This window comes from Cricetulus griseus, assembly GCF_003668045.3.
Source record: "Cricetulus griseus strain 17A/GY chromosome 1 unlocalized genomic scaffold, alternate assembly CriGri-PICRH-1.0 chr1_1, whole genome shotgun sequence".
In the NCBI taxonomy this organism is placed as follows: Eukaryota; Metazoa; Chordata; class Mammalia; order Rodentia; family Cricetidae; genus Cricetulus; species Cricetulus griseus.
Window position 1 is genome coordinate 89,212,711 of NW_023276807.1, and position 72,089 is coordinate 89,284,799.

Here is a 72,089-nt window from a genome sequence, read left to right on the forward strand (position 1 = left end):
AGCACCTAGCACTAATAAAGCTCACTCTCAAAGAGAAAGCTTCAAGCTCAGTTCCAGTTAGATTTTTCTTTGGCCTGCAGACAATTATGTGGCATCTTCAGCAACAACATCTTAGTATTCAGTTCAGCAGTAATCTATTTGGGATTCTTCAGGGCTTTCCTTGGTAGCAATGCACAGGGATGCATCCTATACCTGGCACTACAATTTTCATTTGCAAACCCATGGCTTCTGGGAGCCACATTACCAATCCATGCAGGGTGCCTCCTCTAATATATTTTAAAGGTTATATTTTTAATTAGCTTATAAAGTAGGCTTTCATATGGCATTTTCATATCCCCTAAGTGTTAAACTGTCCACAATTTCTCTTCTTAGCATCTCCTGCCCTAATACCTAATGAACTCTTTCTAAGTGAGTCTTCCCTGATCCTTTCATCACCTGTGTTCTTCCATTACCTATTTTAACACATTTTTCTTGTTGCTTCATGACCTCTTACTAGCTCCTTGGCCTCTACAGACACTCCAAGTCAAGCTTACAAATTTAAAACTTTGAAGCTAGGATCCTCATATGAGAATGCATCCAGCACTTGTCTTTCTGAGTCCAGGTTATCGAAGTATGATATTTTCAGTTCTGTCCATTTTATTGTAAGTTTTGTGGCTTCATTTTTATTTACAGCTAAATAGAGTTTCATTGTGTATATGTTTGCACCATATTTTCATTATCTGATCTTCAGTTGGCGGACATCTAAGGTGATTCAATTTACTAGCTATTATGGATGGGGCAACAGTGAACATGGATTTGCAAGTACCGCTGTATTAGAATGTAGAATACATTGGATATATCACTAGGAGTGGAATATCTAGGTCATATTGTATTTCTATTTTTTGCTTTTTTGAGAAGCCTCTACACAGAGCTCCATAACAACCAAACTTTTTTACACTTCCACCAACACTAAGTAAGGATTCCCCTTCCCCAATATCCTGCCAGCATTTGTTGTAATTTCTTGTTGATGATAGCCATTCTAGCGTGAGACTGAAACTCAGTGTACTTTTAGTTTTTATTTCCCTGATGACTAATGATGTTGAACACTTTAAAAATATTTATTAATCATTTGTATTTCTTCTTTTCAGTACTTCATTTGGTTCCACTGGCTACTTTTTGATTGGGTTCTTTGTTTTCTTAATGTTTAATTTTATGAACTGTTTGGTTTTTTAAAAGATATTAAACTTCTGGATAGCTAAAAATATTTTCTTCCATTATATAGATTGCCTCTTAACCTGAGTAACTAACTGTCTTCATGGAGTACTGAAGATTTTTAATGTCATGATGCATCATTTTCAATTGTTGGCCTTACTGAATAATGTAGTCATATGTAGACTGTCCTTACCTATTCCCATGTCTTGAAGTGTACTCGCTACTTGTTCCTTATCAGTTTTAGAAATTGTGACCTCATATTGAGGATTTTGATCCATTTGGAATTGAGTGTTACGCAGTGTGAGAGATAAGAATCTACTCTCATTCTTCTACATAAAGATGACCAGTTTCCCCAGAACCACTTGTGGAAGACATACTTTTTTTTTCTGTGTGCATTTTCATGTATTTGCCTCCAATTAGGTAGGTGTACTTAAATGGACTTACATCTAGACCTTCTGTTGTATTCAATTTATCTGTTTTTATGCCAGTATCATACATGCTATTCTTTTTACTAAGGTTCTGTAGTGTAAGGTATCAGGTGAGGTATCTCTAGTACTATTTCTTTTTAAACTGCATTGGCTACAAATAGTATTTTGTACTTTGTATGAAATTTAACATTGCCTTTTTTTCAAGACATTGTTTCTCTGTAGCTTTGGACCCTGTCCTGGAACTTGCTTTGTAGACCAGGCTGGCCTCAAACTTACAGGTATCTGCTTGCCTCTGCCTCTGCCTCCTGAGTGCTGGAATTGAAGGTATACACCACCACTGCCTGGTGCCTGTTTGTTTTCTAATGATAGACAGAAATGGAGTGGATCCAGATGTGAAGGGTGGTGAGGAAGAACTGCAAGGAGTGGAAGGTGGGGATAGTGTAATCAGAGCATGTTACATAAGAAGAGTCTATTTTCAGTAATGAAAAAAATGAAAAGGAAAATCACACACATATAGTCAAATTGACAATTGAGATTAACTATCACAGAAGGGACATCATTAAGATTAATCCTGTGTGGGCCTGGGAATAGTGACACACATCTTTAATCTCAGCACTTGGGACGCAGTTGCAAGTGTATCTCTGTTAGTTTGAGGCTGTCATGGTCTACATAGATAGTCCAGGCAGAGCTATATAGTGAGACCAACAATACCAACAACAAAAATGGTGAACTCTGTGATGGTCTCTGCTTACTGTTGGCACAGAGCAGGAAAAAGTGAAACTAGATCTATCCAACCACTGAACTGATGAAACAGATATCAGAGATTAAAGCAGATTGTTCAGAATTTGCAAGGCATGGGGTGGGCCATCCAAGTGCCTCAGTAAATAAAGACACTTGCTATCAAGGTTGAAGACTTGAGTTTGATCTTCAGAACCCAAATGGCCAAAAGAGAAACACATTTTATAAGTTGTCCTCTCACTTTACATGAGCACCATGGCATATATGTGTACACACACACACACACACACACACACACACACACACACACACACACACATTAAAAAACCAGAATTTGCCTGACAAGCTATAATGACATTCTTCCTGGAAAAATATGCCCATTGGAACAAGACTGACATGAATATCATTATTGGTCTAACCAATTACTTTTTGATTGGATTTAAGGCCCAATCTACAAGATGGAAGCTATCCCTGGCACAGTTATCAAGGCCAAGAATATATGAGCCCTAGGGTATAACCTACTATTATTACTCTGGTAATGAGACATAGTATTTAACCAACTCCTAATGACTTTTTGTTATACTCATAGATTAATGCATCCTTCAGCTCTCACCAGAGAAGTTTCTGTTTGCAGAAGAGACCCACAACTGGTCAAGATGTATTGAATAAGTGACTGCAGAATTCTCAGTCCTAAATGGGACATCTATATCATGCATATCCCTCCTCCCAAGGCTGTGGGGTCATTTTGGAAGAGGAGGAAGAAAGACAGACTAGAAGAGCCAGAGGTAGTGGATGACTACACGGAAATTGCTTTCCAGACACAATAGGCAGTTACACTTATGGACACATAGCAGTTGTGACAACATGCACAGCTCTGTGAAAACCCAAGCTAGACAAAATCCAAGCATGGACGGGGGAGGTATGCATGAAGTGAAACTCTAGTTGAGAAGACACTGGTGACTGATAGTTGCTGAGGGAAGGAGAGTTAGCTTTAAGAGTGTGGCCCCTAATAGGTCTAAGACACTCCAGTGGATAGCCACACCCTCAAGATGGTGTAGGCAGCACTAATGAGACTTTGTGGTTTTTCTAATGAGGACACAAAATTGGGTGAGAATGGAATGGTGGTGGGTCCAGAAGGAGCTGGGGGAGGAGAAAGAATATGGTCAACATACAATGTATGAAACTTTCAAATAATGAAAATATTTAAATTGGGACATTATGACAGGGAGGGTGAAGGACACCTGTCTGGAGTTACTTGTCCTGGGTATGTAGAAGAAACCACAGGTCACCCTCTTGTTGTCAGGCACCATTATGCTGAGCAAATATAAGATGGGGTATTTAGAGAGATAGAGAGGCAGAGTGGTTCATGTCCTGTGAAGAGAGGCAGATCTGAAGAGGCAGTGAGAAAAAGACAGATGGTGATGTCCAGACGTAGGCTGCTGCCAAGGGTCATGTGTGGGTCTGTGGTCCCTGCAGCAGCTGAAGTCTGTGGCTCCTGTTACCACCAAAGGGCATGAGGATAGTACTGCACAGAGTTGGTCCTGCCCCTCACTGGTTGTAGCACTCAGGAGAGCGGGTCCTGCACCTCAGCTGGGAAGCACAATAGAGCTGACCCTGTTGGTGGGGGCACCGGTGAGTAGCCCTGATGGTGCGAGAGTGGGAGAGCAGCCCCATTCTCTTTACTAGTGAGGCATAAGGAGACTGTGCTTTGTGATACGTTTATTTTATCAACTGAAATAGGTTGATGGCAAAAAAGCATGTGAACATCTATAATTTCATTAGTGGTCCTGCTGCTACTTGCTGGGATGCAAATATTGTTTGCATTAGCCAGGTTGAGATACATAGGACTCATCTTGAAACAGAAAAGGGACTCCCCTACACCCTGCCTGGCTTTTTATTTAATTTTTTTTAATTTACAGGAATATATTGAGAGCAGCCCAATATTGAGTGCCAATTTCAACTTCTAGCAAAAAAGACAGAAAGCTAACTCTTATACAATATTTAACATTTGTGCAAGGAAGTGTTTTAAAGGTTAACCATTGAAATGCCACCATTCACTGGACAATAATTTGACTATACTTCAGAGGACACACACACACACACACACACACACACACACACACACACACACACACACACACCCCTTCCTAATTTATGTTCCAGAACACATTCACTTCCAGACTTTGTCAAAGACTCTAACCTTAGAAGTTTTGCTCAAGCTGTTTCAGTCTCTGGGGTGAATGTACACTTACATGGAGGAATGTTTACAGGATTATTTCCTGAGATTGTTTGTGTTAGAGTATTATATATGTCTCCCATTGTCTTACCAATCACTGCAATGAGGGTAAAGATATTTCCTTTCCCCAGACTTGTTGAGAGATTAAAAACTGTGCTATATAATCTAAGATTACATCATAGAAATATCCTGTTGAGTGCCTTCCACATAAAATGCAACTACTCAATACCTTAAAACAATTGAAGTCCAAGAGAGATTTATTTACTCCATAGAAAGGTGGTTTGGGGAGAGCCAATGCAAATTTCATGAATAATTTCTCTTGGGTGTCAATGCAGGTAGCCTAAAGGTGACATTATGCCAGGCATTTCGTAGAGCTTGCAATCTCTGGAGTGAAGCAGATAGATCTCAGCCAAGTGCCAACTTTTATCCTTACAAATTGTGTTGCTATTGACAAATTGCTTAACTTCTCTGATCTTGCTGCCTCAACTATAAGACAATAATAATGATGATGATAACAGTTGCCTCATTAAATTGAGAGGACTAGATGAGGTTAAAATAAGGGAGCACCATTTCACTGAACTTGCACAATCTTAAGTATGGGAAAGAAACTTACAGGTCATTCAGTGAAGTCTTTGCAAACTTATTTGATAACTACCTAAATAAATCCAAGAATTATCTTTCTCTTCTGTGTGTGATAAAAGTATTCTTCAAAGAAACAGGAAGTAGCTGGGTGATGGTGGCACACGCCTTTAATTAATTCCAGCACTAGGCAGAGGCAGAGAGGCAGAGAGGCAGAGAGGCAGAGACAGAGAGGCAGAGAGGCAGAGAGGCAGAGAGGCAGAGAGGCAGAGAGGCAGAGGCAGAGGCAGAGGCAGAGGCAGAGGCAGAGGCAGAGGCAGAGGCAGAGGCAGCTCTGTGAGTTTGAGGCCAACTTGGTCTACAGAGTGAGTTTCAGGATGGCCAGGACTGTTTCACAGAGAAACCCCGTCTTGAAAAATCAAAACCAAAACCAATAAAAAAAAGAAAGAAAAGAAAGAGAGAAAGAAAGAAAAAAGAAAAATAAACAGCAAGTGATTTGATTCAGAATGAATTATCTGGTGTTTCACTTCAATGGGACTCATTTGGGAAGAAACTTTTATCAATTTCTGTGAGCGTTCCACTGCTAGATGTTAGGAGGCTGTCCAGTGCTTGGTGACCACACCCAGCTCTCCATGGCCCTTTGTAGCCAAACAATAATAAACTAGAACTATGACTGTTGCTGCAAGGAGGAGGAGGTGCTGACTCAGAAATACCAGCCCTGACTTGATGATGTCAGTGGCTTTTGAAATAGCTTACTCAATCTTGCTATCCAGTGCCCAAACCTTCCTGTTCCGTTATTCCCCTTTAGCCCTTAGTACCAGTGTATTCTATCTCTTCTCCAGTGACGCCCCTCCACATATCCCTGTAATAATTTTCTGACCTCTATGGGTATTCCAAACGAAACACACATATCTGAAGATTCAAAGATAAAATACACAAATGGGAGAAAATGTGACCTTTGTCTTTCTGGACTGGGCTACCACACACAAAAAGATTGTTTCCAGCTCTATGAATTTAGTTGTGAATTTTATAATTTTGTTTTTCTTAATAGCTCAATAATATCCCATTATGTAAACATCACCATATTTTCATTATCCATTCATCAGCTGATGGATACCTAGGGTACGTCCATTTCTCGGCTATGGTAAATAAAGAAGAAATTAATGTGGATGAGCAGGTATCTCTAGAGCAGGATATGAAGTAACATGGGTATACGCCCAAGAGTGGGATAGCTGGATCCTATGGTAGATCTATTATAAGCTTTTTGAGGAACCTCCACACTGATCTCTGTAACAGTTGTACCTCTTTGTACTCCAAACAGCAGTGAATAATTGCTGGGAGGAGTTTGAGTATGATCAAAATCTTGTATGAAATCCTCAGAGAGCTAATAAAAATATTTTTAAGATAATAAATAATCTTTTTAATGGAAGAAAATAAATTTTAAAGAGGAAAAAAAACACAAATAACAACAACCCTGAGAATGATTTCCTATGCAGTCTTCTTGCTACTACCTTCCCTAGGAGAACTAAATATTTCAAAATTCAAGGAAAACAGGAATAGGGTTTATTTACTGGCACAGAGACAAGTTACTAGTGGCTATGGCACCAAAGAAAATTATTTTCACTGATCCAGCAAAAAATAACTGCTTTTAGCTCTTCAGGGAGGGGTAGGGCCTTATGAGTGTATCATTTAAGTGTGATAGAATGCTGAGAGGACTCATCTCGTACCTGTCTTGAGCAGGTAACAATTTCTGTGCATTCAGGTGTGCTTCCAAGAAACACTTCCCAGAAGATTACACTTCAGTGATGCTGGTCTCTTCTTAATTACCACTAATTTCTCAGCTCCAGCTGAACAGCATCAAACATCCCAGCAAAGCAAACTTTCACTTTAGTCATTTTGGTATCTTGCTAATTATAATTGATTCTTCAGCCCCAGCTAATCAGAACCACAGAATATTAATTCAAAATAACAAATGGCCTTCATAGAGTCTTTAAACTTCCCTCTGAAACTTCACAAACCAGGCCACCATCCTGTGCACTGCTGTTAGCATTCTTATCTTCCTTCCAGGTTCCCACAGAACATCTCATAGAGTTCTTAACATTAGATGGCTCTTCTATCCCAAAGTACCAAAGTCTTTGCAGAAACTTGCTCAAAACATGATCAGGTCTGTCACAGCATTGCACCACTATATTGGTACAAACTTTTCTTCCTCTCTGAAGACTCTAGCTTGTGTCAAGTTGACACACAAAAGCAGTCAGTATAGACCCCATCAAATTGGCCTTTGAACATGTCTGTAGGGCATTTACTTGACTACTAACTGATGTAGGTGGCCCCAACCCATTGTGGGTGGTGCCATCTCTGGGAAGGCAAGCCTTGGATGTATAAGAAAGGTATCTGAGTAAACCAGTCTACTTTGTGCCTTGAATTGAAAATTCAAGGATTACTTCTTTCTTCCTTATCAGAGTTCAAATTGGATGTCTGTTTTTGTTGTCGTTACTTCCAAAATGTTAGTGGATATTGTGGAAGGGAGCAACAAATTTAAATACTCATATTTAATTTTTTGGAAAATCTCATAGATTTAATCCTTTGCATTACATGAGACTGTCTCAAAAATGGACCCTCTTAAATTCATATTGTCCATGTTATCAATAATCTCATTCTAATTACTCTTTTCCAGGATGCCACATTGTGATCAATTCCCTTTGGAATGCCACGTTCTCTGTCATTATAATCAGAACTATCAGGCAAGAGCTAAAGAGCCACTCAGCATCCAGTGTCCAGTTTTCTATGACAGTCAGAGGGTTAGGCCTGGTTTAAATTTTTTTTCTGACTTAAAAATTTGAACTTGGCAAAGGACTAGTTATTAAAGTCTCATATATATATATATATATATATATATATATATATATATATATGAGACATATATATATATATACATACACACACACACACACACCACACACACACACACAATATATAATATATATATATATATATATATATATATATATATATATATTCCAGTACTATTTTTTTTTTCAAGACAGGGTATCTCTGTGGCTTTGGAGGCTGTCCTGGAACTAGCTCTTGTAGACCAGGCTGGTCTTGAACTCACAGAGATCCTGTCTGCCTGCCTCCCAAGTGCTCGGATTAAAGGCATGTGCCATCACCACCCAGCATGTCTCAGCACTCTTAATTATTAAGGTAGTGCTGTCCATAGTTCCTACTGCAAAATCAGATTCTCTTAATTGAAAACCTTCCTGAACAGATATATTGTGAAGAGAACGACATACAAATGCTTGAATCAAAACCTCCTATTATACATGATCAAATAGAGTTGAATATGGATTGCAAATGCTTTCTTCTTATGAACATGAACCGTTAATCATAGAGTAGTTTAGATTCATAGACAATTAGATGGTACAGACTTCTCATATACCTGATAACAAGTTTTTCCACTGTTAACATTTACATTAATATGTCACATTTGTCATTGCTAGATAGATACTGTTGATAAGTTTTCTTTACGAGGTACACATTTGCTTTCTCTCTTACACTACACTTTGGGCTCCTCTTGCTCTGGTGGTTTTTTAGAAGTGCCTTGTTCTTTTTTTATGACCTTGACACTTTTGAGGAATTTAGTCAGATATTTTGTAGAATATAACTCAATTGGGAATTTATCTAATTGCTTATTCATGATTAGATATCAAAATATTAGCTATCACCAACTTGAGTCACCACTATTGAAACCTTCTCCACGAGCAATGAAAAATATATCGTGATAGTGGGAGCCATTATGGGGTTAGGGAGAAATCTGGTGCTAGGGAAACTCCCAGGAGTCTACAAGGATGACCCCAGCTAAGACTCCTAGCAGCAGTGGAGAGGGTGTTTGAACTGGCATTCTCCTGTAATCATATTAGTGACTACCCTAATTGTCATAATATCTAGTAAATGATGGAAAAAGATGCAGTGACCCACAGCCAAACATTGGGCTGAGCTCCTGGAGTTCAGCTGAAGAGAGAGAGGAGAGATCATATGAGCAGGGTGGGGGTCAAGATCATGATTGGGAAAACCACAGAGACAGCTGACCTGAGCTCTTGGGAGCTCACTGATTGTGTACTGACAGCTGGGGAAACTGAATGGGACTGAACTAGGCCTTTTGAATGTGGGTGATAGTTATGTGACTTGATCTGTTGGTGGGGGGCAGGCAGTGGGACCAGGACCTATCCCGGTGCATGAACTGGCTTTTTGGAGCCCATTCCCTATGGTGGGATGCCTTGCTCAGCCTTGATGCAGGGGGGAGGAGCTTGGTCTTGCCTCAACTTGGTATGCCAGACTTTGTTGACTTCCCCAAGGGAGGCCTTATCCCTTCTGAGGAGTGGACAGAGGGTGGGATGGGGGAGTTGGGGGGGCAGGAGAAGAGGAGGGAGGGGGAACTGGGGTTTGTATGAAAAACATTTTAAATAAAATAATAAAACCTTTGGCACTGAGCTCTGGCTGAGAAAGTGTTTATCAGATTTCTCCCTAATAAAGTTATTTTCTTCTTCCTCTCTATTTGGTGAAAGGAAGTTGTTATATGCAGTGCTAATATTAAGGGAGGAATTTTACTTCATTTTCATGGGTAGTCTAGCTACATAAATTATTTGAAATTCTTGGAATTGATGTCTTTTTCCTTTATGCACTTCATCTCATTTATCAACTTTGTGCTTTGATTTATAATGTAATACAGTCACCCTTGGGCTCCCACGATTGCATATAACACACACACTTTTTTTGAGACAGAGTTTCTCTGTATAACTGTCCTGGATGTCCTGGAACTCACTTTGTAGACCTGCCTGGTCTCACAGAGATCCTGCTGCCTCTGCCTACAGATTGCTAGGATTAAAGGTGTGTGCCACCACTGCCTGTCATGTGTGTGTGTGTGTGTGTGTGTGTGTGTGTGTGTGTGTGTGTGTGTGTATGTGTGTGTGTGTTCTTACATGTTTAAAATTGTCTTTAGATTGCTTATAAAACTTGACTCAATGTGAATGTTGTGTGCTACACTTGATCTTAGCCAAAAGACTATAAAACAATAAATGTTGTGCAAACTTTTGAAAGGCTATGGTACTTATGTAAATGAAAAATATTCTGTCATACTTCATACAGGTATGATTTTTTGAATATTTTCAATCAATGATTATTTGCATCTGCAGATGTAGAGTTAGTGTTTTGTTCCTCAAACAGCTTCAGCTTTGACCACTGGGTGATCTTTCAGATTATTTTTGTCTTTGACAATAATTGTGGATTCATCTATTAATATTTCAAATTAAATACTTCTTTTTAAAATATTTTAAATTCATTTTTACTTTGTGTATATTAATGTTTTGCCTACAAGCATGTATATGCCCTATGATGCTGCCTGTATCCCCCGGAACTGAAGTTATAGACAATTGTGAAACATGATATAGGGTCTGGGAATTGAACTAGGTCCTTTGGAAGAACATCCAGTGTTCTTAGTCACTGAGCCATCTCTCCAGCCCCAAATTGAGTACTTCTTAAAAGCACTTTACTTTTGATTGCACAAGATGATCCTGGGTCACCTTGTGTACTTCATAATAGAATCCTAAGATCATCCATTTCTCCAAAGATCGCTAGTTCCTTTTTACTGGAGATTAATATTAGAAATCAAGGTCTGAGATCCAAGTGTACTTGTTACGAATCCCAGAGTGTTCACAACAGTTTCTCACAGATGATAAAGCAAGGGAAACTTTCTAAGTAGAAACTTGCTTTTGAGAAAAATGGACATATATATATCACATGCCTCTATACACATATTGAAAAATTCCAGGTGAATTTTCCTGTCTGTTGAACCAGAAGCCTATTTCTTTGGCATCCTTTATTGTGTTTAAATGAGTTAGGAAATTGGATTATTTTTGGCTAGGAGTTTATTCTCATGAATATCTTAGGTAAGATGTTGGCAAACAGAGGCACTCTCTTTTTTGATATTTGTGTAATGACAATGACAAGTGGCAGATTTGTTTATATTCAGAACAATAAAGATTATCTCCCTGTGAGTCAAAATTTGGGCAGATTTGCTTCTGGGTTATTATAAACGATTTAGGCTTCTTGAGCTTAAGGTTCCTTAAGTGCAATCAATGCACAGTATCCGTTGGAGATGATCTCTTTGCTCTTCACAGCACTTGAGGACAAATAGTTCCCATACAAACATTTGTCTCACTCTGCTTTACTAGGATATAAGTAACAACGTCCTTTGTCTCACACAAAGGTCCAGAAGTCATGACTGTTGGCCATGAGACTGACAGGGCAACCGTTAGCTTGCAGCAGGGTAAAATCCCTGACTCGTCAGGGTTTGGGTACTTTCCTTTCAATTTAGGGCTAATACTAACACTTTTGTGATATTTCTCAGGTAAATTTGAGATCCTTTGAGTAACTAACTAATGCTAATGGAAAATTTCAAAGAGGCATGCTATTGCAACTGTCATGTAGAATAAATAAAAACATTTGCAATTCAACATCACAACTTGTTTAAAGGAGAGGTCAAAGACAAAAATATACAGAGTAAAGGGGTGTTGAAATCCACTCATAAATGGACAAAAACCTAACTTTACAATGGGAAGCACAGTAGAAAAGCAGGCTTTGATGTGGTCTCTTGAAATGCAGTTCTGTTCTTGTTAGGATTCGTGTTGTCATCAGTTATCCACAACTTACCGTTATGAAAAAGTCTCTAGACAAGGAGGGGCACACACATTTATAGAAACACAGAATCCAGAAGATTTACTGAAAATGATAGTATTATGCTTGAGGCCCATACTGCAGTGAGATATCTACCCCGCCGGCACCTGCTTCTGGTCGGGTCACAGAGGGCAGCCTGGATGAATCCTTGGAACTGGAACTTGCAGTGTCACCCACTTCTTGTGTAAGTGCATTCTCCCGGAATAAAGTTACATTAACCTATTTTGAGACTAGCCCTGTGAATCTTGATCGATGCATCCACATCCATAGTAATCTTCTTTCTCCCTCATTCCAAAGCTTTAAAATTTCTAATAATAAGTCCTATACACTTCCCAAGGTTATTGGTGAAATGTGGGAGTGTGGGAGAATCAGCAAGGAAGAGATCTGAAGAAAAGCCTGGACACCTACATAAGAGAGTTGCTGCAAAAGGCTCTAGGGATCTATTTGGTCTAGGGGTGAGGTCTAATACAGGTCATTTGCTCAAACTCAAACTCCATTGAGAAAGAGAAATTTTGAATGATGACATTGAAAATTTCCTTTACTGACCAGCAGGTGTTGCTAAGAAGTCATGAGGAGGTTAGATAGGATGATATCTGATCCATCATGAACTGAGATGGGTAAATGTTAAACTTACGAATGGTGACTTCCATTGTCTCTATAGAAAAATGTCTGAACATGGCCTCAACAAATCGTCCTTATCTGTTTCTGTCTTGTGCTAGTGACATCAAATGCTGATTCTTTCACCCACATATATTTTCTAAGAGTTTCTAATTAATGTCAGTGTAATGGGGAACTGTTAGTAAGTCCTTTATAATTTTATATGATGAGTACTTGTATAAAACATTGAAGATAAAGAGGTATTAACTGCTTTCTATAAACAGGGCTGTAAATGGCAGAGAATGATCTGGAAGGATTCCAGCTTCTGAACTGGCTTCTTCTGAGCTCCCCAGGCTCTCGGATGCCTTTTTCTCCTCTCCATTACCTCCCTTTGTTAGTAGCACCAGGGCTCACTTTTGGGAAACAGTCCATTCTCTACACTGTTCAGGGTCTATTGAGTGTGGTCAGTCCACCAATCGCCCCTTCAGGGACCAGTGGGGGGAGTCTGAGGTCACATGGGGCTCATCAGAAGCTCTGTCTTGGAGACTGTGTGGAGCTTGGGAATCACCGGTATACTGTCTTCTTGATATCTTAAAGCGACACTCTGCTAGTTCTTGCTTGCTAGAACCCCACAGCTGCCATTATGCTTTCTTTCCTCAGATGCCAGTATTCATTGTTCCTTCAGGTTTGTGTATCATCTTAGTTCCCTTCAGCAAATCCCCCTTTGCCTCTGTTATCAAAAGAAACAGCTCCCAATTCAACAGAATAAAAGATAGCATTTGTTCTGGAGCAAGTATGAGTGCCCATGATCCAGGAACATACATTTAGATCTTCCTAACTGTGATTTTCCAACAGGAAAGCAGTTTGTGGAGTTTTATAGTAACAGAACAAAGAGCATTACAATGACAAATCAGGGCCTTTAAAAAATACCTTTTTGGGGACATCAGAGAGGCAGGTTAGAGCAAGATGGGGCAATCTTTCTTAAGACCGGGGAGTCTTTCTTATGGTCCTCGGGTACTCCATGATGACTTTTTAACTTCTGCGTTGGTTAAAAATAACTGTCTGCATCTTTCAGTCATTTTAGATTCCTCTATTGAGAACTGTCTATTTAGTTCTGTATCCCACTTTTTGTTGAATGTGCTTTTATATTGTTTTCTTCCCATCCTTTCTTCTGGTGGGTAGCAGGAGTCTCTTCCTCTCTTGGTGGGTATGGGACCAAGGTTCCCTTCTGGTAGATGCAAACAGTTCCAATACTCTGATGTCTATCCTTTTCTCGTGGGATGGTGGATGGAGCTGGGACTGTTACCCAGGCCTTGGCAGTCTCTGGGTGTGCTGGAGCCCGCTGGCTGAATTCGGATCCTGTGAGCAGACCTCTGTACCGCACTTTTTAATTGGATTGTTTGGTGTTTTTGAGACTAGTTTGAGTTCTTTGTATATTTTGGAGATCAGCCCTCTGACAGATGTGGGGTTGGTGAATATCTTTTTGCTGTTTTGTCTTGCTGACTGTGTCCTTTGCCTTACAGAAGCTTCTCAGTTTCAGGAGGTCCCATTTATCAATTGTAGATTTCAGTGTCTCTGCTACTGGTGTAATGTTCAGGAAGCAGTCTCCTGTACTAATTAATTCAAGGGTATTTCTCACTTTGTCTTCTAATAGGTTCAGTGTGGTTGGATTTATGTTGAGGTCTTTGATCCATTTTGACTTAAGTTTTGTGCATAGCGATAGACTTGGCTCTATCTGCAGTCTTCTATATGCCAGCATCCAGTTATGCCAGCACAATTTGTTGAAGATGTCCTCTTTATTCCATTGTATAAATTTAGATTGTTTGTCAAAAATCAGGTGTTCATAGGTGTGTGGGTTAATATCAGGGTTTTCAACTCTATTCCATTGGTCTACCTGTCTATTTTTGTGTCAATACCAAGCTGTTTTCAGGAATATAGCTCTGTAGTAGAGCTTGAAGTCAGGGATGGTGATGCCTCCAGAAGTTCCTTTATTGTACAGGGTTGTTTTGGCTATCCTGGGTCTTTTGTTTCTTCATATAAAGTTGAGAATTGTTCTTTCAAGGTCAGTGAAGAATTGTGTTGGGATTTTGATGGGGATTGCATTGAATCTGTAGATTGCCTTTGGCTGCCGTTTTGTCTTGCTGACTGTGTCCTTTGCCTTACAGAAGATTCTTAGTTTCAGGATGTCCCATTTATCAAGGGGAACACTCCTGAACTGTTGGTGCAAGTGCCAACTCAGTACAGCCACTTTGGAAATCAGTATGGTGATTCCTCAGGAAAATGGGTATCAGTCTACCACAAGATATACAGCAATTCCACTCTTAGGCATATACCCAAAAGAAGCACATTCATACAATAAGGACATCTGTTCAACGATGTTCATATCAACACTATTTGTAATAGCCAGAACCTGGAAGCAACCTATATGCCCCTCAACTGAAGAATGGATGGAGAAAATGTGGCTCATTTACACAATGGAGTACTACTCAGCAGAAAAAAAAATCAATGGAATCTTGAAATTTGCAGGCAAATGGATGGAACTAGAAGAAACCATTTGGAGCAAGGTAACCCAATGACAAAAAGACAGACATGGTATGTACTCACTCATATGTGGATTTTAGACATAGAGTAATGGATTATAGTCTACAATCCACACTATCAGAGAAGCTAGTAAACAAGGGAGACCCTAAGAGAGACATACATGGTCCCCTGGAGAAGGGGAAAGGGTCACGATCTCCCGAGCAAATTGGGAGCACGGGAAGAGGGGGAGGGAGCTAGGAGAATGAGAAGGGGAGAAGAGGAGGGGTGAGGAGGACATGAGGGAGCAGAATGGTTGAGTCAGGGGAAGAACAGAAGATAACAAGAATGGAGATACCATAATAGAGGGAGACATTTCAGGTGTACAGAGAAATCAGACACTAGGAAAATGTCTGGAGATCTACAAAGATGACACCAGCTAACAGTCTAAGCAACAGAGGAGAGACTACCTTAAATGCCCTCCTCTGATACTGAGATTGATGACTGACTTATATGCCACCCGATAATCCTCATCCAGTAGCTGGTGGAAGTAGAAGCAGACACCCACAACTAATCACTGAACTGAACTGGAATTCAGATGCAGAGAAGGACGAGTGAAGAGCAAAGGGGTACAGACCAGGCTGGTGAAATCCACAGAAACAGCTGACCTGAACATCGGGGAGCTCTTGGTCCCCAGACTAATAGCTGGGATACTAGCATGGGACTGATCCAGACCCCAGGAACATGGGTTTCGGTGAGGAAACCTTGGAAATCTACAGGACCTCCTGTAGTAGGTCAGTACTTATCCCTAGCATAGTGTGGAATTTGGGAGCCCATTCCACATAGAGGGATATTCTCTGAGCCAAGACACATGGGGGTGGGCCTAGGCCCTATCCCATAGGATATGATAGACTCTGATGACACCCTATGGAAGGCCTCACCATCCAGGGGAAGCAGAAAGGATATGTTATAGGTAGGGTTTCAGTTGGGGGGGTGGTAAGGGAGGAGGGGAGGGAGAGGGAACTGGGATTGTCAAGTAAAACAATCTTGTTTCTAATTCAAATTAAAAAAAAAACATCTGCAAAAAATATAACTGTCTGCTGAGTTAATAAGTTACGGAAGGTTTTTTCTTTTAGTCACAGGATTTTAGTTCCCCCACAGAGGTGGGCAACAGCAGGACTATTCAGGGGATGAAAGCTAACCCAAGTGAGGTGTCATTAGACTCTCTGTACTTGCAACATCCCTACCCATCCAGACCAATGCATTTTGAATCAGTGCAGCAGTCTCTGCAGACACGTGTTTTCACAGAAATTCTCCTTCACACCTAGAATAGTCTAAGTTGCGGTCTGTTCATTGCAGCTGACAGATCAGGACTACTCTATGGGATAAAGATTTTAATCTCTTAGAAACCATCCCAATGAATTCTACAAAAATCTCTATTAAACTTACCATTGAGAAAGGCTGGTCTCAGGATGATGGTAACTCATCTGAAAGTAATGTGTATCTTTTATTTACATACCTTGAATATGTTCTACACAATGTCCTAAACATTAGCATGCATTATCTTATTTAATATTCAGAATGGCCTTATTGGACAGGTATTATTATCCCTGTATAAGAGATGATAAATCTGAGGGTGAATGACTAAGTAACTTTCCCGTTATCATATAAAAGTTTATTCTGTAGAATATTAGCTTTTCAAAAACTAAATTATATTTTTTAGAGCAGCTATAATCAAATATCTTCAAGTGGGTAGCTTAAAACACAGAGATGTCTTATCTCATGCCTCTACAAGTCTGTAGTGCCATGTTTTCTGAAAGACAGCTTTGCTTACATCTTTTACCTGGTTCCCTTGGCATCCCTTGGATTATAAACTCATTATTACAGCTATGCCTCTGTGATCACAATGGGGTTTCCTTTCTGTGTGTCTCTTTTCTTTATATGAACAGTTATACTGGATTTGGTGCCCCTCTGTTCAAGTGTGACCTTATTTGCCTTAACTATTGGTGTCTATGGTGACCCTATTTCCAAATACATTGTATCCTGAGGTATTGGGTTGTTAGAAATCTTTCTTTAATTTCATCTACAACTAAGTGTTATTAAGGAATGCTCAAAAAGAATCTTGCAGTTGAATAAGCTTGAGACACACCATTAAAGGAACTTTTCCAGTGAAACCTGGGATGGAGTGATGCTAGTCTGTTAGTCTGCTCTCAGCCCAGTGGGAGAACCCTGGTGCAGGTGCCCTTCCTTCTGGATTTTGTCTGCCGTGTCACTTGAGACAAGCACTTCTCTCCTCGAGTCTGAGTTTCCTTATTTCTAAGAAACAATGCTGTACTTTCACCATGGGTTTCTTGAGGGACTAAATTAAATGAGGCTGACCTGAATAACATCCACTACAGGCTCTGGCATAGAAACAGGTACACACTTAAAGAGTAGGCACCTTTGTTATGCTGGCAAGATGGTTCAGAAGTTCTTGGCAGTTCTGAAAATTTTTATTTTTAGAGAATTTCATGTGAACACTGTTTACATAATTTCTACGCCTCTCTTTCTCCCCTCCCATATTCTTCCCAATCCTCTCAACTTAAAGACAGCTTCCTCTGTATCATTATTGTTACTTCCCAGAAAGCATCCCCACAACAACAACAAAAAACAGGGTCCATTTAGTGTTTGGTGTTGCTTTTATGTACACCTGTTTAGGTCTGACCCCTTGGGATAGATAACCTATCAGGGGGCTCATCCCTGGAGAAAACTGATTCTCCATCTTTCAGCAGGAATTTATTGGCTGTAGCTCTTCATCTAGGGTCATGGTCTTGTTAGTATATCAACTGGTGTCGTTATACAGGTCATATTTAATCAACCATATTGTTGAGATCCACGGGTGCAGCTTCCCTGTCCTGTCCAGAAGATACTATCTAGCAGTAGGCATCCTGGTCTTTTGGTTCTTATCATCTTTCTTCATCTTTTCCACAATGACCCCTCATATTTCCATGTCGGGTTTGAGTCAACTGGGGCTAGAAAACCCATGATAAGTTGTTCTTTACATTTGACCAGTTGTATTGCAAAAGGAAACATCTTTGATGAAGGTCAAGAACTACACTTATTGAAAGTGTGAATATTGAGAATACATCTGTAAACTGTACTATTTTGACTTAGAAAAATGGTGGTAATAGGTTCTGCTCCTGGATCTAATATCTCTCCAGTCAGAGGTAGTTGGCTAGGTTTATAGTACCAAGCATGAATTCCCCTTAAAATGAGCCTTAAATCCAATTAGACAGTTTTTGGTTACCCCCAAAATGTGTCACTACTGTACCATTGGGGATATTTTGCTGTGCAGGTCATTGCTGTGGTTCATAGGCTTTATACCTGGATAGGACTGTTGATTAGTTTTTCTCCCTTGGCAGCTTGCCTAGCAGTTTCTGATGCTATGAGAACCAGTCATGGAGGAGGCTTCCAGGTCAGTTACGTCTCAAGTCTTTCGTGTCCCGTGTCTGAAGTGTGCTGTTTTCAGCAACAGGATTCTATCTTTGAGATCTTGGAGCCAATCAAGGGCAATGGCTTTTCCTTCCTCCCACTTGAGACAGGGGGGTCTTACTATATAGCTCTGGCTGTCCTAGAACTCATTATGTAGCTCAAACTTGCCTCAAACTCAGAGGTCCATCAGCCTCCGAGTGGGGGATTAAGGGTGTGTGCCACCATTCTTTTTTTTTTTTTTTTTTTTTTTTTTTTTTTTTTTTGAGAATTTCCTTGACCATTCTGACCAGAAATTTGAAGGGAAGTTCCCATGCCTGCCTGACAATGGGGTTTCTTTTAGATGGTCCATGACTCTTGTGACACAACTCCACTTCAAACACACCCACACACACACACACACACACACACACACACACACACACACACACTCCATATATGTACCTTTAAATAAGCAGATAAAATAATGTTTTCCCCAAGGCTTTTCCAAAGATCCTCAGTATTATTTGTCTTTCCTTCCTTCCTCCCTGTCTGTATTATCCCTCCTTTTCTGTCCCCAGTTAAAGCCCCTCCCCCTTTCCCTGTTCACAACACCTGTATCCTATTAAACCATCTCTGGAGTGCACTGTCCCCTTCCCTCCCACGATCTCTTTCTACTTTCCCAGCTTCTATGGTTACTTTAGGTTGCATATTCACATCTAAAGCTCTAGAGAGCACATGTGGCATCTGTCTTTCTGGGACTGGGGAACTTTAGGGTAATATTTTTTCATTTCCACCCATTTACCTGAAAATTTCATGATTTTATTTTTGTTTACACTTGGGCCTCTTAACAGTGTGGCGACATTGTAGGGGGTTGGGCACTCACCTGGCTGGGCTGGTGCTCATGGAAATGTGGGGATGGAGACAGTTTCTTGGAAGTTTTATTAAGAACTTTTAAAATCTCAAGAACAATACCTAAGCAGGGCAGTTTCAACTCAATCAAGTTTTATTGATCGTCTCATATCATTTTTCCTCTTTAGGAGAATTTTACATATGACAATAAAAATTTACATCTGGTAAATATTTGAGTCAGCTGCACTACTTAATTTCCAGCATTAGGAAAGCATGGGCTGTTCAGCTGTGCAGTTCCTCTTTCTGACTTGTCACCCCAGTGAGGGGAAAAGGATGTCATCATGTAGTCAGCAGCAGAAGAGAAATTTCGAAAGAGACCTCACTGTGAAAAGGCAGCCCACAACCACCTCTGCTCTCAGAGGAGACTGAGCTCCTCAGTGAACATATCTGAAGAGTGGCCCTGTGTGTCTGTCCATCAGGCATGGAACCAAAGCGGATCAGGGAGGGCTACCTGGTGAAGAAGGTAAGTAGGGAAACCACTAATGAGGGTGGACCTGGAGAGGGGCTAGCCGAGGATTAGTGCTTGTTTCATACTCTGCCTGTCTTTGGCAGGGATGTTCCATGCTGGATCTATTAAGCTGAAATGAGAGAGCATTGCATCATATAGACAGTGTGTTGGGGTGGGACCATTACCTATTTCGTCTTAAAAGTGAATTAACCTAGCTCAGGCTTCAGCAAAGTTTGCCCTTACAAGCCTAAGAATTCCAGACTGCAGGGTGTGAAAGGTAAAAATCCAGATTAACTTTTTCATGTCTTAAAACACTTTGACTTTTGGGTAAAACACCTCAGATTATTTGTTACAGAAGTTACCTGGAAGACTGTTCACTTCTTATTTACACTTCAGGGTGTTGGAAGGATTAGGGGTGGGCTGGACAGGGGTGAGTAGCAATAAGTTGACAAAACAGTATAGCTAATTTCTCTGGCTTCTTGGACTTACTGCATGAAAGATGCTATGTTTTTGTTTCACGGTTATGAGGGTGGTTGTGGGTTACAAGTTCTTACAACTTTAGGAAATTTGTGTAACAGATCACCAAAATGGTAGATGTGTTGTCTTAAAGAATACAGTGGAGATGTGCAAATACTAAAGACTGCTTTGTGGCATGGGAAATTGAATTTTACTAATGTTTCTGGCCTTTCTTTTGCTGCAGTGTGTTCTCTGAGTTGGGAAAGTTCCCTGCACAGTGTATTCACACATAGGGGCTGCTGGCATCCTGTGGGCAAAATGCTGTGAATAAACACACTGATGTGAAGCCAAGTGGGTTCACCAGCTTTTGACTAAATTCATGGGTAGCTTTCTAACCAAATAAGCAGCAATGTGACTCTTATTTTCTTTTAAGCTCAATTAAATCCATTAATTAATTGGTTAATTTTTTTTTTTCGAGATAGGGTTTCTCTGTGTAGCTTTGGAGCCTTTCCTGGAATTTGCTCTGTAGACCAGACTGGCCTCTGCCTCCCAAGTGTTGGGATTGAAGGCATGTTGGGCCAACGTCCAGTCTTGGTTAATCAGTTTTTGAGATGGGGGGGTCTCACTCTATAGTTCTTAATGTGCTTGTAAGGTTAACATTGAACTGGTGGCAAGCCTCCTGACTCAGGCTCCCCAAAATTGGGATTACAGGAATGAACAACCCCACCCAGCTGCAACTTTATCTTAGAGTTGCATTTATTTATTTTTAGTTTCAAATAGGCTATGTCTATGGACACTAAACAGTACACATTGTGATCTAGTTCCATTTTACTTTGGGTTAGAAAGAAACTGTGAAGAGACTAAGATGTCAATACATGGGGGTGTGACAGAGTCAGGAGAAATACCCTCTCTAAGTTTGGGCACTGGGTTCTCTATTTAGCTCTGCTGGTTTTTTCTGAAGCAAAGATAGTCTCCATTAGTGTTCACAGTGTATCTGTGGTGGCAAGAGTTATGAGTTGGTGCTGGAGAACTCATGGGCCTTCAGTGGTCTTTTCTTAGGCTAGATGAATTTTGAAACATCCTTTCCAAAAAGAACATGTAGATGAAACAACTGGGTGTAGATTATTGGTAAACTGGCACCCACTCCTTCCCTCTCTGGGAGCTGAAAGGAACCATGGTTGATTGAACTGATCTCCTCCCTGATCACACTGAAGAGAATCTCAGTGTGTGTGTGTGTGTGTGTGTGTGTGTGTGTGTGTGTGTGTGTGTGTGTGTGTGTGTTTCTCTGTGTTTGCGTATTTGTGAGGGGGGTGCACATCTTCCATGGTGTGTGTATAAAGGTCAGAGGGCATCTTGCAGGAATCAGTTCTGTTCTTCCCCCATGTAGGTTCTGGGAATGTAACTCAGGGCATTCTGATTGCTGGCAGGCACCTTTGTCTGCTGGGCCACCTCACAGGCCAGGCTGTGTTTTAATACAAAATGATAAAATTGCTGTTATAAAGTTTGCATGCTTATACTTTTCAGTAACTATACCACAAAAATATAGATGATCCACTCTGCAATAAGTGAGGCCATTTCCCTAGAAAGTGGGGGTGGCAGATTCAGGACTGTGAAGCACCTGGATTTAATTGTTTTTAATCAGTCACAGTAATTCTCTCTGATTATTACCGATAGGTGTCAATCTAAGAAAGACTACAAGAGAGCATAGTGAAACTTCACATTGATTTTTATTTCCACAATGTAGGTCTCCCATAATTCTTGTGGAAATATACATTTACATAATATTCAATCTAATATGTAGCTTTTCATGTTGTTTTGCATTTCCTCAGGGACACTTATACACTTCTTGTAATATACAAAGATTTTTCTAATTTGGCACTTTACTGTTGTTTGAATTTTCTTTCAATGTGGGAATTCAAATCCAGGACCTCACATATGGTTAGGCAAAAGTCCTTTACTACTGAGATATACCCCAACCTTCCAATTTGGTGTTTTACGGGACTATTTGCTTCAGAAATAGTTTGTTGTTGCAGATGTAAACCTGAAACTGGGATTTTCTAATTTGACATCAAAATTTTCAGCTTCCTTATATTTTAAGTTTCTTTCAGTTATATAACATGTGGGTTAAAATATATCTATCTAGCTGGGCAGTGGTAGCACACATCTTTAATACCAGCATGCAGGAAGCAGAGGCAGGTGGATCTCTGTGAGTTCGAGGCCAGCCTGGTCTACAAAGCTACACAGAGAAACCTTGTCTTAAAAAACCAAAAATCTATCTATCTATCTATCTATCTATCTATCTATCTATCTATCTATCTATCTATCTATCCATCTACCTACCTATCTAGGAACCACAGTAGGTACCACATAAGTGAAGATGGACATCAGCAAGTACACATACTCGACAACTTGTGAGGTGTGTGATGATTCCAAATCAATCCTGAGGAAAGAGAATCTCCTTCTGTGGAGACTTTTTAGGAGTCATGGGTGTGGCTGCTCAGATAAAGGCATGCCAAGTAATAATAACAGAAGTCTCTTTTATGCAGTTGAAGATTCCAGGATAGGAATTACACATGCCTTTTTCCTATGTCTTATGAAATAATTATTTTCAGGTTAGGGTATTTTGGTTGGAAAAAATACAACATCAGAAAATGCTGGTGTAGGAATTTTGTCAAGTCTTGGGGTCATTGGCCAATGGTATAAACTGTAACATATCTCTTCTTTGTTTCTCTCTCTCTCTCTCTCTCTCTCTCTCTCTCTCTCTCTCTCTCTCTCACACACACACACACACACACACACACACTCTCTCTCTCTCTCACTGTGTTGTGTGTGTGTGTGTGTGTGTGTGTGTGTGTGTGTGTGTGTATGCGGCATGTACACAGTGTGTGTGCTGTGGTCACTGGACAACTTGCAGAGGTCGGTTTTCTTCTTCCACCATGTGGTTCCTGAGATTAGACTTCAGTCATCTGGCTTGACAGCCAGTGCATTTCCTGCTGAGCCATATCATGAGCCCATGTTTCTCTTTTTGTTCTGTTAGAGATAACTGTCCACATTTCACAATTTGTGTTTCCTTTTTGGCCTCCTGGCTAAGATCCTTAAATAGAGAGTATGGTTAAGAAGGGAAAAGAATGTGACTGTCATTTTTCAACCCTTTCATTCTAAATAGCACTCCTTGCCTCTGAGTTTGTCACTTGTGATTATTTTAAGGAGCATTTGTGTCCCTGTAGATACAGTTACACTAACATGATCTCTTTTCAATCTGAAAACCTCACAGGGAGTAGGTGACTTGCTCATTATCAAACAGCTGTAAGAGGAAAACCTGGGGTTCAAATCCAGGCAAAACCCCCATCTCATGATCCCGTAGTGCTCTAAAAGGCACAGATGTATTGCAAATAGCACTGGGTTTAGTAACTTCAGTTTCTTTCTTTCTGATTAAGGGTTGGTTTTTGAGAATTAGTTTATTATTGATTTCCTGTGGATTGGATGTTCTTATAACCAAAGCTTTAAAACAAGAGAAAATTCCTTCATGTTATGTCTCACATTGCCAGAAACTAGTTTCCATGATAACAACCCAGCAATCACTAGGTACTGAAGAACAGACTCAAACAGCAGCTTAAGACGTGAATATCCTGTGAGGCTGAAAGACAGCACAGGAATCATGTTGGTGAAAGGACAGAGGACTGGAGGTGGGTTTCCAAAGACTTATGGCAGAAGGTGTATGTTGTTGAGCCTGGTATGTATTGTTTAGCTCAGTGCAAGGTCTATCTTGTTGAGCCCAGTGAAAGATACCGATTGTTGAGCCCAGTGTAAAGTATCTATTGTTGAGCTCAGTGTTGAGCTGGTGTTGGGAAGAAGGGATTTGGTGGAGGTAGGAGTGAGATAAGAGAGGCTGATTGGGGAAGGGGTATTGATCAAAGTACATCATATGTAAGACATTGTTAAACAATAAGTAACTAAGTAAATGAACCAGAAGTGGGCAAATTTTATATAAAGACAGAACAGAACAGAATAGGGATTTTGTCTAAGAATTCTTTCCTGCAGCCATGCTGTATTCTGAACAGAATGAAATGATCCCTAGAAGTTTGCATTCCCCTCTGGTAGTAGTTACCGTGTGTGCTCACCACGTTAGGGACAGTTCTAAGCATTTAGTGCATTTATAGGCCATCCTGAGGATAACCATAGGGAATGGATACAATTATCCATTCTTTGCAGATGAAGAAATTGAGGAACTGAGGGGCAGAAGGTCTTGCTTAAGGCCCTCAAGATAACGCTTGGGACAGCCAATGTGGAACCAGGTGGTATAGTATTGGCATAACCCAGTGCTGTGTGTAACCACTGTAATCAGTTTTCATGTGGTCCTCATGGCTTCAAACTGCATTTACCTTCTTTTTCAAAGAATTCTTTTCTCTAATAGATGGGATCCAGGCCAGAATCATTCAGATGGTATTGCTTGCAAAATTGGGCTCTGACCTGTCTGTATTGTGGCTACTTTTGAGGCCCTGCCACAGGCTAACAGTATGCTAATATCTTTTAAGTGTATCATATCCCTTAGTGTTTATAAAGAGAAGTAGGTATTGATGCTTAGAAAAAAATGAATAGTTTGCTGAAGGTCTCTGAACCTGGAAAAGACAAAGGTGAAATGTATGCACAAATCTGAAATTCAGGAAATCAGGTTATTAAGCTCATTGCCCTTCTGTCCTGCTTATTTAATGTTTTTTTTTTGTCAGGGAAAGTCCACTTGGATAGAACTTACTCATGTAAAAATACACCACTGGATAGGCTTGTTTCCTTTCATCCAAAGGGTATATATATATATATCAAGTTTCCAAGAAGTTGTACAAATAGGAATCTAGATGATATGATTTATTACATACAGAAATGAAAGATTGATTTAATATAACCTCATTTAGTATCCTGTAGGTGTAGGAGAGTAGTATAACAATGTACAGTTCTTATGTAGTTTTGAATGATGCACAGTTCATACGTAGTTTTGGTCAAATTCTTTGAATTTGAGCTCTGCATTGACATATAAAAGAGAAGTTTGGAGGAAAGGGGAAGTTAGAAGAGGCCTTCATTTCAGGAAGTGTCTTGAAGGGCCCTAAACACTACAGTCCACTTGCCTCGGCACTGAGCCTCCCGTCCTGGCTTCTGTCAGTGCAGCAGGACACGCTGAACAAAAGGTTACACTCCTTTCTGTTAGATTCTGACTGTTTGAGAATGGAGACTGCATCGTGTTTATTCCTATACTCACAACACAAGGTTCATGTCTAAAACATAAGATATGTTCTGTCATTTGTGAACTTTTCTCATGGAAGTAAGTGCTTCAATAGACTTAAAAGAGATCAGAGAATCAGGGCTCCACACTGAAGTAACATTTATAGTACTCAGAAAAGGGGAAGAGAGCTCAGCTAAGGCACTACTTTTGTGATCACATAACACATATTCCTGGCAGTTACTATTCCTTTTGCATCAAGGGAGAGGATCAGGCATCATCACGGTAACCTGGTAATCGAAGTCTAAAGGGCCAGCAGTGCTACAAAAATGTGTAGAAATCAGATAGAAAGGGATATGAAGCATGTAATCGACTTTCTCACTTGTGCCTAGTTTACTTTTTCGTAAAATATTAATCAATATTCAATACTTTTCTTATCAGAGAGTGGACAAGTTTAATATTTTCCTTTGATAGATGCAAACAAAATTGTTTTCTGAAACTTCTACATGGTGGAACTTCCAAGCAATCTAGAAGCTGAGTGTGGTATCTCATGCCTATAGTCCTAGTACTCAAGAGGCTGAGGCAGGAGTATTGCCACAGGTTCCAGGCTGGCCTGGAGTAATGCAGGAGGAGGTGGAGAAAGGACAATGATAAGTTCAAGGTGACCCTCGCCTACACAGTGAGTTTGAGGCCAGCCTGGGCTGTCTCAAAAAACAAAACTAAAACTAAAACCCAAACCAACTGCTACCACCATCACCACCACCACCACTACCAAACAACAAAAATCCACTCAAAATTAAACTAGACATCCTTGAGCAAAATACTTATCAATTTTGCCTGTCTCTTCTTGGTCTAAAACCATTCAGTTTCTCCAGCAACTCTCCTGGAGAGATAATGCCTCCATGGAATTCTCTTGTGAACCAGCCTCAGTTAATTTGTAGCTGTCCTGGTCCCTGAATGAAACATGGGTCCCCAAGGTACCCAAGAAGCATAGAGTTTGCACGATTAGTCTATATTTAGGAAAGACATAGCAAAGTTATACATTCAATGTGGCATACTGGAAAGAGGAACAGGCCTAGTCTGCCTTCATGCAGTGACTTGAGGTTGTAGTATGAAAAGGAAAGTGTACACTATTCAGCAGCATTGACAACCCAGTCTATCACTGCCTGTCATTAACTGGGCTCCCAGAGGTCCTGGAAGATGGCCTGGCAAGTTGTTAGAACTGTGTGAAATCTCTTCTTGGGTGGCAAGTTTCTCCTTGAACTGGCACGGAAGTACCAGCCTCCCCCACCCATATGATGCTTGAGGAAATCCTCAGTGCTGGAAGTCCACTGTGTGATAGATAAAGGAAGGAGAAATCTGTGTAAGATGTATTGCTTCCTGCCATATTAGTTATGATTCCACTCTGTTTTTAGATTTCAGTTTTGAGTGATGTAAGGGATGATATGCTTGAGTTGGTATGAAAATTCCTGAAATATGTCCGTAGCTGAAACGAATATGATAAATGGAACATAGTAGAACCAAAGTCAGAAGGCATTAGTGTCAGGTGACCACCTATAGTAACTAACCTCTCAGCTTTACTTACTTTCGAAGGGCTAGCACATTTTTCGTTGTTTTGTTGCTGGCTTTGAGACAGGATGTCATTATGAAGTTCAGTCTGCTCTCAAAATTGTTAGCCTCCTGCTCCAGCTGGGATGACAGACAAGTTCTACCATGTCCAATATGACTTCATTTTCATTCTGAGAACTTCATCCCTTCTGAGACACATTTATGGACTGGCTGATAATTGTAGTTGTAGGAAACAGTTCTTGATCAATACTGAAATTAGCCTTTTAAATTTACATATTAAATTTGCCTAGCAAAATGTGATTTAGAAATATTGTCTGCACATTTAGAAAAGAATATTTTAAGAACTTAATCATCTTTCAAATGTAGGAAGGACTTAGGACTTAATAACACAGCATATTTTCATAAAAGAAAGTGATTTTAGTGTTTTGTTTCATGATTTTTCTACTCAATTATTTCTTTAAAAACCAAATAAAATTCATTTTAATGTAGTTTTCAGATCCCACTGTTCTTCCTATGATTAATCCCTGTTAATAGGACATGAACTTTGATGTTATTTCCCTAGTATTAGAGATAAAATTTGCAATGACCCATCATTTTCTGTGTTTTCAAAGCAATGACATATTCATTCACTTTCCAGTGTTCAAAAAGACTTCTGGAAGAACAGCTAGTGCTCTTAACCACTGTTTCATCTCTCCAGCTCTAGAAACCTTTCTTGACTTCCTATTTTCATTCTTTTGGAGATTTAAAGTTTATTCACCCAGTATTACATTAGTAAGACTAATGAACACTACATGCTCAGGTACTTTTAAATGTTTTTTTAAAAGTCCAGCAGACAGAGTAATGACATATGAGTGGCATTCATACATATGAGTCATTACACTTTGCTCTTACTCATTTCCTCCACCATTTTCTTCCCCATGCCTTCTCATACCCTCTAGCTGGTTCCCTTTGTCACCAGCTAGTCACCATTCTGCTTGCCTTGCCATCTTCATTTCTCAACTCTAAAGCAATTTCTCCCCTTTCACAGTCTATTTTCTAGTTTCATGATACACACACACACACACACACACACACACACACACACACACACACACGCACATATACACACCTGCACACATGGACACATACATATACACACATATAGACATACACACATATATACATATATAATTTTAAATCTAGCTACTACATGATACTCTTTGGGTCTAGCTTACTTCATTTAACACAATAATTTTTAGCTTTATCCACTTCTTGTAATGTCATGGTTTCTTTTTTTTATACCCTCGTAAAACTGTGTATGTCTTTATTTGTTCAACTGGTGATGGGCATCTAGGCTGGTTATTTTTGGCTTGGCTTTTGTAAACTGTGAAGCAGAATTGGCAGTATTTTAGGCAGTGGTTTCTAGATGCCAGATATCATGTCCAGCCATGTCCATGGTTAGCTTTATTTAATGCCCAAACAACCACTAAGATGTAGATATTATTATCTCAATTTTCCAGATGTAGAAAATGAGGTTTAAAAATAAATGTGCTTAAGTGGTATTTCTAGCAAGTGTTGGGTGTGAGATAGACCAGCTCAGGGCCTGCAGTTACCCAGTTTAGAAAGTGTTGGTGTGAGATAGAACAGCTCAGGCCTGAAGTCACCCATTCTAGCAAGTGTTGGTGTGAGATAGACCAGCTTAGGGCCTGAAGTGATCCACAGACATAATTTCTTAGAGTCATTATTGTCACATCTTACATTTGCCTTGCAAAATATGGTTTAGAAATAGTCTCTATACATTTACAAAGAAGATACCCCTCTGTACCTCAGGGCCTGAACTGTCCCTACAGTTTATGGCAAGCGTGGTGTTTTTTGACAAATGACATCAAACTTCTGACTAAGAGCTCTCTTGGTTTCATATCACAACTCTTCACCAATATATCTTACAAATCTTAAAAAAAGTCTTACTGGAAAAAATTATCTTACCTAACTTCAGTCTGCATTCCTTGGGTTGCTATCAAGGTAATGCTGTTTATTGGACCCTAGGTAATGCTTTTGAAAATCAATTGTTCAAGAATATGACAGACATTGAAGACCCCCTATGGAAGCCTCACCCTTCCTGGGGAGCAGAAAAGGTATAGGATGGGTAGGGTGTCAGTTGGGGCAGCAGGGAAGGAGGAGAGGGAGAGGGACCTGGAATTGACATGTACAATAATTTTCTTTCTAATAAAAAACAGAACAAAAAACAAAAAAATCAGAATGGTATGACACTAAAGCAAATGACAGTTTGCACTAAAGAGTATTCAGGCAAAGGCAAACACTCATCCATTACCAGTGAGAGTAGAAACTTATACAGCCACTTTAGAAATCAGTGTGTTATTTCCTCAGGAAGCTGGTGATTAATTGACCCCAAGATCCAGTTTTAGTATTCCTGGACATATACCTAAAATATGCCTCATCCTAATACAGAGATGCTTGTTCAGCCATGTTCATTGCTGCACTGTTCATAACAGTAAGAAATTGGAAGCAGCACAGATGCCCATCAATAAATGATTGAATAAAAAGAGAAAATCAGTTATTCATATTTTTCTCTATTTAAAAAACTTGTATGTGTGTATATATAATTCTAATGAGTTTTAATAGCACATATTAAGGACATTAACCTTAACTCAGTGACAGTATATTATAAGTATTATGTACTTTCAATTTGTTTTCAGTTTTTATAAGTATTTCAAAAATATACAGAAATTCATTTTAAATATGATCACGTGTCTCATTCTTTATAGTTTTTTTGCTGTCATGTAATGCACTAAGATACTTTGCACCAAGTGCCATGAGGATGACTGTTACTCACTGGGAACTCTACATATGACTCAAAACCTAAAACCTACCTATTGTGAGAGACTTTGTTTTATGCACAAAATGATTAAAATATTATATTAAGTTACCGTATAGCTCCCTTTATAAGGTGTATATGGCATACAAATGAATTCCATGTTTAGACTTGGGTTCCATTCTCAAAATATATTATATGTATCCCCAAACCTGAAAAAATAAAAAATCTGGAGCAATGGTGCTCCCAGACATCATTTTGGAAGAGTTCTGTTTGTCTGCTAGTCTGTCTGTCTATCCATCCATTCACCTACTTGCATCGCTCCCTCCCTATTTGTCTTTAAGTTGTTTTGAGAAATTTATCCAGATGCTAGAATTACTCAGTTATTCAAGAACCAAAGCAAAGATAGCATCTAAGGGGAAGGGAAAGAGTGTTAACATATTAACAAGGAGTTAAGTGACCAGGACTCCAGTCTCAACTTCATGTTAACTGGGCAAGCATACTAGGACAAGTCACTCCTGCCTCAGGTTTATTCTCTGGGTGAACAGAAGATTGAGGAAAGAAAGGGAAATATATAGGCATCAACAAGGGTAGGTGCTGTATTGGGCTGTCTGAGCGACAAACTGGTGGCTTGAGGCAATGGCATAAAGAACAGAGGAGCTACACTAAATCTCACCACCATAAGTCACCATTCCACTTTCAAGCTTGGAGTGGCAATAGAGCTCTTTTTTTACCTGCCTCCTCTTTATCATAATGCCCCTGCATTAGCTTTCACACGAACTTCCAGACATTCGTCTATGGGCATCGTGCGTGCATTCCAGCTATTCCACATCCTTGTCCAGGGAGGCTCTTCTCACCCTTCATAAATGCACAACAGCGTCTCACTGTGGTCTGAATCTCTGTTCCCTGATGAATAATGATGTTGAGCATTTTTGGGTAGGATTTTGGATGTCTTCTTGAATGATACACCCATTTCATGCTGCTGTCCCTTAAAAAGTTGGACGGTTTTTACTTATTAGTTTGCAGGATCTATGGATGTAAGTGAAAATAATTGAAGCTGTAAACCAGGAACGAATTTAATTAAAATTATTTCATGTACTGTCAAATTCTCTTCATTTTTGGAAAAGAGTAATCATTGTTAGTTTGGCCAGTTTTATGTCTGGGGCAGAAAATGCTAGTGTATTTTAGCAGCAAAAGATTATTTTAGGACTAGAATAAAGGAATCATTCGAACAAGCAAAATGATACTTCTATATGCATTTGTCCTCTTTGCATAAGTAGTTTTCCTTTTGACAATTGGATCCTTATATGGGGGCCTTTGTGTTCTACGTTGCTCAGCAGGATCTGCCGGGAAATGGTTGATAATTCTATTTGTGGTAGTTACAACAGGGTATCCCTGTGAGTCAAAGGATAGCGGCCAAGAACTTATCCCTTCTTTTTTAAACTGTCTGAGCATAGAGACCAGAAAGGACTTCCTTGGTCTAGCACAATGGTTAATTTAAAAACATGCTTTTACTAAACCTTTGATAATTTCATACAATGTGTATTCATTATATGTACCCCTACTCCTTCCTTCAATCCCTCTCAGATCTATCTCCACATCCTTGCCTTGGAAGTTGTCGGGACAACTTCCTGTCTTTTTTCCCCATATACTCTCAGATGTGGAACCATCCACCATAGTGTGCTTCAGTCACCAGGGTCTACACCTTTAATGAAAGCTGACTGTTCCTTCCAGAGAAATTACCGAGTGTCTATAGCTCCTAGTCAGGGGTGGAGGAGGCTTGTGAACTTTTCCCACTGTATGCTAGAATGGTGGCTGAATTCATCTCTTGAAGGTCTTCTGTAGGCAACCACAACCGTTGAGTCCTTGAGTTCAGTGCCCTGTAATGTTCAGAGGACACTGTTTGCCACTGGTCCTCCCTGACCTCAGGTTCTTAGGTTCGTTTCACCTCCTTTTCTACTGTGGTCCCTGAGCCTTGGGGAGAAGGTGTGGCATAGATGTTCCATCTGTGGCTAAGCACCCACTGACATTCGTTCTCTGTTAACCAGCTCCGTCCCACTGTCCACTTCGCAAAAAGTCCTCTGATGAGGCCAGAGAGCTTCACTGATGAACAGGAAGAGAGACATACATTTAGAGTCAGTTTGATACTCAGTCTATTTGGTAAAATAACAGTAGTAGGTTCAACCCTGGAGACTGTGAGCTATGAAACAATGTTTTGGTCATGTTACCGTACCAGACATGCCTTTACTCCTTTGGGGTATAATTTAAGCCCAATCAGGCAGCAGTTGTTTGGTTTCCTCCTTTTACCATGTGCTTGAATTCTGGTTATCAGGCTAGGCAGCAAGAGCCTTCATTGGCGGAGCCATATCACAAACCTTACTGTTTAGTATTTATCTGCCTCCCTTGTGGAGAGGAAAAAGAAAAGAAAACAAAGGCAATCATGGATATTTTGTCGAAAAGATTTTTATTTTTATTTTTTCATGTGGAGGAGTTTTTTTTTTTTTTTAATTAGGGGAAAGGGAATAGGAAAGGGAGGAGGGGAGTGGGAAGACTGGCCTGTGCTGACAGGAACAGCAGAAGAGAAGGGGGGCAGAGAGACAGGTAGAGAAGCAGAGAGAGAGAGAGAAAAAACAGACGTACACAGAGAGAAAGAAAGATGGGAGGTGGGAAAAGGTTTTTATCTTTATTTTTGAGAGAACTAATCCTCACAAGTTGTCCTCTGAATGCACTTACATTCTCGAGACCACATACACACACACACCTACCCCACCCATCCACCCACCCACACACACTCTTAAAAATAAAACAGAAAAGCTTGCTGACAGTTACTACTCATAGTGACAGGGTGAGAATGTGGTTTTTAGGTAAAGAACAGTGGAAGGTAAATCTCTGGGTGACAAGGTATACCACAAGAAGGACTAGTCCTATTTCTCAGTGAAGTATATTAGATACTAGCATTTAGAAAACAGTCTGCTTTGTCATCATTTTAATGACTATGAGCTATGTGCTCAATAACATGAATGAGTGAAGGGACAAGCTAATGCCCATTTCTGGCAAGGAAGGACACCACACTATGGCAATTTAACTGAAGGCTCTGGTTCACTTTTGTCAACTTAACACAAACCTAGGCATATCTGGGGAAAGGGGATCTCAACTGAGGAACTGCCTGCTCCAGACTGGCCTGTGGAGCTCAGTCTGGAAAGGGAAAATGTAAGAAAGGTAGCAGAACACCCCAGGGAAAGTGAGCCAATAGTCAGCACTCCTCTATGGTCTCTGCCTCAAGTGCTGCCTCTAGGCTCCTGTCCTGACTTTTCTCCATGAGGGCTTGGAAACTATAAGCTGAAACAAGCCCTTTCATCACCAGGTCGCTCTGGTGTTTTGTCACAGTAATAGGAAGCTAACCGGGACTGACTCTAAAAGGGAGGATACAAGGAAGTTTTAGGATGCAAAGGACAGTCAGTGAGAAAAGTGGGAGGCGACCTTCAGATTCAGAGAATACAGCCAGCTCAAGCAAACAGCAACTGATAGGAGATATAACGGTGTCCCAAGAAGTCATCACTTGGGGGGATTTATATTGAGTCAACAGAGATTGTCACAAAACACTTTTAAAGTCAACTCCAAGAAAGTATGAGTCTGTTCTGCTAATCGGAAAATACAGACCACAATTGTCCTGTCTGCCTCAAAATAGCTCCTTCCTGTCATTACAGGGAAGTGTGTTTAACACCTGGAAACCTATGTGGGTTGTGCTGTTAGAAGATGGAATTGAGTTTTATAAGAAGAAAAGCGACAACAGCCCCAAGGGAATGATTCCCCTGAAAGGGAGCACTCTCACAAGTCCCTGTCAGGACTTTGGTAAAAGGATGGTAAGTTGATATCACTAGCCACAATGACCCTTGTGTCACCTGCTGACCTTGGATGCCTTTTTCAAATTCTGCTTCCTAGCTCTCTCCTCCCCTCTCCATCCTTAAGGCTCAGTTTATGGACCTAGCTGTGCCACCTGCTGACTTTGGGGTCTATCTGCATTTTAGCAGTGTTTTCTAGGCAAGTGTCCCCTCTTGTCAACATCCACATTTTACACTGGCATTGCACTTTCTCTTTGTTGGAGCAGGTTTGTATCAACTGCTATGTTTCATGAGGGGCCTTGAAAGGGGTCATTTCTAATGGATATATATTATATATATATATATATATATATATATATATATATGTTGATTTTCAGTTTGTGTTGAAGATCACTACAACCAAACAGCAGGACCACTTCTTCCAGGCAGCCTTCCTAGAGGAGAGAGATGCTTGGGTCCGGGACATCAAGAAAGCCATTAAATGTATTGAAGGAGGCCAGAAGTTTGCAAGAAAATCCACAAGGCGGTCCATTCGTCTGCCAGAAACCATTGACTTGGGGTAATTTTATGAGTTTGCCTCTCTCTCCACCCTTTGATTTTCTTTTCCTCATTGATCAGAGCATTTCAGGATATGTAGGTAAAAAGGGAAAAGCCGGGGGGGCCATGAAGACTGAGTTTCAAGTTTGGATTCATGCTTTCCCTCTTAGTCAGGAAGGGTCAGCCAGTGTGAATGCCCATCCTGGATGAAGCCATTGGTGCGCTGACTTGATTAATGGCTTATGTGGTGCACTATTGATGACCAGGAAATTGGCACTTGTAATATACAGGTGGCCAGGGAGCAGCAGGTAATCCCAGGCCTGCTGGGGCTGGGAATCGGGTTCTTTCTAGTGTTCTTTACATCTGCTCATAAGTGCTTCTTTCTTTAGGGCTGTCATTCTTCTTGGTAGATTTGTTTTTTGTGTTAAGCAAGAGACACATTAGAAGGAATGCCCTGTTGGCTGCTTAAAATGTCTGACAAGAATTCAGTTCATATAGGGTGAGGTGAGAGGGCATGGGAGACATACTTTCAGTATAACTAATGTAAAAGTTGGCATGCCACAGGAATGGAATCATGTAGAGCTGCATGAGAACTAGAACTTCTCTCACTTGGGTATGGCCCCAAGAGGAGAAATCTGGTCTAGACATAGCTGCTGGCTTCAGACATCATGTGACCACATTCCTGGCCAGAGATTTCAGAACTAAGTGGGAATGATGCTCAAAATGCAAGGAAACACAGAGACTTAGAATTATTCTGAAGAGGCTATTTTTAGTTTATTATTCCAGGGACAAAATACAAAAAACTCACTGTTTTTTCTGTACCTATTTAACATACATCTAGAAGAATCAACTTAGGAAAAGGGAGATTTATTGTGGCTCAAAGTGCTTAGTTTGACCTATTTCTTTTAGTCCCACAATGGTGGTTGGGGCTGCACATGATGGTATATGTGTACAATAGAGCATATCTGTTCATTTTGTGATTAGGATATGAAAGAAGGAACTTATATTCCCAAATGTCCTTCTCGGGCATGTCCACAATGACTTGAAAATTTTTCTCCCTCCCTCCCTCATTCCCTCATTCCCTCCCTCCCTCCCTCCCTCCCTCCCTCCCTCCCTCCCTCCTCCCTCCCTCCCTCCTCCCTCCCTGTGTGTGTGTGTGTGTGTGTGTGTGTGTGTGTGTGTGTGTGTGTGTGTGTGCACGTTTGCACCTGTATGTGGGTCCATATGCATGTGTATGCAGGCACATATGGAGGCTGGAGGCTGATTTCAGATATCTTTCTCAATTGCTTTCTACCTTACTTTTTGAGACAAAGTTTCTCATTGAACCTGCAGCTCACTGACTGGGTGAGATTAGCTGACTAGCCTGCTGCAGGGATGGATCCTCCTGTCTCCCCCCACTACAGTGCTGGGATTGCAAGCTACTGTGTCCTGCTTTTTCTGTGGGTGCTAGGGATCCGAACTCAGGTCCTCATGTTTCCCTGGCAGGCACTTTTCTAAAAGAGCCACTGCCTTCTTGGCCACATTCCTTGAAGCTTCAGCCACCTCTGAACAACCCCAATCTGGGTCACAAGCCTTTAAGGCACAGATATTTGCAGGACATGCCAGATCCAAACTATTGTAGAGACTTTAAAAATTGTTGTTCCTGCAAAATTGGCCCAGGGAACTTTTTTATTATTATTAATCTTTTATTTGAATTAGAAACAAGATTGATTTACATGACAATCCCAGTTCCCTTCTCCCTCCTGTCCTCCCCTACCACCCCCTCTAACTAAAACCCTACCTATCACATACCCTTTCTTCTATTCTTCATCTGACTCAGCCTTTCTGCTCCCTCATGACCTCTGCATCCTTCCTCTTCTTCCCTTCTCATTCTTGTAGCTCCCTCCCCCCTCTTCCCATGCTCTCAATTTGCTCAGGGGATAGTGACCCTTTCTCTTTCTCCAGGGGACAATGTTTGTCTCTTTTAGGGTCCTCCTTGTTTACTAGTTTCTCAGCCCAGGGAACTCTAAAGCTTTGGCACATAGTGGGGCAACTCTCCATCTTAAGCACCAGGATTAAATCAACAAAGTGATTATTGAATTTAAGAGATATTAAGTGTATCTGCTAAATGCTTTGTAGGCCACGTGATTGTACAAGTTGGATCACTGCCCTTTAATTACTGCTGGTCTGGCAGAGAGATTAGGTTTAGGACTACTCCAAGGAGTGGGAAAGCTTAGCTACCGGAGGGCTCTCTAAGGTGATTCACCATTCCAAACGTTCCTTAGTCACCCCACTTTTGTCTTTGTACAGGGCTTTGTATCTGTCCATGAAAGACCCTGAAAAAGGAATAAAGGAGCTGAATCTGGAGAAGGACAAGAAGGTTTTTAATCACTGCTTCACAGGTAAAATGACGTGAACTCCCAAAGTGGACAGCTGGGGAGGGAAAGTGGTGTCCCACATAGCTATCTGCATGCAGTGCAGTGTGGTGCATAGTGGGTGCACAGGATTGTGGAATGCAGACCAGCAAACAAGAGATTAGAATTCTGTCTGTGTGGAAACAGAAACCGGGGTAGAAAAAGACTGTTTTTGTTCAAGATAAGGCTTCAGAAATCACAACTATACCAATCAAGCATCCCCTTTCTCCAATATTGAAAAAGCATTAGGAATAGGAACATCTTTATATGCTGATGAGTTATGGCAAACAAGAATTAAGATATGTAGCATAGAATTTAAACAATAATGTTGGGAGTGTCAGACACTATTCACAGGAAGGGAATAGGTGTCACCAGTGTAAGCAGTGTGAAAGCACATTCACTGGAACACGTGTTGCCTGGCTTCAAACTCTGGAGCTGCAACTTACCAGTCACAAAACTTTGGGTCAATAACTGTCTCTGTGCTTTACTGTCTATATAATGGGAAATTGCAGTGCACATATTTCTCAGACTTGTTGTTGTGTAGTAGAACAGTTCCTGACACACGCTAAGCACTTTGAGTTCCAAGTTTTCAAGCAGTTATTATGATGAAAGAGGTTATGTCTATGTAGCAGCTCCATGAATTCAGGAAAGAGAAAGAACTAAGTGAGCTACTGAGGTGATTAGGAGGCAGTGCCTCAGTTGGACCTCAAAGTAGAGGGGGTTTGTGGGGAAGATTTTTGATGAGTTATGGGTGGAAATGTGCAGAACATGCATCTGGAAAAATGAAGTGATGACCTGGAAGATGGCTCATTATAGACAGCAAAATGGGAAGTTAGTTTGGGAGTAAGTGTGTCAGGCACTCAGCATAGTAAACATGTTTTCAGGATGCCATAGGGATACAATCTGGAGGAATTATAACAGTGTGAGCATCTGAGAAGATTTTAGGTCCACAGAAAATCCATGAAAATGGCTTAGGTCAGAGTCAGGAAGGGGAAGGAGAAAGAATGTGATTTGCACCGTGAGGCAGTATCTCACAGGAATGTGTTTCAGAGAATGCAGGCATCAAGTCAGGACCAAGCTTCGCCATCAAGATCCCAAGGGAAGCAATAAAAGCAAGGCAGGACACAAAGGATGTGTGGCTAGGGTCACTACGAGACAGCCCCAGGTCAAAGGAATAATAAGTTCCTACAGAGATTCGGCCCCCAGGCCCAGGCTTATTTTCTGTTGAATGCATCCCCAACTCCAAGAGCATTCACCAACACTCAAGTCCTTCCCATGGACTGGCATAATGGATTCTAGAACTCTCCATGAGTGGAGTTGTCATGAGAGTCAGGTGGTGTTGGCTGAGAGGTGGAGACTAGGAAGCAGTCAGTGTTCACATGTAATGGGTTACCTTGACTATCACAGGACAGAGCAACCCGAGTGAGGTCTTTCAGATTTCAGCACAGCTAGGCAAGAAGCACAGACTCAAGCATGAGAGCATACACAATGAAGGTCCAGGACAGATACACCTGAGGCCCAAGGTTATTGAAACTGTATGAGTCTTAAGTTTCTTACTTTTCAAATGGGGTAAGTAGCTGCCAACTCTTTTGTAGTGTTGTGAGGACTGAAAGCAGAAATGTTTTCTTTGCAGAGAAAGTCTTCATGTCTGAAACTTGTGTAGTGCTTATTCTCTGAAAGGGGCTATGGCTCTTTCAGGTATCCCAGACCCACTGCTCCATCTCCAGTGACCCAGGGCTAGCCGGTTCTAAGTTGGTTGTCATTGGCTGAACCATTTTCTTTCTTTCTTTCTTTCTTTCTTTCTTTCTTTCTTTCTTCTTTCTTTCTTTCTTTCTTTCTTCTTTTTTTTTTTGGTTTTAACAGTTTATTATGATTACTATTTTAAAAAGGTGAATCCATTAAATCATGTAGAAATAAGTCTGCACAAACAAAATACACTTTAAACATGTGTAAGTAGATAGATTGTGCGAGATCTGGATTGCTCAGGCACATCATTATTATGCAGTGGCAGCCAAGAAATCCTTCACTTCAGTTGGGGGTAAGTCTCCTAAAGCCACTGGCTGAACTCATAAAGAACACACTGTATGAATACAAACCTTCATTTTTAGCTTGCTAGTAACTCAACTGACAGGGTTTCTTCATTTCATTCCCTGTGTTTTTTTCTCTTGAGTAAAAGTGAAATAAAATGACTATTCAGGGTGCTTGCCAGACTCTTTAAAATGCACAACAATATAAACATAAGTAATGTAATCAAATTTTAATTTAGGACACACATCCCATTATGCTATTTGATAATTAAAAATTTCAAGTGTTTCTTCATTGATAGATCTGTCTCTGTCTCTGTCTCTGTCTCTGTCTCTCTCTGTCTCTCTCTCTCTCTCTCTCTCTCTCTCTCATTTCTCGTAACAGCCCTAGATGTCCTGGAGCTTGCTCTGTAGACCATGCTGGCCTCAAACTCACAGTGATCAGTCTGTCTCTGCCTCCCAAGTGCTGGAATTAAAGGCCACCATGCCTGGCTATTAACAGATTTCTTTTTTTCTTTTATTTGGATAACATTTTTTCATTTAGCCCTTCCCTCTTCTCCTCTCATTCTTCCCACGCTGCCCTGCTTCCCATCTACTCTCCTCTCCATCCACTCCTTCTCAGATTGACAGATTTCTTTTTTTATTTAGATTAGAAACAATCTTATTTTACATGTCAATCCCAGTTCCTTCTCCCTCCCATACTCCCCACCAACCCTCCATTCTATCTTTCTCCTGCTCCCCAGGGGAGCAGATTCCATGGGGGAATCTTCAAAATCTATGACATCATTTGGGAAAGGGACTAGGACCTCCCCTGTGTGTCAAGGCTGAGAGAGCATCCCTCTATGGGGAATGGGCTCCCAAAGTCCATTCGCTCACTAGGGATAAATACTGTTCCACTACCAGAGGCCCTATAGTCTGCCCAGGCCTCCTAACTGACACCCATGTTCAGGGGGCCTGGTTCTGTCCCATGCTGGTTTCCCAGCTATCATTCTGGAGCCCATGAGCTCCCCCTTGTTCAGGTCAGTTGTTTCTGTGGGTTTCCCCAGCCTGGTCTTGACTCCTTCACTCATCACTCCTCCCTTTCTGTAACTGGATTCCAGGAGTTCGGCTCAGTGCTTAGCTGTGGGTCTCTGCTTCTGCTTCCATCAGCTACTGGATGAAGGCTCTAGGATGGCATAAAAGGTAGTCATCAATCTCATTATAGGGGAAGGGCATTTAAGGTAGCCTCTCCTCTGTTGCTTAGATTGTTAGTTGGTGTCATCTTTGTAGATCTCCAGACCTTTCCCTAGTGCCTGGTTTCTCTGTAAACCTAAAATGTCTCCCTCTATTATGGTATCTCCTTTCTTGTTTTCTTCTGTTCTTCCCCCAACTCAATCTTCCTGCTCCCTCATGTCCTCCTCTCCCTCCTCTTCTCCCCTTCTCTTTCTTCTAACTCCCTCCCCCCTTCCCCGCCTACTCACAATTTGCTCAGGAGCTCTTGTCCCTTTCTCTTTCTCTGGGGGACCATGTACCAATTGACAGATTTCTTAATGTGCCACCGCATCTTCCTCCTCCTCCTGACCCCTCTTGACTTCTCACCAGCTCCATCTCTGTTCTCATGGGCTGCAAGTGCTTGTAAGTATGTCCACATTGCTGCACCCTTGCCTATGCTGGATCCTGAGCTCCTATATCAAATGCTTGCAGACACCTTATATTTTATTTCTCAGCCAGTTACTTTCTCTATAAATCCTTTTCTGATGATTTACAGCAGAATTCTGTAACTTTAATGCTTATGCTTTCAGTATAAAACCTGCCCATTGTCTATGTAGGGTCTTGTAAAAGCTCAATAAATGAGCAAGTTAGTAAAAATGATTTGTTTATGTATTTCTTTTAAAAGTAGCATGTGAGTGTGTGTATAAGTGTGTGTGTGTGTGTGTGTGTGTGTGTGTGTGTGTGTGTGTGTGTACTTTGACTTTTGCATGACTCCCTTTGTTTCCAAGGATCTGTCTCACTAATTCTCTTTTTCATTCATGGAGTAGCAGGGCAGCAGAGATGAGATGAACACTTGTAAACATTGGAGCCAGTGTCTGGTTGGCAGTCAGTGGCATGGCTTGTGGTTTGGGAAAGAGTTAACTTTCTCTCTGATATTCTCATCCAGGTAGCAGTGTCATAGACTGGCTGGTTTCTAATAAGTCAGTTCGGAATCGCCAGGAAGGTCTTATGATCTCTGCATCACTGCTCAGCGAAGGGTACCTGCAGCCTGCTGGGGATCTGTCTAAGAATGCAGCAGATGGGATAGCTGAAAACCCTTTTCTGGACAACCCTGATGCTTTCTACTTCTTTGTAAGTATGAAGAACTACCTGCTTGATTTTCATGTCATAAGATCAAGGTAGATTTTCTGTTGACATCAGTTTATAGCCACATATGCAAACAGGATATCTGGTCCTAAGGAGAATTGATGGTAGAGAAGGGCGGAGAAGAAGCCAACCAGAGACAAATAGTTCATCACAAGCTGTTGAGATGGCTCACTGGATACAGGTGCTTGCTGCCAGGCCTGATGACGACCTGAGTTCAATCCTGAGAACTTACATGAGCCAAGTTCTGCAAGTTGTCTTTTGACCTCCATACCCCTTGATAGCATGTACATGCTCATACATATTCAAACACACACACACACACACACACACACACACTTTAAAGACAAATACTACAAGCTCCGAAAGCACAGGCCCATAAAGCTTCTATTACACCAGCACTTTGTGGACTTAGTAGCTGCTCCCTCAAATGCTACCTTCTCCAAGTCATTAAACAGTTTAAGTTTACTTGACTAAGTTTACTTTAGTGTTTTCTCTAAATGCACTATTGAGATCTTACTACCTTTAGTCTTATTCTAAACAATCAATTCTTTTATAAACATGTATTGTGTACCTCTGCATGGACATGTTGTCCTAGACAAAGGGAACACATCAGTGGAAAGGCAACAGTGTCAGTCCTGGTATGATGTCCTTTCCGGGGGCTGCCCATGAAATCACAAATGTGATGAGCTGTCTCTCTGTGTTCAAATATACAATAAAACAATGTGCACCATTCTTCTGTATGCACTTCCTCCCATAACCTTGCATGCTTCTTATGTTATGTCTCCTGAGATTGCTAAACTGTATATTATGTAACTTGAGCCTAACTTGTGGTCACATCATAATTTTAGCAACTGTGGATTTCTTGGGGGATTTTTGACAATTTTGTTTCTATTTTAGAACAGAATGTAGAAGTTAGGAAAGCTACAGAAAGAACCATCTTTCTTACACAAATGAGGTGAACATTCCAGATAGTGTTTCATTTCACTTTTTGGGGAGTTCCACTCTCAGTACTTTTTCTTTTGTCTTTTTGAGATAAAGTCTTGATGTTTAGTCTAGCCAGGCCTTGAGCTCACAGCAATCCCTGTGGTTAAGCTTTATGAGTGCTGGGATTACAGGTATGTAATGATAGACCCTTGGTCTATCATTTTATAGCCATTTAAATTAAGGGTGCTAAATTAACTTCCCACAGCAACTCCTTTGTGTGGCTTGTTGCTCTTTTTTAGGTCAGAAAATCTCCAATCCTCCTGACCTCAGGGCCTGAGATGATGCTAGAGATGGAGCCAAGGGACAAGGGACAAGGGGCAAGGCACGGTGGAGAGTGTTGCATCAGGGTGTTGTCATTATGATTGCAAACATGTGACCATCAAGTCCCATGAGAAGGAAGACTTTGAAATGAGAAATGTGCCTGGTAAAAGAAGACTGAGATAGATTTAGGATATAGCCTGGAGCAGCATAGAAAATGAAAGGCGATTGACAAGATCACACTTGAATTGAGACACAAAAGGAACAGGAAAATGGAGGAGGTTTAGACAAGAAACCCAGAGTAACCTTGAAGTTTCGTGTCACGGTACACACAGCAGCATGAAGGAAAAGTGGCTGGCGGGGGTGGGGGGGGGGGTGGACATAGGTATAGCAACATGCTTGAGACTGGTAAGAACCTGCCGTGTACTTTCCCAACAGCCGGACAGTGGGTTCTTCTGTGAAGATAATTCCAGTGATGAGGATGTAATCCTGAAAGAAGAATTCAGAGGGGTTATCATCAAGCAGGGATGTTTACTGAAGCAGGTGAGTGTCCAACACTATCCCTCCTCCCTTTTCAAGCCTTCTAACTTTTTCTAAATTACCAGTCTGAACTGAGGATGGTGGTACATACCTGTAATCCCAGCACTCATAAAGCTTAACCACAGGGATTGCTGTGAGCTCAAGGCCTGGCTAGACTAAACATCAAGACTTTATCTCAAAAAGACAAAAGAAACAAATGAAAAAGAAAAAAAGCCAATATTATTACATAGAATTTAGTTTACTTGACCAATAATCAACCAGAAAATGAAACCCAGAAGGTGAAAGACAAAATGCTAAGTAGATGATGAACATAGTGTTGGGTTATGACTAGAGCAGGCAGTGCAGAAAATTCCCCTAGAAATAGTGAAATGCTTCTTTTACCAATGTCATAATATGTTTTACTTATGCTTGCCTGCACCAATCCTTTAGCTCCTGAATAACTCTGGTTCATATCAGAATTACATGGGAGAAAATTTTAAAAATCTTTATGGTCTTCAAAATATCAACTTTCCTTCCATTGCTTCTGGGAGTTTGCCAGAGTTAACCTGTAGAGTAGGTGTGATATGAAAAAGAATATCTGTGTTGCACACTCCACAGGTGGGAAGTGGCTGTGTCTAACTGGACAAGTGTGTTCCCCACTTTTATCTCAAGAGAAATACTTATAGCTGATAGATGGAACAAGTACAAGGATGAATGAATGGACTATATTCAGTCTAATACCTTTTGCGTATTTTTTCCAACTTTTTTTTTATTTGAATTAGAAACAAGATTGGTTTAGATGACAATCCCATTTCCCTTCTCCCACCCGTCCTCCCCTACCGCCCCCCCAACTAAAACCTTATCTGTCACATATCTTTTCTGCTTCCCCTGGATGGTGAGGCCTTCCATAGGGTGTCATCAGAGTTTATCATATCCTTTGGGATAGGGCTTAGGCCCACCCCCGTGTGTCTTTGCTCAGGGAGTATTCCTCTATATGGAATGGGCTCCCAAAGTCCACACCTATGCTAGGGATAAATACTGGGCTTCTACAGGAGGTCCCATAGATTTCTGAGGTTTCCTCACAGAAACCCATGTTCTTTGGGTCTGGATCAGTCCCATGCTGGTATTCCAGCTATCAGACTGATATAACAATGAACAAAATACTTCGCTGTTTAAATCTTGACCATATATAGAGTCTGCAAGGGGAAGGACAATGCATTACATATGCTTTTATTGTTTGTGCCACAGAATTCAACAGTCTTTTTTGCTTTGTGATAAACAATAAACGCTTGTCAAATGAACACAATCAAATACAATGGATAACTGATAATTCAGACAATGGTTGTTAGAAAACTCAGGCAAGGATACATTCTTGAAATCCCTCAGTAAATAATCCTTACAGAAAGGTGATCAAACATTTATAATAAACTTTTCAGTAAGCCACACTGTGATGTTGGAGAAGGCTTTGAGAGAACATGGCAGCTGCTCAAGGCTGGCTGACCCATCAGCTCAGGGTAACTTGGTAGTCACTTAAGACAACATGACTTTCACCTCTTACAACAAAGAAGAAATTTTGGGAGCCAACTTAAGTGCTTAGACCTCATGGACACTGTTATTAAGGCAAAGGAAATGCCCATAGTTGTAGAGGCTGATGGATCTCAGAAGTCATTCTGAGGTGGGAAGATGGCTCACCACCTAAGAACATTTGCTGCTCTTATAGAGAACTGGGGTTCCACTCCCAGCACTCACATGGAGGCCAACAGATATCCCTAACTCCAATTCCAGGATACCCAATGCCTTATGACACCTGGAGGCACCAAGAACACACATGGTGCACATACATACATGTAAGAATGAGAAACTGTGTTCTATCATCAGAACATGTAAAAAATCTGGCATGGCACTCATCTGTAATCACTGTTCTAGACAAAGACAGACAAATCACTGGGGCTTTGTTTGTCATCTATCCTACTTTTATTGACAAGCTCCAGATCCTAAAGAGAGACACTGTATCAGAAAGTAAGTTGGACAGCTAGTGAGGAATAGCACTTGAGGTCGACTGCTGACTTTCACATACATATGTACATACACATGCACCTACACACACACACACACACCACAGAGAGAGACAGAGAGAGAGACAGAGAGATAGGAAGACAGCAAGCAGATATCTTTATTATGCTTTGTTTGATAGCTCATGTCTACAATTGCATATCTCCTATTTAATTCTTTTGAAACCCATCATTCTTATCTAGTATTTTATTTGGATTTTGTCATAGTCTATTGCCATGTGGATCATAAACTCCACAAAAACAGGACCATGTCTTGGACCAAGTTATATGCCCAGCACTGCCTAACATGTCATATACGTGTGCCAGTTCACATAATTCTAAAGTTGGAAGACAGTGCAGAAATAATTTATCCATGTGATTCAATAACATCTGTCTCATTAATTGGCCTTGGTGCTACCTCCCTGAGAAAGACATGGGCCAGGACCTAGTAACTCACCATGGCATTCTTTTATCCTGCATCTCAGCAGATGTTTTACCTGGGGCACTGTTTGTGCAGCGTGATGCTAGCAGCTCATCCTTCCTTTCTCTGTTCCCTGACACAGGGGCACAGGAGGAAAAACTGGAAAGTGAGAAAGTTCATTCTAAGAGAAGACCCGGCCTACCTGCATTACTATGACCCTGCTGGGGTGAGGTTATATGGTTGATAAGTCCATTCACATGCAGTATCTGGGAGTTGGGGCCATGCCCGCTCTGTGTTGATGACTCTCACTTTCTCTCTCATGTTTCTTTTCTTCCTGATCTCTGTTGTGTTATTCTACCACCTCCCATGGCAGTGTCTGAGTTCTCATGCCTCTTAGACCAGCAAAGACTCAGCAGTGGAAGAAAATATCAGTACATTGTATGTATTTGGTTAACTCAGTATAACTTTTTGTCCCCTTTGAGATACATATTATCACTTTAGTTTCTCTCAGCATTCAAATAATGGGTTTCATTGTGACATTTTCACACACATATCTGCCTACTTTGTTGTCATTCCTCTACTGCTGGCCTCCCTTCTTTCCTCTTTTCCACGACTATTTGATCCTCCCTTCCTTTGAATAGTCCTTTCATGTCACATACAGTCCATCACACGCCTTCCCCTCCTTTTGCACCTCTTCCTCCTCATTTGTAGTCCCATTCTGCTAATTTTTTTTATAGGAGAGAACATGCGGGCTGTTATCTTTCTGAGTCTAGCTAATCTTTCTTTAACAAAATGGTCTATCGTTCTACCCATTTTCCCACAAACATCAATATCTTGTTATTTTTATAGCTGTATTGTAACACATTTTAATTACCCATCCATTTAATCCAACTTCCAGGTTGAATTATAGTGTGTTTTCTACTTTTAGTCTTTTGAGGACCCACCACATTTATTTAAGTAGTGGCGACATCAGTTTACATTCCCACTAACAGTGTGTGTTTGTTTTTGTTCATATTCTTGCCAGTATTTACTATTTTTTAAATGACAATCATTCTGACTGGGATGAAATAGAATCTCATTATGACTTTGATTTGTACTTCTCTGATGGCCAAGGACACCAAACACTTTATCAAATACTTATGACTGCTTGTATTTCTTCTTTTGAGAACTTCTATTCAGTCACTAGCCCAATTTTTATTTATTTTTAAAATTAATTTATTTCTTAAATTTCATCTTACACTCCAACCACAGTTCTCTCTCTCACCCCTCCTCCCACACCCCCTTAACCAACCCCAGCCAACCCCCATCCACTCCTTTCAACAACTAATCTAATTTTTAACTTGATGATTTGTTTTCCTTGGTATTTTATTTAGGGGTTTTTCATCTATCCCAGATATTATTATCATGTTTGGTCTAGAGCTGGCAGAGTTTCTTCTGTTCTGCAGGCTGTCTTTTCTCTGCTGATTTTACTCCTCTGATATGGGGAAGGTTTTCAATTTCCTGCATCTCATTTGCTAGTTTTTGGTATTTTCTGTGCTGTTGTAATCTTTTTCAGGAATCATATTCCTAAGGGACATCTTAAAATGGTTCACCCAGCCGGGCGTTGGTGGTGCACACCTTTAATCCCAGCACTCGTGAGGCAGAGGCAGGAGGATCTCTGTGAGTTCGAGGCCAGCCTGGTCTCCAGAGCAAGTGCCAGGATAGGCTCCAAAGCTACACAGAGAAACCCTGTCTCGAAAAATCAAAAAAAAAAAAAAAAAAAAAAAAAAGAAAGAAAAAAAGAAAAAAAAAGAAAGAAATGGTTCACCTATGTTATTTCAGGATTTACATTAAGATCTTTTATACATTCTGAGTTGATTTTGTGCAGTGAGAGCTATGGATTTACTTTTTTTTTTTTTTTTTTAATGGGCATCCAGCTTCCTCAACACTGTTTGTTGAAGACACCATCTTTTTTCTAATGTGTGTTTTTGGCACTTTTGTTTGAGATTCCCCGACTACAGCTTTGAGGTGCATTTCTTGGCTTGAATTCCTTGTCAGATCCCATAGTAACTACAACAACTTATTCTGGGCTGGCATTCACTTGATTGGTTGAGTGATCCTTTGAGTACTGAGCCTGTTGGTGCCTTAGATAGGGACAATAGAGAGGTGACTTTTGTTTGTTAATAGAGTCAGCCAGTCTGCCTCTAAAGGTGAGCTGAAGCCATTTACAATTAAATTTATTCTTGAGAGGTGTTTACTCACTCCTGTAATTTTGTTGGCTTTCCTTCTTTTTGGTTACACTAGGTATTTTTTTTTCTTTTTCTTTCACCCTTAGTAGTATCAGGGGCTTGCTGGCTGGCTGCGCTGGACATAATGGATACCTTTCTGGATTTTATTTCTTTATTCATCGCATGAAGTTTATTCTTTCCTGTGCTCTCAAGTGAGAATGTCTTTCTTCCACTGTAGCAGGCTTTTTCTTTTGGACAATCAACCAGCTCCCAAATCACGATATGAAGACTTATTAGTTAAGACTAGTTGGCTTTCTTTTAGCTTGTTTCTTGCTAGCTCCTCTAACTTAACCTGTTTCTCTTCATCTATGTTTTCCCATGGGAATTTTTACCTTTTCTTTCTGTGTGTCCTACTTTTCCTGCTTTTTCCATGTCTGTCTTTCTGGTGGCTACCCGGCTCCCTCTTTTTCCTCCCTCATTCTCTCCTCTCTTCTTAAGCCTAGATTTCTTCTCTTACTTATTCTCTCTGCTCACCAGCCTAGCTATTGGCCATTCAACTTTTTATTAGACTAGTCAGGTGCCTTAGGCAGACAAGGTGAAACAAATGCAACAATCTTTATATAATTGACAAATGCAGCAGAAACAAATGTAAACCCATCTTTACATTCTTAACAAAGGCAGCAGAAACAAGTGTAACCCATCTTTACATTCTTAACAAAGGCAGCAGAAACAATTGTAACCCATCTTTACATTCTTAACAAAGGCAGCAGAAACAAATGTAATCCATCTTTACATTCTTAACAAAGGCAGCAGAAACAAGTGTAACAATCTTTACATAGTAAGAGTAATACTCTGCAGCATAAACAAATGTAACATATCTTTACATAGTTAAATATTCCACATATTCCCTCTTTGGTTTATATTATTCCTTTAAGAATCTTTTTATGGCTAGGATGGTTAAAGCCACCTTCCACTGAGCCTGATAACCCGAGTTGAGTTCCTGGGACAGGACTGACTTTTGTAAGTTGTTCCCTAACCTTACACACATATGCATATACACATCTGTGTGTGCTCACACGCAAATACAAAATAAATATAATATAATAAAAATAATCTTTTCCAGTGCTGCCTGAGCATGATGAACTGGCTTAGTTTGTGACTCTGTTAAATGTCTTTATTTTCTATGAGATTTAAAAGATAGCATTGCTGTATATAGCAATTATGTTTGCAGTTAGTACATTTAAGCCTTTGAAACATATTGTTCCATGCTTCCTTGGCTCCAGGACTACTGATATGGATCTGATATTGTTGTATGTGTTTGCCTTATTAGGAGTGATTATTTTTAAATCTTGTCAAATTACAAGGTACTAGATATTGTCACAACATTTTCAAACGAAGTGTGTTTTAGCAGATTCTCCTAACCCCTCAGATGTTTACTCCATACCTCTGATCCCCATTGTAAGCTTCCTCCCAACACTTCCTTGTTGTTTCATGTGTTCTTTTGAAACCCCATGTCCTTCCTCATTACCTATCCTAACCTCTCTCAGATTATTCTCTATTTTTAAAGGTTTTATCCTCATTTATACCCTCCCACACATGTAGTGGAAGGATTAATATATGAAAATGGCTATACTACCAAAAGGAAACTACAAACTCCATGAAGTTCCTATCAAAGCACTGATGTGATTCTTCATAGAACTAGAAAAAAAGTAATCCAAGAATTCATATGGAATCACAAAGACTATACATAGCCAAAGTCATCCTAGGGAGAAAGAACATGCCTGGAAATGCCATACCACCTCACTTCAAATCACACAACAGAGATGTAATGAGAAAGACAGCCAGATACTTGCATAAAACAGACAGTTACACCAATGGAATGGAAGAGAGAACTCAGAAATAAACCAACAAAGCTACAGCCATCTGAATTTTGACAAAGGAACAAAAACATGCAGTAGAAAAACAGACAGCTTATTCAACAAATGATGCTGCCCAAACTGGCTATCTGTGTGCAGAATGGAATCTGAGCCACATCTTTCACCCGGTGTGAGAAAATTAACTATATGAAACCTGAAACCCTGGAACTAATCATGGAAAGCAGAGGGGATCTACATTAAGACACAGGGTTAGGCATGGCTTTCTGAGCCCATTTCCCACAGCACAGAGACTAGATCCAATAATCAACAGATGGAGCTAAATTAAAATAAAATACCCTACACAGCAAAAGCAACTATAAGCAAAGCAAACAGATGGCCAGCAGAATGGCAGAAGACACTTACTAGCTAAACTTCAGATGAGGGATAATATCCAGATTTTAAAAAGAACTGAAAAAAAAACATGAAAAAAATCCCTGCCAATCAACAAACAAGTCAAAGAAATGAAGAGATACTTTTCAAAGAATAATTACAAATGGCTGATAAATGTTTTTAAAAAATGTGAAACATCCCTGCCATCACAAAACTACTTTGAGACACTGCCTCACTCCTCTCAGAGTGGCTGTTGAGGAAAGAGGAACTTTAGTCAGGGATGATGGGAGTACAGTCATTATGGAGATCAGCACAGAGTTTTCTCAAATTAAAAGAATTAATTTTTTTTTCTCAAAAAAAAAAAAAAGAATTAAAGGGAACTACAATATGGCCCAGCTATATATCACTCTCCAGTGTTCCCTCAGGACCCCACATCCCACCACGGATATATGCACACTTCCCTTCCAGTTTTTAATATTGTTTCTCTGCTCTGTTTTGATACTGTTGCAACTACAATATGTTGTGGAAAGGTTCTTCTCTGGGCAGGTCTGTTCTTCAGGTTTATGCAACTTTCTGCTACGAGTTTATCAAATAGATTATCTAGCTCCATTTTCTATCACCGCTCCACCTATCCCATGGAGTCTTAGGTTTGGTCTTATGACTGTATCCTGGAGTTCTTGGGCACTGTGTTCTGTTTGTTCATTTACTTATTTATGTATATTAATTGATGTTTGGATGTCATAGTCTCCAATCTTTTCCTCCATCCCTGATATTTTTTATTTTGCTTGGTCAAACACATTGGTGGTACTTTGTGCTCTATATTTTATTTAGTTGGTTGGAATTTACATTTTCAACATCTCTGTTTGTTGTTGTTTCTCAACATCTATCTTTTTTGTTGAATTTTCTTCCTTGTCACTTTTCAATCTACATTGCCGATTTTCCATTTTTTTTTTCTGGCTGTTTCCTCTAAGTTGCTGACTTTCCTCCCCGGGTCTTAGATCAACTTCATCTGCTTGTTTGCAAACTATCTGAGGTCACTAATCATTTCACTGGTAACCTTTTATCCAACATTGTACCTACCGACTTCAGCATCTCCTGAATTCAGCCAGTGAGGGGTTATTATGGTCTCCTGGAGGCCATAATATGACTATACTGCTTTGTTTCTTGTGTTTCTGTGCATTGCTTGGCTTACCTGTTGGTTCTATTAGGGGATATTCTTATTGAGCAGCCATTTGAGAGCATTACTGCTTACACTGGAGAAAACAAAATGCTTTTGGACAAGGTTTCTCCGTGTGTGTGTGTGTGTGTGTGTGTGTGTGTGTGTGTGTGTGTGTGCTCGCGCGCAGATGGGCATTGTAAATGTGTGTGGAGACCAGAGGATAATGCCAGATGTTCCTCTGCCACTCTTTGATTTATTTCTTTGAGGTGAGTTTTCTGCTGGAAACTGGAGTTTAGTTTTCTTGTCATTTTCTGCGTAGGCTGGAAGCTAACAAGTCCTATGAATCCTGCTTTCTCCACAGGTTTGGGGTATAGGTGTGTGTGTGTGGCATGTGCTATATTGGTGCTGAGATCAGAACCTTGTCCTTAAACAAGTGCAGAAAGCCCCCTTAGCTGCTGAGTCACCTCTCTAGCCCTTGAGGCAGGCTTGGATTTCACCTCATCCACTTGTATCTCATGTATTTTTTCTACACTTTTTGTCTATCACTACCATTGTGAAGTTTTAAAGCTCTCCTTCCTCCCCTTTGCTATTAGAGCAATGTCTGTTTTTTCTTATTCTAATTTTCTCCTTTACCAGGTCACAAGAAAGCAGCTTTTAGTCCACCATGTTTTCCCAACTACTCTCCAGTTTGATATTTTTGTGGCAACTCACTTTGTCTAACACCATGTTCATTGTTTACTATGCAAGAATAGATAATTCACTTTCCAGGACAACTGGACAGTCCCTGTAGGTCCAGCAATTCTGGCTGTTGGCTGAAGAAAAGGCTTTTTCCTCAACAAAAAGATCTGACTTGAAAGTAAAAAGAAGTTCATGTCAGCTGTCAGGATTGAGGCCTTTCCCTGCTTACACATGCTGTTCCCTTGACTGACTCCTGTGAACATTGACATACTGTGTCATAGGAGAGAACAAGCAGTTCTTCAGTGGGATGTCATAACCCCAGTATCTCAGCCTCCCCCGTTTCCTCCAGATCTGAGTTCCAGAGTGGCTTGCATCTTCTTCAGACTGGCTTGCATCTTCTCATGCAGCTTGTAGGGGAGGGAAGACGTTCTGACATGTTCCTGACTGAGTTTGAATGATGTCTGCAGCAACAGGATGAGGCAGGTCCACACTGTGTACACTGGAGACACAGCAGCCCCTCTCTCTTCTAGGGTGAAGATCCCCTGGGAGCCATTCACTTGAGAGGCTGTGTGGTGACATCAGTGGAGAGCAATCACGATGGTAAGTATGAATTCCCGTGAGAGGGAAATGTGTCTACTGCTACTTTACACCTGTGCATATTGAACTAATCAATCAGTCATCAAGCACATGCATGCACAAATTTACTGTCAGGAAACTTTGGAGGGAATACGTGTCATTCCTTCCAAAGAGCTGGCCTGCCTTTCAGAACTTGGGAAATGGGAGAAGTTTTGTGGATGCCTTGACTGTGACACTGAAAAATGCTAGAAAAATCTATCACTTCCATTCTGGTTTCCATGAAGAGCTTGGCAGCAGCTCCTGATGCTGCAGGGTTCCTTAAAGGAGATCATGTGCTTATTTGTATAAGGAAATGTTCTGCAATAAACAGAGTACCTATCCAGTGAGGTGAGACGCTTAGTGGGAAGCACACCTGGGTACAGTGGGCTAGGTCTGTGCAACTCAGTCTGCCACATAGTGAAAGACCTCAGAAGAGGTACTTTCGTAGAAGGAGACCTGCACCCAGGAATCGGCGAAACCACGAACTTTGGATGCAAAAGCAAGAGGTTTTATTGATGGCGCGCGTACCCGGGGACTTAGCTTTTGTTAGGCCAAGCCCCGAGCCAAGGGAGAGGGGTCCTTATATAGCTAAAAGCACAGTGCAGGAGTGAAAAGCATAGTTACAGGGATTCTATTGGACAATTTAATGAGGTACAGAGTTATTTTAGGTCAGTATATTCTCAAGGTCTGTACCTGGTACAACAGACCCAATTCCCCACTCCGCGTCCAGATGGCTGACCTTGGGACGGAGGTTCCCCATCGGGCGGGGGTGCGGGGACGGGGGGCGCCCTCTCCCCGCTCGGCCCCAGCCCCAGGGCGCGGCGCCAGGCGGGCGGGCCTGGGTCGCAGGCCCCGCCTGGGTGAACCGGCTTGGGAGGGAGCCAGCCGCCAGGCGTGTGGGTGCGCGTGTACGGGAGTGTCACCGAGAGAGAACCAGCCAGGGGGCGGGGTCTTTCAATAGCACACTGTGGGCATGCCACCCTGCCGGGTCTCAGTTCCTGCTCTGAAAACAAGGGACTGCACCAGGTGATTTCTGTTCTGTTGCACTCACATGCCTATGACTGACACATGGATTAGCCATTTGGCTGTCACTGCCTTGTTAGGTATACAGTCACTGGAGATGCAGTTTCCACAACCCAGCCCTTTTTTTTTCCTGTCACTTGTCAGACTTTTTTCCTGTGTTGTTATAAAAATCACATTTTGAACACAAAATTATAGAGAATACTATGCAACAATTACCAAATTTCAACAGGCATCACTATACAGTAATTTGTTTGATATGTGCTTGTCTGTCTGATACTTTATCTTGAATCAAATGAGGACATTTCATCTTGAAATTTTGGGTTTATTTGCTTTTTTATCTTTCTTTAAGAGCTCAGACTTAGCTCTTAATTTAGACTATATTTGCAAGACTAATGTTAGATCTGCCTTGGATTCATTATATATGCATGCTTCTGGATATAAATATATGTGCATTTTAATACAATGTATATTGAGATTGACTCTTGGCTTATATTATGAGTAAAACAAAGGTACCCCTTAAACACCATCAGAAGTTACTCAAGAGATACTATTGGTGTGCAAAGACAAGAAATTTAGTTTACTTACACATTGTGAAAGAAAATGTTTCTCCTTGAGTATTTTACATGTTTCTTAATGATCATACTACATAGCTATCTTTACAAATACTGAATGTATCCTTAGGCAATAAATATGAATGCAGACTTTGCTCAAGACACTTAGAAACAGTCATTTCATGGCTGGGGGAGGAGGTGGACAGGAGAGTTTCTGGGGCCCACATGTTATTTTACTTTCTCTCTCACCAGGCAAGAAGAGCGATGATGAGAACCTTTTTGAGATTATCACAGCTGATGAAGTTCACTACTACCTGCAAGCAGCCGCTCCCAAGGAGCGTACTGAATGGATCAAAGCTATCCAAGTGGCCTCACGGACTGGGAAGTAAGGACAATGCTAAATCCTCATAGCCTCCTGAGGGAAGCCCTTGCATGCATAAGCTCAGTCCATGACTTGTCCACGTCTATGACAATTCAACCAGAAAGAACTAGGAGTAGGAAGAGTTTGCCTGCATGTAACTGTGTGCCATATAATGTTATCTGCACTATTCAACTCACTCTAGTCACTCCACCCCTGTCTGTCCCACAAGCCATATAGCGAGCTATGTGGGTAGGCTACATAGATCTTCCAGGCCTTTTGGAGCCTCTCATGGAAAATGAAGGCATGGGCTAGGGTATCTCCGAAATCCTTGCTAGTTTTTTTTTTAAGCCAAATAGCAAATAAATACATAATGCTCTGTGATTATAATTTCCATGGAAGTGAAACTGCCTCCAATTGTCCTGATGGTATCCTTTTAGGGCCAAGTTGTTGTTCTCAGCTCTCATGACATGTGGCAGGTCTTAGACATTGCTTGTCTTTGAAACTGTTGCCAAGCTGTACTGAGAACACTAAGAATGACCTTCTGTGCCCTAGTCATTTAGCTGTTGCTCTTTGCTGAGATTATGTGAAGTAATGAGGTAGCATGTTTGCTCTCCCGTCTGCTCACTCAGACACTTCTCAAGAGCAGCTTTCTGTCTTCGGTGACTTTCTCCAGCCTTGGCTGTTCTAAGTCCTGAGAACTTAGAACTTAGAAATTCCTTAGTCAAGGAAGCTAGGGGCAGCTGAGGGTCTTTCCAGGAGCTGAAGCTGTTTAGATAAAGGTCTGAAAGTCTCCCTTAGTTCTTTTCTGGAGTATTATGCATCACTTCTTATAGCTAGAAGGCAACCCCTAAGCCATTTGAGGTTCCCTTGAAGTATACAGAAAAGTGGTTCATGCGGGTTCCTTGGGTGTGAGAAAGGCCTGGGCAGCTGTCTGCCTAGTGTGTCTCTCTGCCTAGTGTGGACAGGACTGAACTGAAAGGCAAGCTGAAGGCCTGGAATGTATGCAGAGCTTGTGGTGGAAGCTGTTAAAGTCATGGAGCTCCTTCAAATCTCCCAATCTCAGTACCATACAGTTCTGTAGCCTTAAGTGCCAGCAGCATCCATTTGGGCTCTGAGAGCTTCCTGGTCCTGTTCAAAATAGAAACTAGTTTGCAGTTTTTCACTTTGACTAATCACTAATTACTCTTCTCCCAAAGTATAAAACAAAGTATTGAATCGAATGAGAATTTTCTTTTTTAAATTATTTATTATTATTATTAATGTTCATGGGTGTTTTGCCTGCATGTATGAATGTGTACTGTGTGCTATGCTTGCTTCCTGTCAAGGCCAGAAGAGGGTGTTAGATCCCCTCATGCTGGAGTTGTGGATGCTTGAGCTCCCATGTGGATGCTGGGAATTGAACCCAGGTCCTCTGGAAGAACAGCCAGTGCTCTCAAACACTGAGTCACCATGCTAGCCCTAAGACTGTTTTTCTAACTCCAGATTTAGTTCTGTGGTCCCAGTAGAGTAAGGAGAGAACATTCTTGCTCCTCTTTTTCTTTTTCTTTCTTTCTTTCTTTTTTTTTTTTTTTGAGGTGGTACATTTCTTTAATCCCAGCATATAGGATGCAGACATGGGTGGATCTCAACCTGGTTTATTGTGAGTTCCAGGCCAGCCAGGAATACATATTGCTTGCTCCCCTTTTTCATGCTGTCCATTCCCCTGCACTGGCCATGAGGCTCTGCCTATTCCTAGGTTATTTTATTGATGGCCAAGAGGCAAAGGACTATCCTTTTCTTTGACTCTTCAGCACATTGTCTTTGCAGAATGCACACAACAGTTTATTTACAGCCAGACTTCACATAACGATCAATATAGAGTCAGCCTTATGTTTTGAAATCTATATGATTTAGCTCAGTGTTTTTTGGGTATGATTGCCTTTCTGTAATTGCTCTCCCTTTATGCAATTCACTTTCGTCTTCAGAGTAGTGTTTTATTTCTCAAACCATTTGCATACACCTGCCATTTAAAACAAAACAGAAGTCAGGGACTGATGACATGGCTCAGAATTTAAGAGCACTTGCTGCTCTTGCAAAGTACTGGGGTTCAGTTTCCAGGTCCACACAGTGGCTCACAACTGTCTGTAATTCCAGTTCCAGAGGATCCAACACTGTTTTCTGGCCTCCAAAGGAACTGCAGATACATGGGACACATTCATGCATACAGTCAAGCATTCATACACATAAAGCAAAAATAAATAAATCTTTTTTAGAAGTTAGTTTTCTGTAGGGTATAATAAAAACATGCCCACACTGAAGATGAGGTTTAAGGATAAGGCAGAGTATCCTTGTTTTTAACACACAACACCTCAACTCCAATCCTCAGACAAATAAAGGGATCCATTAAGTCCATATAAAGACTTCCTTCTTTCGGGCTGCTAAGCATTCTTCAAGTTCAACTGTATTGCAGCCTGGTGACAGCTTTCCCATGGGATTCCGGTTGCACAGTGATACCAGTGTGAGGAAAGGCCTGAAGAGTTGTCAAGGCTTCCTAAAGCGAGCAATTGCTTTTTCTGGGGGAGAAGCTAGCTGTCTTCTGACAAAACAGCCAATCACCGAATAAGTAAATGTGCTATTCATATCTGAACAACTTTTTGGCTTACAAATAAAGTCAGATCCTGTTGGACACAGCAATGATATAACAGACATGATCTGAACTCTGTCATGATAGCCCTGCCTTCACCCACTATGTGTGAAGGTTGTGGAAGCTGACGATTTTTCTTGCAGGACAGCTGATGCTGTCAAGAAAGACTCACCTTTTTTTTTTTTTTTTCAGTTTTCCAACTTAAAGTGGGAGGAAAACAGGTTGTTTGATTACCTACTGTAGATATATTAAGAAATAACATACAAACCAGGAATGGTGGCATATACATGTAGACCCAGAGCTTGTGAGGTCATGGCAGGAGGATTGTGAGGTTAGGGTTAGTCTAGGCAACATGGTGAGACCATGTCTAACAACCACTGAAATAAGGAAAGAAAGAAGAAAAGGAAGAAAAGATAATGAAAGTCGGTAATTCTTCTCATCTGATAGTGAGTCAGACAAATAAAACATCCACCTAAAAATGAAAATACATTTTGGATGACCAAATGTTTAAATCTTACAGCACAGAACACAGCACTGATTCAGGGATCAATGTTTAGTTACACACACACACACACTCACACACACACACACACACACACACACACACACACACACACACACACACACTCAGTGGCTACCCCTGCACCATAGTAAGTGACTTTCAAAACAGAATGAGGAACTTACTTGAATGAAGATATCAATAGTCGGTCAGTGCTCATTAGGAGACACTAAAGGAAGGTAAACAGAGGTTTAGGGTGCTGCTTTTGAACTCTTTGAAGAGTGAGGAAACACCTCTGTCCTTGACCTTTAGGGTAAAAAGAAAGTGGAAGAGTAATTGCACAACGTTTCCGGTTTTATTTTGTGTTCTCTAAATACAGGGTTTAAAAACCATGAAGGATGTGTTAGGAGAAGTAGAGGAAAGGGTAGTGGAAAAAGAAAGTAATGAGGAAGTTCAAAAAAAGTTAAAAGTTGCTTAAAAATAAACAGTGTGAAATTATACCCTCACGGTGTTTGGCCCAATTTCAGAGCAAAGGAAACAAAATGTAGAAGAGACACAGCAGATGGGAGGAGCTGTCCTGGGGAAGGACACAGGGGTGTTTGTGGGAAGGCTCCACAGAGCCTGGGGTGGGGGCTCAGCTGCAAGCCGGTGCCTTACTGTAGTCACAGCTGCGCTTAGAGTTAGCGTCTGTGTTAGTCACCATTTTGTCACTGTAACAAATGCCTCAGATAAATCGGTTTAGCGACAGAAAGGTTTCTTTCAGTTACACAGTTTTCATCCACACTTGGCTGACCTTTAGTTTGGGGCCTTTGATGACTAACTATCTCATGCTAGCAGGGAGCAGGTTCTGGTTGTGGGCGTGACTGGGAACTGAAAAGAAGAGTAGATGAGGGTTCTGAGGCCCTCATGTCCTCTCCAAGTGCTTACAGTGACTACAAGACCTCCTACTGGACCCCCTTAGAGATTCTCCTGTCTCTTAACACAGGAGCCCAAACCTTAGCCACATGGGCCTTTGGGGAACATCCAATTCAAACTGTGGCAGCCTCTTCCTGGCTAAAATGAAACTGGTGTTGCTATTAGGACCACACGAAACAACATGTATAAACAGCCTGGCAGGTGTGGACACACTACAAACCCTGACTTCCCTTCCTTTTATCCTTCTTGCATAGAAGACTTTCATGGTAATCTAAGCTAGCGGGTAATGGTTTTCAGTTTTTTAAATTCATATCAGAGTTGTGTAGAATTCTTTTGTTGAACCTTTCTGTACAAAACTTGCTCAAGATCCCTGGGCCTATAGTCAGAGGAGAGTCAAAGCCCAGCCTGCCTGACTTCTGAGTCCATGCACCTATACCCCATGTCTTGTGATATCTACTTGGCTCTTTACAGCTTTGGGTACCTATCTTGTTTCCATGGAAACCCTATTAACTCTGCCCTGGCCCCTGTCCTATCAGCTGCCCCAGCATTTCCTGTTAGCACATAGCCAACCCTGACTCTGGGTTCTAGGCTTCCTCTGCCTAAAGGGAAACCTTTCTGGTCAGAGGCTCCACTGGTTTTGAGGTTCCTGGGGTTTCTACTCTGTGACATGTTCTTGCAAAAACAATTTTTTTCTGGACAGATTAGGGTGTGTTTATAGACACATATATTGTGTGTGTACTTAAAAATGTTTTAAACTTCACTGTGAAGAGTAAAAAGCATTCACATGTATACAGGGAAAACCTGCTGCATGGATAAAATCCAAGATTTGTCCATAATAAGAAAAACATAACATAAGGTTAGGGGAATTTGCCCAAAGATGTGTGACTGGCAAATAAATACATGAAAAAAAATGCCTCGTATCATTAGCCACTGGGGAAATGCTAACCGGGGTCACAACAAGACAGCACTATAGACTTGGTGGGTTGCATTAACTAACAAAGAGTAACAGGCTGAGTTTTGAGAAGGATATGAAAAACCTGTACCTTTTCATAGTACAAGGAAAGTGCAATGGTATAGTCACTTTGAAGAACAGCCTGAGGAACTCATACCATTAAATACACACCATCTTCTCCACTCCTTGATATACATCCAAGAGAAATAAAAGCTTATGTTCATACAAAACTTTTAAAATTAATTTTTATTTAAATTAAAAACAATGTTATTTTACATATCAATCCCAGTTCCCTCTCCCTCCTGTCCTCCCATTCCCAGCACCAACTCCCCATCCCACCCCCATCCACTCCTCAGGGAGGGCGAGGCATTCCATTGGGGGATCATCAAAGTCTGCCACATCATTTGGGGCAGGACCTAGGCCCTCCCCCGTGTATTTAGGCGGAGAGAATATCCCTCCATAGGGAATAGGCTCCAAAAGCCCATTCATGTACTAGAGATAAATATTGGTTCCACTGCCAGAGGCCCCATAGAATGTCCAGGCTCCCCAACTGACACCCACATTCAGAGGACCTGGTTTGCTCTTAATGCTGGTTCTGCAGCTGTCAGCCTGGGGTTCCCATAAAAAACTTTTATGAGTGTTCATCATTTGCAGTTGTCAAAACAAAGATATTTGAAAGTTAATAGAAAAGCAAACCATATATTCATACAATGAAACATTATATAGCAACAAAAAAGAAGTGAACTCTTGGTATGTACAACATGGATAAACGACAAAACAAATGGACTTGTTGAAAAAAGGTATATATTGTATAATTGTAATGACATGAAATTCTAGAAAATGCACATTAATCTATAGTGACAGAAAAGAGATCAGTGGGCATTTGGGCATGAGGAAGAGGACAGAAAGGAGTGGGTAGAGGAAGCACAAAGGAAGAAGACCATGCTCGAGAGGAATGAATGAATGCCCTTATCTAGATGGCTGCACTAGTGTTACAGGTACACAGGAATGTCAGCACTTGCTAAGTTGTGATGGTACATGCCATTTTCTATGCATCAGGAGGCTCTGAGTAGTTGTGGAGTTGCCAACCCTTCCATATCACACTTGGCATTCTTGATGGAGTGGCTTGGGGAAAGGCAGCAGGATAGAAATTACCATCACTCATCTTTGGTGAGGTTGGAAGTACTGAGGATAAATGCGCAGAAATCAGGATGCTTTGGAAGTGTGATGTTCAGGCTGAGAGGTCTTGCTTTTTAAATATTCATCAGATGCTCCCCTCCATTGCCTTTAGCTTGACAGTCTTCCGGAAGCTGTCAGCCTAGGCTCCTGACTGCATAAGTACAGTGTGAAGACATTTGAGGCTCTCTTTACCAACTAATGACCTTCTGTGCTAGTAATGGTCCTCTTACTACACAGGAAGGGACAAGGTGAATGTAGAAGGAAGCGGTTTTCTGGTACTATGTGTGTGAGCCAGTGATAAAGTACTTGTATATCAAGTTTAAGGCCCTGGGTTCCGTCCCTAGCATCACCCAAAGAGCTGCCTTTTAAGACAACCCATACCTGAAACTTCTCAGGTCACCATATTTTGCTATGAATTGCTTCCTCATTTTGAAATTAGAATGTAGAAAAACGTTGTGTTATTTGAGATTTCTGGTCAGTTTTTGTTTAGTTTCTTTTAACTGGAGATGTTCCCCTGAATGGCAGCTCAGAGGAAACAGATTGCCAGATGTGTGCAGATTCATGAAGCTGGCCAAGCTCAAGAAAGACCAGAAGGAAGTCAGCAAAGTGGGGGGATGGTGAGCTCAAGTACTCAGGACCACAGTCCTCCCAACAAAACTTCTAGGCACACATCAACTGGGAAGGAAAATGATTTTAAATGATTCTGAATTTTTCTATTTTACCATAGCAGGGAGTTCATAACTTACAGTCATCAACCAGGCCAAATCTTCTCCTTTCCTGCATATGAACCTGTAACATTGAGATAACTACACCTACATTGCATCATGATGCGAGGATTAAATACAATAAAGAAAACAATGCTGCTTTTCATAGTCCTTATACTCGTAGTCTGGTGATTTCCTAAAGTGGGGATATGAAAATTGTGGACTGTGATATGCAACCAACCCGTGTTGGAGACAGAGGGAGCAGGAAACAAGTGATGTATTTTATGAGTTTACAGTTGTGGTTGCATCACTATCACCCTAACTATGCGGATTCAGTGTCCTTATAAGAAGTAAGGGAGCAGAAATGAACCCATGACCTTACTCTTTGACATCTCATCAAACACCCATTTTTCTTTTTTAGATTCTGCATCTTCAAGGTCAATAGGTATAAACAGAACTATCAGAAACAGAATCTTATTTTACCATCCCATTAAGGGTCCAGATGAGTGTCAGAAGTGGCATGTTATGTCATGTCATGTCACGTCAAAGCGGCATATAATGTCACTGTGGATCTTTCCTTTACTGTCAGTGTATTAACATATAAGGGAAATAACATTGTGGCCATTGTGACTGTTTTATCTGTGGATTACACCTGAGGCAGTGTAAGAGCAGAACACCCAGGGCCTGGTTTGCTCATTTGTTTCTTGTCTCAGTGACTGACCCAGATGGTTGGCAGTGTGCCTTCTTCCCTTATCTGGGAGGCCTTTCAAATTCTCTTTGGCTACTACATGAAGAATAGACTACAGAGGGTAAAAGGTGAAGCTGGAAATATGATGAGAAGCTGATGAATAATTCATTCAAGAAACAACCATGACTTAGGCAAAACAAGTTAGTCCTGCATAGGTAAGGAGGGGTCCCATTTGGAATACATATTGGTGGTAGTATCATTAACAGGATGTAATGGGGAATGTGTAAGAAAAAAGACAAATGGAGGGTGATTCTTACATAATACTCAGGGTACCGGATAAGAAGTGCAACTATTTGCTGAGGAAGGAAGAGGGAGAGATGTGGATTTCTTAGTACATCCTATTAAGACTACCACCAATAAATATTCCAAATGGGATTCCTAACATGCAGAGGACTACCTTGTCTGGTCTAAGTCACTGTTGTTTCTTAAACTAATTGTTCATCAGCTTCTCATCCTATTTCCATATAGAGTGGTAGCATATAGGACTGGGGGTTTGCTTTCTTACATAGGACATGCATTGAGTCATTTAAGTAGAGGGTAGGTTCAAGGAAACCGGAGGAACCAGGTGAAAGATGTCTTTTCTAGTGGAGAACTGAGTGCGTGTGGATTGATTGCAGGGTTATGCTGAGTTTGAAGGCAGTGAGAAAAACCCCTGACCTCGAATTGCTGTTTGGAGAATGGAAGCTGAGACCTTAGCAAAGGGGAATAAGATGTAGGTACTTAGATATGGCTAGTTAGAAAGTAATGGGGCAAAAGTCCAAGTTCTGGGACAAAACACAAGAATCTACTGGAGTCTCATACTTTGTGCTTGTGTAGTTTTCTCTTTGTGGCATGTGTCTGCTTACAGCTCCAATATGATTGCTGTTGCTGTAACACAGTTGTGAATATAAGCCCCCAAATCGAGGCTGTCAGTGCAAGTTTCTTCCAACTGCACTTGAATAGAAGCTAAACAACTTCGAGATCCTCCACATTCTGGTGTGGCACAAATTTAAATGAGCACTGGGGAATACGATCCTGAGTGCACAGGATTCATGTGTCAGGTGGCAGGTACATGCAGGATAAAAATACTACATACTTATGTATTTGGTAAATATGCCTTTTTCAAAGTTTATCTGTAGGTTGCACTTGAAATATAACAATGCTGTATCTATGTGTGAGAGAATATTGAGGGTCCCAGTCTATATTTATTTATTTATTTATTTATTTATTTATTTATTTATTTATTTATGTTTTATTTTTCGAGACAAGGTTTCTCTGTAGCTTTGCAGCCTGTCCTGGAACTTGCTCTGTAGACCAGGCTGTTCTTGAACTTGCAGAGATCTTCTGGGATTAAAGTTATGGGCCACCATGCTCAGCTTCCTGTCTGTCTTCTTAAGAACCATTTGTCTTCCCTGAGGGATTGATGAGGCGCTGGAGTTATCTTGTGGGATGGACGGTTTGTTTGCAAGGGTAAAGATGGAATAGCTTGTGTGGGCACAGGACTGCTGGCAAGTCTTCTTGGGGACATACTCATTATTATTATTACTTGATGAATGACATGTTTCCTGTCATTTGTGAACAGCCATTTATAGGACTGTAGCCTGGACCAGGAACAATGTCACATATATTGTTATAAGTGTCTCTTTATTTCAAACTCATACTAGACCTTCTTTGTCATGGTTGAACAGGTGAGGATACTGAGGATCATCAAGATGAACCTGCCTGGCTGAGATTCTACAACCAGGAAAACAGATGGAATTCAAGACCTGATTCTGAATGTTTAATTGGCATTTTGTTTTGTCTTCACTTTCCTCACATGCTTCATGGGTGTATAATTTTAATCTACTCTTTATTTAATATTCCCTGTATCAAGAACTCTCCAGAGTTGTAAGGATGTTATTCTCCTCAGTACTCAAATAAAATGATATCATGTCTGTACAACTTGCCATGGGAAGTCTGGAGACATCACAAATTTTCCCAAAATTTCCAAGCTTAGAGAAGAACTAGCCCTCTAATCCCTCCTCATTCTGAGCTCCCACTCCTGTTTCATTATCACCTGCCCCCTTAACAGAATAATTACCACAATATTCCATGTAAAACCCCAGCCTACATGTGCATCTTGACCTCCCACCCTCTGCTCAATGTCATGTCTCTAGATGTACAAGAATGTCAGCTGGGTTCTTAGAGAAGCTGATCCTAAGGTAGGATAAAGTATGAAAGACATTTATTGTGAAGGGGACATTCCTAAAATAGACAAAAGTGCAAGGATGTAGAGATTGGGTGAGGAAACTCCAATGAAAATATAGTAACAGTTGCCCCAGAAAGAATAGAAAAGGGCCACCTTCCCCTGGCAGAGCTTTGAACAATATATCAGGTGCTCTGTCTTTGGTGGGGATGTGAACCAAGGTGATAATAGATTAAGAAGAGTAGTGAATGGTCTGTCTACTGTTCAGACTGAAGGATCAGAGCCAAGGGGTTCTAGGGAGAAGCATATGGATGCATGTCTGGGAGTGGGAGGAAAGTGTGAAGATTTGTGTGTCATATCCTAATATCCTCAGAAGCTTCCACCCCCAAAATCATGTGTCCTGTTGTGTGAATAGGCCCTTGTGTGCAATTACCACAGCTCTAGCATAAAGGATGCAGCAATGGGGTGGCCACAGTGGTGGATATAGGGGCCACATACAGGGGCAACAGCACTGGCTTCTACTTTCCAAGGCTGATTAAGCTATTGCCACCTCTGAGTGTCCAGCATGTGAGCAGTGAAGACCAGTGCTGAGCACTGCGTGTCACTCTTGAAGGAGATCGATAAGTCATTTGGTAAGTTGGCTACAGTTCATTCAGAATGTTTTGTCCTCACAAGAACAGACTCTGATTTCAGCTACAGATTTCTCTTTCTTTTTCAGGGTGCTCAATCTGTAGACAAAGGGTTCACATACTATAACATCTATTTAGAAAGTTCTTATAGTTGGAAAAAGAAAATGAGGAAATAGACTCTTAGATGGGTTTAACTTATGTCTAGCAATTCCTCAATCACATTATCTTCTTAAGCTTCCACTTAGTTCACTAATTTGCCATCCTTAATACATGTTAAGATCATCTTTTTTTTTTTTCTTTTTGGTTTTTCGAGACAGGGTTTCTCTGTGGCTTTGGAGGCTGTCCTGAACTAGCTCTTGTAGATCAGGCTGGTCTCGAACTCACAGAGATCCATCTGCCTCTGCCTCCCGATTTCTGGGATTAAAGGCGTGCACCACCATTGCCCGGCAAGATCATCTTCTTATAGATTCATATTTCTGTGTTTAGGACAGAACCCTACCATTTATTGTCCAGAATCATCCCAAGAGCTTCCAAATGGGCTTCCCTATCCCACAATCATATTCCTATCTGCTTCTTATAGTTTAGCCCTAAATCCCATGTGAAATGAAGGTCCCTTAAATAGTTAATGCTGCTTATCTTCCAAACCCCAGCTTCCCTCCAACTGTTCCATTGCTTGTGCAATGGGATCCAGTGCTGGTGAACTGTAATGTTACTAATGTCAACTTGACTAGTATGGATTGCAGAAACCAACATGCCTTCTGGGGGGAAGGATGGATCCTGGAGGAGAGGAGGCCAAATCCTGAAAATGAACTGTTTTCCATCTCAAAAGTCCCGTCTTTGTACAGAGCCAGGGGCTCACATGGCTGGGCAGTGTGTTCAGGGACAGAGCCTGTGCAAACTCTAGGCTGCCGCACAAAACTCTGCTGGTCCTACATGGCAGCGACATGCTCTCCCATCCATTGAAGGCTCTCCTTCCCCTGTTACCTCTGTTGCATCTCTAGTTCTGCCTCTCTCTACTGTACACCCGCTGTTTCATTCCTCCACCTTGCCCACTTCTCCATCGCATGTTTATTCCTCAAAGTGACATTGCAAACTGCAGCATGTCACACAGTATATGTTTTATTCAGCTTTATATGCGAATACTCTTTGCAACCAGATATTGGTTTGGTTCAAGGTTTCTAGTTTCTGAAGAACCATAAATACTGAACCATTACCCAGACTCCTCTGGGATAGCTTGCTGTTGCCCAGAGTGAGAATGATCTTTCAGTTGGGCAGGACATCTGAGGTCAGATCAGCTCTAGCTCCAGGTCACCACACACTTATTTTGGTGGAGTTTTTCAACAGGCCTGCCAGCTCCCCAATAACCATACAGAGACTTATTATCAATTATAACTGCTCAGGTGATGGCTCAGGCATGTTACTAACTAAATCTTACAACTTAAATTAACCTGTATTTCTTATCTATGCTCTGTCACGTGTTGGTACCTTCTTTTTCAGCATGGCATATTCATCTTCCTGCTTCCTCTGTGTCCGGCTGGTGACTCCGCCCTCCTTCTTCCCAGTGGTCTCAGTTTGGCTTTCCCACCTAACAACTTCCTGTCAAGCTATTCTTCAGTCAGCTCTTCACATCTTCACAGTGTACAAAAGGATTATTTCACAGCATACCTATCTCATGGTGTAATGCTCATGGTGGAGGCTGCCCAGAGGCTCACCATGCACAGCATTGTGTTTGCAGCTTGTGGGCAGTACCTCAGACCCATGCGCCCTTCTTCTCAGCAGGGCCAGCAGCAGGGCTCCATGCTGTCCTCCCTGTCTTCAGTGCCCCCACCTCCCACCATATATCCCTCATTCTCTACCCTTCATTCCCCCATGGGCATCAAGCAACACTGTGGCTTGTGTTCTTCTAGTCAAGTGAACAGCCTCAGTGGCTCCATGCTACAAGCTGGCACTCATCAATGCTACGTTCTTTGTCCACTGAGGCCATGTTCTCCCATAATACTCCCATCCCCTTCTGCATCACACCTCTAGTTTCACTGTTCTCAGCCGAAAACATCTGCTCCACCATCTTTACTTCTACTTTTGTGGAACCACTTTTTAAAAACATCTTCCCATCAGGCCTGCCTTTTAAAAAATTGTTCCAATGAGGGCTCTATAGACTCCTTCTTATAGGAGGGATTTCATGAGGTGGGAGGAGACTCTGCCTTGGCAGTGGCATCTCTCATCCGTGCATCCAGCCCTGAATGGTCGCTGTAGGTCATCAGCTGCCGCCTGGTGCAGGACTCTCAGAGCTAGGGATGATAGGAGACTTGACTGCGTTTCCACCTCTAGCCCGTCAGAGGAGCTGTGTGTTCCATGGCCATCTTGGCTCTGACTCCTCTCTTCTGCTTTTTAAAGAAATTGCCGGTTTGTGGCTTGCGATGATACAAACCTACTGTCTCACAGCTTTGGAGATTGTAAGTCCGAACTGGGTCTCAAGGTTGAACAAGGCCTCATTCCTTGATGGAGTGCTAGGAGAGAATCAACTTTCTTACTTTTTAAAGTTTATAGAAACAGCCTCATTCCCTGACTAGAAAGTCCCTGAGATGGCCAGTTTTTGTCAACCTGACTAGACCTGGAATCAACTAAAATGCAACCTTCTGGGCATTGCTGGGAAGGGCTTTTTTTTTTTTTTTTTTTTGGTAAAATTATTTGAAATGTAAAGATCCACCCTAAAGGTGGTGGCACCTTCTAGAGGTCCCAGATAAAAGGACATGGAAGAGGAAAGTGTGGCCTGCTTGTCCTAGTCTTGCTGACTAGCCCAGATCTTCTACTGTGGCTGCTTTCCTTAACTGACATTAGAACCAGCATCTTTGTGTTCCCCATACTGACTGAAGACCAGCATCAGTTCCAGATTTGTTCATGCCTTTCTTGCCAGACTGGGAAGCCAGAGACACCTCTTCTTGTGAATTGAGCTACTACTGGATTCTTGGCTGCTCCAGAGTGAGACAGCCATTGTTGAACTACCTGGATCTTACTGTATAATTCGATCCAATAAAACCCTTCTTAATATAAATCCATTTAATCATTTCTGTCCTTCTAGAGAATCCTAATCCAGACCCTCCCAATTTCATAGCCAGTGCTATGCTAGGATTACAGATACAAACCATTAGACCTGGCTTCTTGGCTAATTTTAAAAGCAAGATTTTATTTTATTTCCTTTTTTGATAGCCAATTGATACCATTTCGCTGGTTTAACTCATCTGCCTCAGTTCCTTCAATTTGAAGAAGTTGGTGGAGGTCCAGGATACTTTCTATATTGGTTGCATTTGTGTGTGTGTGTGTGTGTGTGTGTGTGTGTGTGTGTGTGTGTGTGTGTACACAATACCTGGCAAGAGCAGTCAATATAAGGAAGGGGAGATATACTTTGGTTCCTGGTTTCAGAGAGTTTCAATCTATCACAATGGAAAAGGCAGCTCAAAACATGGCAGTGGGGAGTATATGACATAGACTGTTTACACAGTGGTGGAGCAGGAAACAGAAAGTGGGCCAGAGCCACGGGTCAGGTCCAACATTCAAAAGCCTACCCCTAGTTACTTACTGTCCTCAAAGTAGGTCCCCCATTCCAAAGACGACATGGAGCCAAGCCTCAGCTTCTTTCTATGACCTCTTCAGTCCTGAAGCTTCTACTGCAACTGAAGCTGCACCTTTACCAATGGCCTCCTTTGGACACACATACACACACACACACACACACACACACACACACACACACACACACGTATATATACTAACATACATGTATATGTAGCAGCAATTAAAGAAAAAAAGGCCATGAATTTTAAAGAAAACAAGGGCACATGGGACAGTAATGGAGGGAGAATGGAAAGGAGGGAATGATATAATTATAACCTCTAGAAGTAAACTTATTTTTTAAAGCCACACTCTTTTGACCAGGAAGCTTCCAATTGCTAGCTGCTATAAATGCCTTAGTTAAGCCAGGTGTTGGTGGTGCATGCCTTTAATCCCAGCACTTGGGAGGGAGAGGCAGGCAGATCTCTGTGAGTTCGAGGCCAGCCTAGTCTCCAGAGCAAGTGCCAGGATAGGCTCCAAATCTACACAGAGAAACCCTGTCTTGAAAAACAAACAAAAAATGCCTTAGTTAAGATATTCCTGTGGCATAATCACTTTTAAATGCAGTTTTGAACATAGGTTTCTGTGACAACTTGAAGTTACTGCAGTGTTTTATCAATAGTATAAACATTCAAAGTCACAATAGGAATTTTTAGTACTCAAAACATGTTTTACTATTAAGTGAGAAAATTAAAGCAGATATCAGGTCTGCTCTCTTAAAAAAGGAAAAGGTCTCTGGGACTAATATCAAAATATTACCCCCAATAACTACACCCACAATGCCTTGGTAACTTTCCTCTGTCTGGGAGAAAAAGGCTATTCACACTTCTGAGACAATGTTTCTCAATGTTTACCATCAAATTTAAGAAACATTTGTATGTCTGAATATGTACCTTTGCCTCACCAGGGATATGTTCTGGTATTACAGTTCTGGTATTACACTAGCAGCTGCTTCATCTCCCTCTCTAAACTCCTGGTTTTCATTTAGGTGAAATGAAAATGAGTTTTTTTTTTTTTTTTTTTTTTTCCGAGACAGGGTTTCTCTTGTGGCTTTGGAGGCTGTCCTGGAACTAGCTCTTGTAGACCAGGCTGGTCTTGAACTTACAGGGATCCACCTGCCTCTGCCTCCCGAGTGCTGGGATTAAAGGCGTGCGCCACCACCGCCCGGCCTGAAAATGAGTATTTTTATTGTTTTTTCGCCACAGATATTTAAAATAGTCTTTTAATAAAATATACTATTGCCCAATCCATATTATAGAAATAAAGCAAAAGAATGAAAAAAAATTTATTATTATTATTATTATTATTATTATTATTATTATTATTATTATTGTTTTAGTGCTTGCACCATGACATGTGCCAAGATCAGAGGACAGCTTTGTGGAGGTGTGTGTGTGTGTGTGTGTGAACATGTGTGTATGTGAACGTGTGTGAACGTGTGTGTGTGTGTGTGTGTGTGTGTGTGTGTGTGTAAACTTGTGTGCCTGCACCAGGCATGTGCCGAGGTCAGGGGACAGCTCTGTGGAGTGGTCCACTCTTCCCATCTTTATGTGTGGTGAGCACCTTTACCTCGTGATCATCTTGTGGAATCTGCAATGAAATCTTGAAAACATCTGATATTTTCTTCAGTGGATGTGGATAGAATGAGGAACTCGCAGCTTTCAATCAAGCCCTTTGAGTTTCATTTGAATATTGTTCCCTCTGCTGGTGGCAAAGATGATGCACAATGTGCTTTTAGAGCCAGTCTGGAGGACTAGGTTTTTTAAAAAATTACTTTTTATTAAAATTAAAAACAATCTTATTTTACATACCAATCCCAGTTCCCATCCTCCCAATCCTTCCTTAATCCCTATCTCACCCCCTATCCACGCTCTAGGGAGGGTGAGGCCTCCCATGGGGGATCACAAAAGTCTGTCACATCATTTGGGGCAGGATCTAGATCTTCCCCCATGTATCTGGGGGAGAGAGTATCCCTCCATGGGGAATGTCCTCCCAAAGCTCATCCATACATTAGAGACAAATACTGGTTCCACTGCCAGAGGCTCCATAGGCTGCCCAGGTCACCACAACTGACACCCACGTTCAGGGGGCCTGATTTGGTCCTATGCTGGTTCCCCAGCTGTCAGACTGGGGTCCATGAGCTCCCACTTGCTCAGGTCAGCTGTTTCTGTGAGTTTCCCCAGCATGGTCTTGACCGCTTTGCTCATCACTTTTCCCTCTCTACAACTGGATTCCAGGAGTTTGGCTCAGTGCTTAGCTGTGGATCTCTGCTTCTGCTTCCATCAGCTACTGGATGAAGGCTCTGTGATGGTATTTAAGGGAGTCATCAGTCTCATTACAGGGGTAGGCCATTTAAGGTAGCCTCTCCACTACTGCTTAGATTCTTACGTGGCCTCTCAGAACTTAAAGGTAAGTCCCTATTGTTGAAGACACCTCACACTTTGGACATGGGACTTGGAAGAATTGAGCTGGAAGCCCCTTCCCTCAGGACTAGCTCTTAAAGTGCTAGAAAGTGCTATGCAAGCTTCCAAGGAAGAAAAGCATTCAAAAGTCCTACTCAGGAGTGATACCAATAACCACAACAATGACCAGCACAGTAACGTATCCTATCTTGGTGTAGCTAAAAGCTTGGGCCAAACACAATTGGACTTATGGGACTGCTTAATAGGATGGAATCCATGTCTGGTACATAGGTTTTAGTCAACTACCCATGGCTGGTGGTGCCATGGGACCTAGACAAAAGTCTATCACTTCCGCTTTTCTAAACTGATATAATTTCTTTTTTTCTTTCTTTCAAAAAATTTTAACTTAAATTAGAAACAGGCTTGTTTTATATGTCAGTCCCAGTTCCCTCTCCCTCCCCTTCTCCCCTGCCCCCACTAACCCATATCCCATCCCCTTTCTGCTTCCCAGGGAGGGCGAGGCCTTCCATGGGGGATCTTCAAGGTCTGTCATATCATTTGGGTCAGGGCCTAGGCCCTCCCCCATGTGTCTAGGCTGAGAGAGTATCCCTCTATGTGGAAAGGACCCCCAAAGTACACTCTTTTACTAGGGATAAATACTGATCCATTACCAGAGGCCTCATAGATTTCCAAGGCCTCATCACTGACATCCATGTTCAGGGGGTCTGGATGAGTCCTATGCTGGTTTCCCAGTTATCAGTCTGGGATCCATGAGCTCCCCCTTGTTCAGGTCAGCTGTTTCTGTGTGTTTCGCCAGCCTGGTCTTGACCCCTTTTCTCATCACTCCTCCCTCTCTGCAACTGGATTCCAGGAGTTCAGTTCAGTGTATAGCTGTGGGTGTCTGCTTTTGCTTCCATCAGCTACTGGATGAAGGCTCTAGGATGGCATATAAGGTAATCATTAATCTTATTATAGGGGAAGAGCACTTAACGTAGCCTGTCCACTATTGCTTATATTGTTAGTTGATGTCATCCTTGTAGATCTCTGAAAATTTCACTAGTGCCAGATTTCTCTTTAAACCTATAATGGCTCCATCTATTATGGTATCTCTTACCTTGCTCTCCTCTATTCTTCCCCTGACTCAACCTTCCCGCTCCCTCATGTCCTCCTCTCCCTTCATCTTCTGGCATTCTCTTTCTCCTAGCTCCCTCTCCCTTCCCCCCATGCTCCCAATTTGCTCCAAAGGGAGATCTTGTCCCTTTCCCCTTCTCCGGGGGACCATGCATGTCTCTCTTAGGGTCCTCCTTGTTTCCTAGCTTCTCTGGTGGTGTGGATTTTAGGCTGGTAACCCTTTGTTCTACATCTAAAATCCATATATGAGTGAGAGCATACCATGTTTGTCTTTTTGTGACTGGGTTACCTCACTCAGGATGGTTTCTTCTAGTGCCATCCATTTTCCTGCAAATTTCAAGATTCCATTGTTTTTTTCTGCTGAGTAGCACTCCATTATGCAAATGTACCACATTTTCTCTATCCATTCTTCAGTTGAGGGGCATCTAGGAGGTTCCATGTTCTGACTATTACA

General features: G+C 41.3%; 1 protein-coding gene across 1 annotated transcript; it reads left to right on the forward strand.

Moving 5' to 3' along the window:
- The first annotated feature begins 19,798 nt into the window (after positions 1 to 19,798).
- Plek (pleckstrin) lies at positions 19,799 to 54,108 on the forward strand. Its single transcript, XM_027388081.2, has 9 exons — positions 19,799 to 19,840; positions 33,582 to 33,737; positions 34,094 to 34,275; positions 36,543 to 36,634; positions 40,808 to 40,992; positions 42,688 to 42,792; positions 45,383 to 45,466; positions 52,061 to 52,130; positions 53,972 to 54,108. Exons 1-9 carry the CDS (start codon positions 19,799 to 19,801, stop codon positions 54,106 to 54,108), a joined length of 1,053 nt encoding a protein of 350 aa, XP_027243882.1.
- The last annotated feature ends 17,981 nt before the right edge of the window (positions 54,109 to 72,089 follow it).

Coding starts and splice junctions, on each gene's coding strand:
- Plek (XM_027388081.2), top strand. CDS start 19,799: ATGGAACCAAAGCGGATCAGGGAGGGCTACCTGGTGAAGAAG. Junction 45,467..52,060: donor ATTACTATGACCCTGCTGGG/GTGAGGTTATAT, acceptor TCTCTCTTCTAG/GGTGAAGATCCCCTGGGAGC. Junction 52,131..53,971: donor AGTGGAGAGCAATCACGATG/GTAAGTATGAAT, acceptor CTCTCTCACCAG/GCAAGAAGAGCGATGATGAG.